At 42.4% G+C, this 71,790-nt stretch overlaps 3 protein-coding genes across 4 annotated transcripts in view; all 3 read right to left on the bottom strand.

Annotated features, from left to right (window-relative positions):
* nfil3-6 (nuclear factor, interleukin 3 regulated, member 6) overlaps window positions 1-2,749 on the bottom strand; it is a 3,458-nt gene extending 709 nt beyond the window's left edge. Inside the window, exons 1-2 of the mRNA XM_049560761.1 lie at window positions 2,425-2,749; window positions 1-1,481 (exon numbers count right to left, since the gene is read on the bottom strand). The exon at window positions 1-1,481 is cut by the window's left edge and continues 709 nt beyond it. Coding sequence (XP_049416718.1) covers window positions 162-1,382 — 1,221 coding nt within the window. The 5' untranslated portion in view covers window positions 1,383-1,481; window positions 2,425-2,749 and the 3' untranslated portion in view covers window positions 1-161. The remainder of the gene's footprint in view (window positions 1,482-2,424) is intronic.
* Window positions 2,750-35,381: 32,632 nt separating this feature from the next.
* On the bottom strand, window positions 35,382-42,422 carry LOC125880185 (uncharacterized). The gene is made up of 3 exons (XM_049562498.1): window positions 39,971-42,422; window positions 35,929-36,014; window positions 35,382-35,474 (listed from the first exon to the last, which is right to left on the bottom strand). Exons 1-3 carry the CDS (start codon window positions 42,420-42,422, stop codon window positions 35,382-35,384), a joined length of 2,631 nt encoding a protein of 876 aa, XP_049418455.1.
* A 7,424-nt stretch (window positions 42,423-49,846) lies between these two features.
* LOC125879129 (uncharacterized) lies at window positions 49,847-63,227 on the bottom strand. Of its 2 annotated transcripts, XM_049560781.1 has the most exons (7): window positions 63,007-63,227; window positions 62,520-62,600; window positions 59,909-59,979; window positions 57,407-57,548; window positions 54,136-54,160; window positions 51,764-51,844; window positions 49,847-51,129 (listed from the first exon to the last, which is right to left on the bottom strand). In XM_049560781.1, the coding sequence occupies exons 6-7, from the start codon at window positions 51,807-51,809 to the stop codon at window positions 50,264-50,266; spliced, it is 912 nt and encodes a 303-aa protein (XP_049416738.1). In that variant the 5' UTR covers window positions 51,810-51,844; window positions 54,136-54,160; window positions 57,407-57,548; window positions 59,909-59,979; window positions 62,520-62,600; window positions 63,007-63,227; the 3' UTR covers window positions 49,847-50,263. The 2 variants fall into 2 exon arrangements, with proteins under 2 accessions (XP_049416738.1, XP_049416737.1); XM_049560780.1 differs by lacking the exon at window positions 59,909-59,979.
* Window positions 63,228-71,790: the final 8,563 nt, after the last annotated feature.

Here is a 71,790-nt window from a genome sequence, read left to right as displayed (position 1 = left end):
AATATCATACAGTATCTGAAATAAAAACAACACGTTGTTAAAAGTTCGTTAGACTTGAAGGTTGATGAGTCCTGGCGAACGTCTGTGCTCAGTCCAGCACTCCTGTTTTTGCACTCAGCCAAAGTTTGTCTGTAAAGTCCAGACACTCGCAGCCCTGTTCCTCAGTTGACTTTGGCCATGAGCTGCTCTGTGAAAAGCTTCTTCAGCTGAGCCACCTCCTCACTCAGAGAGTTGAGCTGAGACTTCAGGTGAGTGTTCTCGTGCTTATACTGGACCTCAGCCTGTCCTTGCGTGGCAGGAGGCTGGACACTGTAGGCGTTGTACTGAGGGGACTGTCTCCCCTTCCTGCCTTCCTCCCCCTCCAGCTGCTGCAGCCAGGAGCCGGCGCAGTGCCCTGCCGCTGTTTCAACCCCGCTCAGTCCTTTAAGGGACTCTCTCTGAGCTTCCCGTCCTGCTGTGGACAGCGCAGGGCTGCGTCTGGCGCTGCTGTTGTCCCCTGCAGCATCCACCGCGTCCCCGCAACCGGGCGTCTTGAAGCGTAGCTTGTGAGGAAGGTTTTTCATCGGCTCAGCGTGGTCCAGCTTTCCCACAGTGGGTCCTGCGGTGACATCAGCAGGGGAGTGATGGAGGTCATAGCCGAGCTCCTCTGCTCTGTGTGGTGACAGCTTCCCGTGGTCGCTCAGCCGGTCCTCGAAGAAAATCGGACTGCCCACGCTGGAGCTACCTGGCGTGGAGAACCCAGAGTCCTCTGATATGTTACCAGCCTCCCTGGACGCCTTGGTGCTCAGATGGCCTGTCTGGTTGCTGGGGTGTGAGGCTGCGGAGCTGGGGAGACCTCCGTCGCCTCTGTGGAGGTAATAGTGAGGAGTCAGGGATTGAGCGGCGTGGTGAGGAGCTGTGGTGAGGGGCAGAATCGGGGCGTTGGAGGGGTCTTTGACCAGCCCGAAGCGGAACTTCAGAGCCAACAGCTCCGCTCTCAGACGAGCATTCTCCTCCAGCAGAGCCAGAACGCGGCTCTCCAGGACCATGTCATTCACACGCCGCTTCTCCCGCGAACGCTTCGCCGCCTCGTTGTTCTTCCTCCTCTTGTCCCAGTAGCCTTCGTCCTTCTTATCAACAGGGATGAACTCCCGCTTGCGTCGGATGCTGGAAGAAGGACTCTCTTTGCGTTTGACGGCAGAGCTGCGACCCAGCAGGGAGCGGGCCAACATGCTGCTGGAGGTCAGGATGGACACAGCTTCATCTGTGAAAGACATTGGCCCTCCTCCTCCTCCTCCTCCTGCTCCGCCTCCACCTGGACTCACTGCTGCAGTTGACTCCAGAGTCTGGAGCACAGCCACGTCCTGCTGCCCCCTCATCTGCTGGGACTCTTCCTCGTACATCTCGCCTGTCAGGGGGGTGGAGTGAGTCTCTCCTCTGTGCTCTGTGCTGCTCGGCGCTCTCTGGACTCTGACAGTCTCTGGAAGCAGCAACAGTGCCACCTAGTGATCAAAGTGACACCACAGGAGGGATTTAGTTGTTATGCAAGAGCCATTACAACACAGTATTATGTAACCCCATTACATCTCTCCAATAAAACGGGAGCAACTTGTACCATAACCTCACAAGCCTCATTATACGTTCAATATGGGACACAATGCTTGTTGTTAACGCAATGAGCCATACCAGAGCTCTGGCATCACTATGAGCTCACAGCACCAGCTTTAAACACAAGGTGACATAAATCCTGATCACAATCTGACATGAATCTATAAATAGCCTAACCTACATTTGTATTTACGACATAAAACAAACATTTATGGGTTTAAATTTATGAGCGTGTCTTGTCCCTTGTTATCTTCCAACTGTCATCTTTGTTGGGCAGACTTGAGTAATGTGTGATCGGTTTCCGGTCTGTTTTAGTTGCTTCATCAGCACTGACCCACATGTCTGACGGGGACACGCTGATCTCCTGGCTGCTTTTACTTTTATCTAACGTGACCTCACTCTGCTGCTCTTCTTCACCACCAGTTTTTTTGTAGTTTTATTATCCCTGAACAAGGTGCAGCTTCTGTCCTGTGGTACTTTATTTTAATCTATATTAAAGTTTTTTCTGTATAGGTCTGCAGTAACGTGATAAAAGCAAAGACATGAGGAAATAAAATGCTGTTTAAGTGTAAAAGTTATTCCCAAATCAGGTTGAAATCACAACTGAATGCATGTTTACAAATCTGTTCAAACACGTGTAGTTGTAAGTGATATTTAATACAGTTTTAAACACACAGGCTTTATAGATTATTTTGGATTTAAAGTTCTAAGAGAACATGCATCATATTTCATGTTGTTTTGTTCAGCGAAATTACACTAAAGTGATTGAAAACAAATAAACAAACAAACAAAACTTGAATCAAAAACATGGAAATAATAATATTACTGATTATTTACCTGTGACGAAGGGTGAGTTTGGTGCGCGCGAGTCCTCGTCCCTCGTCCCTCCAAACGTGTCCGTGTGTGTGTGTCCGGTTGAGGAAGAAGCTCCTGTCTCGTCTCCCTCTCTGCTTTTAATGCTGCAGATCCACTCAGCGCTGTTACTTCATATTATGATCGGCGTGGCGCACCTCCACTCTGCTCCACTTGGAAAAACCGCAGCTCCTATTTGTAACGTTGAGTTCAGCTCAGGACGGTCCCTATCCTCACTTGAACCAGCAGCGGGGCCCTTTTTGTGTGCGCGTCTCTGGGACCGCCTCTCTCTGTGACACCCCCCCACTCCTGCCCTCATCATCCAGAGGAAAGCTCCTATCGGCTCTCGCATAACATGGCAGTTCATCATCACCGCCACAGCCATCATCATCATCATCATCATCATCTGACCTCCCTGGCCCCGCCCCCTGTGACAGGATAATCTTCTCACAACAATTAGGTAATGTTGCGCCTGTCTTTGTCCCTCAGGCATGGAGAGGCTCTTCCTGTGAGGCAACCGTGGAAGATAAGTTTATGACTCACTTTGTAAAGTGTAAAAAATGTTTGGTTTTTTTTTTTTTTTTTTTTTTTTTTTACCTCTTTAGAAACTCCAAAACACACTTAAGCCACCTTATCATTCTTCCTCTTCAGAATTCAGCCACAGAAAATGATGCATTGCGTCTGTTAGTCCTGTTTGGTCTCAGAAAATATGTTGCTATTCAGTGGATTTTCCTCTCCTGTATATCTGTGATTGTTGCTGACAGAACTTTTTATGCAGCACTACCCTTCCTAAATCCCAAATATGTCTATATTGAGTGCTGTTTTTGATTAAAAAAATATATATATATTATTTATTATTTTGTTTGCACTCGTATAAAACTGCATAAAATCCCATTAATGAAAAAATAAAATGTTTCAGGAGAGGTCAAGAAGCTGCCGACTTAAGCAGGATATTTACATGTGTGGCAGAACCTACCCCGACGCCTGCGCACCTCCCCTACACTGATGTGAGCATTTATATGTGTGCGGTGGTGTGTCTGTGTCACTCTGCAGTTACACCTCCAAAACATCAGTAAAACATAACACACATTAAACACACATTAAACACATCTTAATAGAGACAGTTTCAAACACAAGTACACAAATCAGCTTCACTATAACTCGCAGCATTCACAGACAAACACTTGTCTTTATCTGGACACATTTTCCCCACAAATACAACATGCTAACGTTATTAGCACAAGCCTATGGCATTTTACATTGTATAAATTAGCCTAGCAGACTTTTCCTCTCCTCATATGAAGCCAGGGACAACAGCAACATTTAACAAAGGTAACGTTACAAAATTCAGCTCCATTACAGCTCACAAGGTTCACTGACAAAACAACTGTCTTATACTAAACACGTTATCCAAACAAATACAACATGCTAATGCTATTAGCACAAGCCTATGGCATTTTACATTGTATAAATTAGCCTAGCGATGAGCAGAGATTTCCTCTGCTCATATGAAGCCAGGATAAATCACACACAAGACTTAAAATGCTATTTTTGTGGAGGCTTTATTGTCTTCACAATTTATTGTTTCTTATCTGTGAAATTAAAGTAAATCAAAGCTTTGTTTCCACTGAGGGAAATGGTTTCAGCTTACTTAAAGGAGGTCTGCGTCGCCGTGACGTGTAGTTACATTTCTGGGATGGTGCACGTCGGGCTATGGCGTAGGTATGGCATCGTTTTGAGACAGAAGTATAAATCCCCCAATACAATGTGTTTCGGCTGTGCAGCACATAGATACGCTAAGGGGTGCCCTGTGCGTCACAATGAGACGCCGAGGGAGGTGACAAAGTGTAGGTATTTAATGACCTGGGAATGAGAACGAGGTGTATAAAACATGGTGTAATAACAGTGCTCAGTTACATGTTTTGTTCATCAGATCTGCAAGCTCAGTTTGTGGCAATACCTTTCTACATTTTAGATTTTAATAAGATCAGAAGATAATTAAAATTTAAAGGCAAAAAATGGCAGATTTTGCAATTATAATTTGTACAGCATTGGGACTGCATTTGATAAGGAAGAACAGCCAGTATTAACAAATCACAAGTTTTAATATACAAATTGTAAAACATGGAATCAAAACAATCCAACTAACACACACACAGCAGAGGATTGCTTGTTGCTCAGGACTTGGAGGTGACAGAGTGCATACACATGACACAGAGTTCAGTAGGTGGGGAAGACAGGAGGTGCCTGAGGGGCCTAACAGGCTAATCCGGTATGTATGTATGGTATGTATGTCACAAGCAGGCTCGAGGAGTTTTGGAGGATATGTTGTGAAAAGTGCCTCCTTCCAACACCACACAGTCATTTCCAGGGAAACAGGACTCGTAAATAATGTTCTCAAGGCAACATAAAGATTCAGTGAGGCCAGAATCCTGCCTGGAGCGCTGCTGCGTCAGTCTGGAACCCTGCAAAATTATGCAACGATAACATATAGCTCACAGCACATAATAATGCGTAATGAATAATAATTGGATAACTGGTCTGCTGGTTTCGACAGCACGTCCATGGTTCAGATAGTATTATCCTGTGCATTACACAACATCTGACTCATGATGTGTGACTGGTCCTCTGTAGTGCCTTTGAGTTGAGAAGATAACACCTATACTGTGTGTGTGTGTGTGTCTGTGTGTGTGTGTGTGTGTGTGTTTGCTGATAGCCTGCAAACACTTAGAGATGTATGCGGGGCAGCTGACAACACGTGTGCCGAATGTGAGAGCAGCATGAAGGCTTCATCCCAAAGCCTCGGCTGACCTCTGTTTTTACTGTGCACAGGAGACAATGAACTGCATGTACTGTATCATATCACATCAACCCTCTGAGCAAACATGCTCAAGTTGACAGTCAGATACACTCTGGACCCCTGGCCCCTTTGGCTCCTGATAGGGACAGGAGCCAGTGGCTGCACACAGTCACAGTGCAGTAGCTGCTCCGGACGAGGCTCTGTTAGTGTGGAACGTTCCACATAAATGTTGCATCATAGAAAGCACGCTTTCTGACTTTGGTTAAATTACATCACTTGTTATGTGCTGTTGTCAGTAATGACAGCAGGACAAGGCTGTTTGACCGTGTCTGTGTCAGATCAGTTTTTATCAAAAGTTAAAGATAAAATGAAAAGTCTAAAATGATAGGAACAACACGTATTTGCTTTTTTGCAGAACATTTAATGAGAAGATTGAAGTTATCACTTGCAGTTGGTTATCTTAGCTAAGCATTAAGGCTAGAAACAAAATCCAGCAGCTCTGTAACTCACTGATTAACATGGTATATCTTTGTTTAATCCAAACAGAAACCAAGGCAGATTTTGTTACCTTTGGACAGAGACAGACAAGCTGTTGTTGATGTAAGCAAATAAGCACATTTCCCAAAATGATGAACTTTTCCTTTAAAGGTTCTGCATGCAGCATTCAGAGCATCAATGTAGCAGCAAACATCTATTTGCTATATAAAGATTAGAGCTGTAATCAACCAAAGGAAATCTTGGTCGATGGGGGAAAAAAAAAAAAAAATCTTTTCAGGTTATCTCAGATTAATGAAATCGTCACAGAGCACTGAGTACTTCATGTGGTAGCATATTCCTGTCACAGGGCTCAGCGTTAACACTTGTCCAGGGCAAGTTATCTCTCTGTTCGGGTGAGTGTCCCGAGTGAAATCTAAATGCGATCACCACTGTAATATTATCCGACAATAAAGTGCATATTGTAACACTTTTCCACCTGAGCTGCTTGTGCAACTCCGTCTCCTGTTGTGAAGGACTGATGAGAAAACCCTGACATACTGGACACTAGAGAAGTCAACTTTGGGGTTGACGATGTCATATACAACATAACGTGACTACCATTAAATATCTCTGTAAGGCAGCATGCAAGAGAGAGAGACTTACTGTTTTTAGCCCAGAAGTTAATGTTGGCCATCGTGCTGCTCCAACAAGGGCTCTATTGCAATGGTTTCCTTTTCAGAAGCTTTGTAATCCAGCCTTGAACTGCAGTGTCTTTCTGGAGACTTAGTCAAATAAATCTATAGTGATAAATATGACACTGAATGTCTTCTTTTATTCATTTATTTTCGGGGGGGTCTGGAGCCTATCCCGGCTGACACTGGACGACCTGGACAGGTCACCAGTCTATCGCAGGGCTGACACATAGAGACAGACAATCATTCACACCTATGGGCAATTTCGAGTCACCAATCAACCTGTGGGAGGAAGACGGAGTACCCGGCCAAAACCCATACCGACTCAGAGAGAACATGCAGACTCCGCAAAGAAGGGAGAGGTTCGAATCAGGAACCCTCTTGCTGTGAGGCAACAATGATAACCACTGCACCACTGTGGGAAAAATGCTGCGCTTGTCACAGTCACCAGCCATCCAATCACAGAAGAGAGGGGGCGGGACAAACGCAGCGATTGTCCTACCAATGAGACCTTGGTCGGACAAAAGCATAATGACCAAACAATCGTCAGTTCGACCAGAACTTAGGCCGTAGTAAAGACAAAGTGGAGTAATGGCGTCCTGAGCAGAGAATGAAGTCGAATATCCCACTGGCGAGCTCATTGCAGCCACTTTACATTGCGCTCATAAGGCCGTTCCAGCTGATCAGGCCTGTGTTGTTGGGGGAGTGTAGCACCCACCCTCTGGTTCCACCCTGGTCAACACTGTTAGGTCTGTCAGCACTGTTGCTGTTATCCAGCACAGTTTACGGAGTTAGTATCGTTAGCTGCTAGCTGTCGGCTCAGGCACCTCCATGCTGAGAACTGTGTCCAGACAACTTTGTCCAGACAGCTCCTTTAAATAAAAAAAACCTGAGCAGCAGATATCCGCTGGAAATGCAGTGACGTCTCCGTAAAAAACGACGGCTTTTCGTGGCACTGTCCTCAGTGCAAACACGGCGATGGGTTTCTGAAAAAACAAACACGTTTGGTGGCTAAAAGCTGCTGAAAACACGGCAGTGACTCACTAAAAGTTTGTTGGTCTTGAACAGTGGTCTGCAGCTTGGCCGGAGTCTTGTCAGTTCACGTACTACGTCACTTTAGAAATGTTTAAAAGATACGTATAAAACATACCATGGTATCCATGGTTTGCAGGAACTTACAATACCAACATTTTTGCTCTGGTGACTCCAGCTGTTGGGGCTAACAACAGATTGTAAACAACAGCAGTTTAGTAACGTCACTGCAGAGGAGGACAGAGACTTACACCCGGCTGCTTCGTGTACTGTATGTACTGTACATCCTCTGCGCCCACGACATCACGCTATACATGAAAGCAGCTTAAACTACATGCAGTGATGTGTCACTCAGGCTTTATGAACTTCCTGGCTAAATAAAATGGATCGCTGGCACAAACAGCAAGCAAACTGTGCGCTGATAGTTGCATTTAATGGAGCGGGCCAATCTGCAGGCCAGGCTACTGCCTTCAGGCACACTCACAAATAAGTGATTGGGAAATTACATCAGCAGAGTGTTGGCTTTGTCAGCCACTGGCACCTGCGGGTCTCGTAATCCAAAGAGCCAGAAGGCCCATTTGTATAAACAGACAATCAATTTAGCTGAGAGATGAACCTGGATGTTATTAAACTGTAAAACAGAAGATTTTATTGACTCAATAAAAGACTGAGGTCTCAGTTAAATATTTGAAATAACCAATATCACACAATGTAAAGTTGAGAGAAACTGACTCTCCACATTTTAGATTTTAGAAGTAAGTGAGAAGAATATAAAACAGAAGGTTTAATGATCACTTCTTGTGTTGAACGCGTGGATGTGCAGCCATTTTATACAAGAACATTTCTCACAAAATCACACTGTCCGTTTGATTTATGCAACAGGAAGTGGTCTTACACCATACATGTGGTTAACAGTTCAGCTTTTGAAATATGTGCATGTAACAGTTGAGAAAGTGTTTTTTACTTAGAGTTCTTTGGAAATTAACAAAAAAGAAAAAATGATAAAGAGGATCTTGACACAACACTCGTCTGCAAGATGGAGCAAAGATGGTATCGCAACATGACCTATATGACTGATGATGTTCATAAAAGATTTAAATTTAAAGTAAATGCAGTACTGGACTCTTTCATCTGTAAATACTTCGGCATTGTTGCACTGACAGTTTAGTTTTTTATAATTTCATTACCTAATGCACCAGCATCAGCAGGTCAGTCAGAACTGTGTCACAACTGACTTAGTGGGAAAACAACATATAGAGAGGGGGAACCTCGTGAGTTCAACAAGTTCAGTCAGAATTCTTGACATTCTAGTTCAGCCTCTTATGGAACAGCTCACCTTGTAGCTCTGACCTGCAGGGGAGCGGGGCCAGATAACCCTGTAAACAGAGCATGTTGTCTCAACTGCAAAACACCTCTCAGGGGAGCTTGCAAATATTTAAAGGAAGACTTTAAGTCACTGTGACTGCCCAAACTTCTACGCTGTAGATATACACAACATAAACGACAGAGTTTACAACATGTTCTCATACGCTGCTTTGTCAGTAGACATAGACGTCAAAATATGTTAGGTAGCCTTCTGTATCTGTTTTGGACATTCACAAACTGTGAATCAATTTATTGTTACACGCACTGTGTTTTGAAATGCATGCATTAGGGCCTAAAAGAGACCACAGAATGTCATCACACCGAACATGGATTTACGGCCTTGTGGCGATGTTGGAGTCGTGTGACCGTGGTGTCGTTTGTTTATAGCCTAATGTTAGCTTACCTCTGACAATTTCAAAATTCGTGGTGTTTGTTTGTGAAGATTATATTGCTGAATAAATATAAAACATGTAAGTATCATAAACCTTAATTTGCCACAAAACTTGTTCACAATAGTACCGCTATAATTTTTAATATCATATGAAAACTTAATATCATGATACTTGAGATATTTCGACTTGATGACATTTTGACGCCATACTGTTACCCACGGCAACAACAAGCATGGCTGAAAGCGAAATTATTCCCGACTCCTTGGTGGTTCCAAAAAGAGGAGCAGCTTCAGTAGTGTGGAATAAACTTTCCTTCTCTTAGCGCTCAGAGGGAACTCATTCAGCGGCTCCTCTGGCAGCAGCACAGCGTCTCTCCCTCTCCTCTCTGATTCTGTCACAAACCTTTGCTGATGCAAACCTACGTGAATAAACTCCATATATGTGACTGTGTCATTACAGCCTGTCACAGGTTACAGCCTGATGGTTAGAGGAGAAATGGCAGAGCATAAAACAGAGAAGGAAATCAGCTGTTGATTTATATATATATAGATCCCAGGGGACATTTTGTATTTGGGAGCTGTTTAAATGTGTAATTTGTTGAACTATTAATATTGTGACAGAATCTGAATCTCACTCTGAGTTACTGTTGTTGTTCACAAACTAAAGAAATGAAACATCATTTTAGTTTTTACTGAATATTTGAAGCAAACTGTGAAACTGTGTCACTAATTTAGCTCCAATTCTATTTTCTTAAATGAATAATATATTTGGTCATATCATCAAGAATATGATTATTGCAACAATACCCTGAAATATCGTGGTATTATTTAAGAGCCACATCGTCCACCTTTATTCTGCAATAATCAAAGATCCAGTGGAAACATTCTATTGGCTTTTTGACGCGGGAACCAGGGCGACGTTAACTTCCGCATCTGCCTACAACAAAACGTCATCCCTTCAGCACTCTATATGCACGGTGTAAGAATAAACCAACACATTTTACAGTGAGAAACGTTTTACTGTGAGAAACAATTAGCTTAAAGGCAACACAAAGGTAACAATTTCAGTTGTTCTTTGAGACAAACAAATTTTGCAGTCAAAAGTGTGTCCTAGCACATGTGTATTTACCTCCATCAGCGTATCTAAGTATGTCCGTAAGCTCCGAAATTCTCATTTACATATACATTGCGACCAGTGTCTCATCATGTACGTGCACCATCTTGAAAATACAGGTACGTACAGGGACATACTTGTGAAATACGGAATTGCCTTTCGCGTTTTCACTTGTCGGTTTCTGGTTTCCGCCTGCAGGTAGAGTGACAAAAAGCAGCAGCAAGCAGGCTAGTCACAAGAAACGAGGGTCAACATCGGGGTAGCCTTTCCCAGGTGGAGAGAGCTGCTGAAGGAGAATCACAGCTAACAGTGGCTAACAGCTGTTAGCGACCAGCACTGCAAACAGCGCCTCTAACAGCTGTTAGCGACGAGAGGGATGAGGTGTGTGAGGTTGAGCCACTTGTCAGTTGTCAAAAGACAAGTCGTGATTGGTTTGTTTCGATTTACACCCGCCCCAACAGTCCTACATTGTAAACACAGCCAGCATGGTGAGGAGGGGGTTTGTCAACTCGTGTCGCTTGCGTCTGTGTAGGAGCCTGAATGAATACTCGTGAAGTATTGGATGACATGGTTTCATTAATGTTATCATAACTTTTTGGTACACAGTGGCTACCGTTGTTGCAGTACGCATTTGAAACAGTGAGGCGCTAGAGTGCGCTATTCGTTTGATTGCAATATACGATCTCAACACTAGATGGGAGAAATTCCTACACAGTGCCCATTTAAATTAACACTGGGAGCGTGACCCAGAGAGAGAACAGCAGGGCAGCAGAACATGCGAAAATGGAAAATTTCTCTACAGACAAGCACACAGTTTAACAAATATGTTGGCTAATAATGTTTCCAGTAATTTATCATTTTAGAGCTAAAGCTATTAGTTGAATGGATTTGTTGTTTGTGCAACTAACATTTGAATTTTATTTTAATAGATGAATTGAGTCATTTTCCAAGCAAAACTATCGAACATTTACTTGTTCCACCTTTCTAAATATGAGGATTTGCATGATAGTAAACATCTTTGGGGTTTCGTCTGACAAGACACGTCATTTGTTTGACTAAAAGTTAGGCCTTTGGTCAAACAAATGCTCAGCTTTGCATATTCTCAACACCACAAACAACTTAAATAATTTTCTGAGAACTTTGCTAATTAATCCCAAATCACACAGCTTTCAGGAGACTTCTAGATAATTACTGTATTAGGAATTTACAGCACACGTACATTCCCCCGTACAGTATCAGCGACCATAGCTCTCTCTATTAATGCTTGTAAATCAATGGCAGATGTTGTAAAAGTTGTTTATAGCATGAACATGTATAAACTGCAGTCAGGATACTTTGCAGCCTCAGACTGTATCAGTTTTGCATCCTGGCTTTCTTCATAATTCGTCCGCTGTGGGATCTGCAGCAGTGGTGGGCAGCAGGATGGATATAAATATCCGTGCCCTGTTCTTGCCAAGTGGGTGGCACAGACAAGACTCACAGCAAGGCTGTTTACACCAGCTGACCGGCTTTACAAAAACAGCCACTGGGAGTCAGACAGATGAGCTGGGAGGTGTTAGCCAAAGTTGACGGGCACAGGCATGTTACGTAAAAGTGCCCTGCAGGAGGTGGTGGAGCTTAAAATACACTCAGAACTAGACTGCAGGGGAAGTCCGGAGAGCAGGACAGGGAAGGGAGGAGGCAGTCACTCTGCTGACACAGTTAGCTGCTACAGGAAGAAGGTCACATCAACAGCCGCGGATCACCTTCAGCTGAGTGTCACCTGTCACAACAGCACCACCCTCTCTGATGCTTTCTCCAGCTCCCATTTGATTTCGCTTCGACACATGTTTTTGAATGTTGCTCTTACATTTCCATCTCCTCTGTGCTTTACATGCAGTCTGATGTTTGTTTCAGAAAATCCTTTTGTCATGCTTGCCTCATTACGGCTCAGGAGAAAATCCCTCTGCAGTGACACAGTGTGCTGCACCAACATCAAGCTTACATGCCAGCTTGGCCTCATTTCACTGGCTATATAACGTTATCTAATGTGATAACACTCAGCGCGAGTCGACCGGCATTATGCAAGATAAGAGGAGCGGTCAGTAATATTAGGTATTAACAAATACAAATGGAGTTTCATAATTACCAAATCTAGCTCTGACCCCTGCACATGTTTATCACATCAAATCAGGTTATGTGTTGCTGCTGACCCTCCCTCTTCTACTCTTTTCTCTTGGCTCTGCTCCAATGCTTTCTACCATTACACAAACACACTGCCTTATATACACACTGCTCTTGCAACATGTTTTGTGTCACTTTATGGCATGGCTGCAACAGTGAGGTGGGGGTGTGCGCTTATTTGCTTTCTTGAGATCTTAACAGCCCAGTAGCCAGGAAAAAAAATGTTTATGCTTCTGTAAACCATGAATGCATTACATTTGTATGTTGCATATGTATCATATCAACCTTTCTGAAGTGACGTAGCAATGAACTGACTTTATTATGGAGGAGGAGATAGCATGTCACCTAGGTGAGATGCCTGCCAAGCTGCAGACCACTGATCAGGACCAATAATCATCAAAACTGTGTTTTTTGTTGTGTTTTTTTCTTGAAAGGCATTTGCTTTTTGTACCGAGACATTCCTGCATTTCCTGCTGGAATGGTGCCACGAAAAGCAGTTGATTGTTAGCGAGTGGGGATAGTGCACCATAATGCGATTGTATTTCACAGAGATATCGCTGCCTTTCCTGCGGCGAGCAAAAAGCGGTTGTTCTTAACAGCTATGTTTCCAGCTGGGTTAGTGTGACCAAAAGCAGCTAATTTTTTTTACGGTGACATCCCTGGTTTTCTTGCTGGAATTGTGCCACTAAATGCGGTTGTTTTTTAGTGACTCATCACTGTTTTTCCAGCGGACATAGTGCAAAAGTTGCAGTTGTTCTTTACCGAGTCAGCTGTGTTTCCAGCGGGGTTAGTATGACGAAAAGCATTTGTTTTTTTTGTTTTTTACAAAGACATCGCCTGGTTTCCTGCTGGAATAGTGCCACGAAATGGGATTTTTTTGTAGTGACCTGTCGCTGTGTTTCCAGTCGATATAGTGCAATAAAAAGTGGTTGTTCTTTACGGAGACAGCTGTGTTTCTAGCAGGGTCAATGTGAGGAAAAGCATTTGTTTTTTGACTGAGCCATGGCCTGGTTTCCTTGCTGGAATAGTGCCACCAAATGTGGTCGTTCTTTAGTGACCCATAGCTATTTTTTCAGCAGATATAAGCAGTTGTTCTTTACTGAGACAGCTGTGTTTCCAGCAGGGTCAGTGTGAGGAAAAGCGTTTGATTTTGTTTCTGCTGGAATAGTGCCACAAAATGCGGTTGTTCTTTAGTGACCTGTCGCTGTTTTTCCAGTGGACATAGTGCAACAAAAAGTGGTTGTTCTTAATGGAGACAGCTGTGTCTCCGCCAGGGTCAGTGTGAGGAAAAGCATTTATTTTTTTACTGAGCCTTCACCTGGTTTCCTTGCTGGAATAGTGCCACGAAATGTGGTTGTTCTTCAGTGACCCATAGCTATTTTTCCAGTGGACATATTGCAACAAAAAGCGGTTGTTCTTTACAGAGTCAGCTGTGTTTCCAGTGGGATTAGTATGATGAAAAGCATTTGTTTTTTTACCAAGGCATCACCTGGTTTCCTGCTGAAATAGTACCACAAAATGCGGTTATGTTTTAGTGACCTGTTGCTGTTTTTCTCGCTGGCATAGTGCAACAAAAAGCGGTTGTTCTTAATGGAGACAGCTGTGTTTCCAGCAGGGTCAGTGTGAGGAAAAGCATTTGATTTTTTTACTGAGCCATCACCTGGTTTCCTGCTGGAATAGTGCCACAAAATGCAGTTGTTTTTTTAGTGACCCATAGCTGTTTTTTCAGCAGATATAGTGCAACCAAAGGCAGTTGTTCTTTACTGAGACAGCTGTGTTTCCAGCAGGGTTAGTGTGAGGAAAAGCGTTTGATTTTGTTTCTGCTGGAATAGTGCCACAAAATGCGGTTGTTCTTTAGTGACCTGTCGCTGTGTTTCCGGTCGATACAGTGCAATAAAAAGTGGTTGTTCTTTACGGAGACTGCTGTGTTTCCAGCAGGGTTAGTGTGAGGAAAAGCATTTGTTTTTTTACTGAGCCATCTCCTGGTTTCCTTGCTGGAATAGTGCCACGAAATGTGGTTGTTCTTTAGTGACCCATAGCTGTTTTTCTCGCTGGCATAGTGCAACAAAAAGCGGTTGTTCTTAATGGAGACAGCTGTGTCTCCGCCAGGGTCAGTGTGAGGAAAAGCATTTGTTTTTTACTGAGCCATGGCCTGGTTTCCTTGCTGGAATAGTGCCACGAAATGTGGTTGTTCTTCAGTGACCCATAGCTGTTTTTCCAGTGGACATAGTGCAACAAAAAGTGGTTGTTCTTTACAGAGTCAGCTGTGTTTCCAGTGGGATTAGTATGATGAAAAGCATTTGTCTTTTTTACCAAGACATTGCCTGGTTTCCTGCTGAAATAGTGCCATGAAATGCGGTTATTTTTTAGTGAGCTGTCGCTGTTTTTCTTGCTGGTATAGTGCAACAAAAAGCGGTTGTTCTTAATGGAGACAGCTGTGTTTCCTGCGAGGTTAGTTTGAGGAAAAGCATTTGTTTTTACAGAGACATCGCCTGGTTTCCTGCTTGAATAGTGCCACGAAATGCAGTTGTTCTTTTTAGTGACCTTTCGCTGTTTTTCTAGCGGACATACTGTAGTGCAACAAAAAGCTGTTGTCATTTACTAAGACATAGCTGGTTTTCCGTCTGATTGTGTCATAAAAAGGGGTTGTTTTCTTCACGGAGACATCGCTGCGTTTCCTCCTAGGATACCAAAAGCAGTAGTTTTTTTGTAGTGACCTGTCGCAGTTTTTCCAGCGGGGATAATGCAACAGAAAGTGGTTGTTTTTTACAGTGACATTGCTGCATTTCTAGCTGTGATAGTGCCAAAAGGTGATGTTTTCCAAACCAATACCAAGTGGTTTTTGTGCCTAAATATAACCACAGCATTGTTGAAACATGTTTCAGCCTATCTGCTTCATAATATTGTGAAAACGTAACATATCCCTGGCTTTCAGAAATGTACAACGCCAACATTTATTCTGGTAATTGGAATGGATTTAGATGTGAAGCTATACATCAGAAACTGGTTAGCTTAGCATAGCATAAAGACTGGAACAATACATGGTTTAAACAAACAAGATAAAACATGATCATTTTAACACAGACTTGTGGACAAAGTTAGGCTACCAGTTTCCCCCTTTTTCCAGTCTTTATGCTCGGCTAAGCTAACTGGCTGCTTGTGGTTGCTTCATGTTTATCGTACAAACATATGAGTGGTGTCAGTCTTCTTGTCTCAGCAAGAAAGCAAATAAGTATAAGTGTCAAGCTATTTATTTAAATGTCAAGTAAGATTTTTTTGGCCAAATCTGCTGCTTTGCTTCCAGGTTTAAATCTGGAAAAGTGTGTAAAACACACCAAATTTAGCTGTCTTGATAATTATTTTTTGCTTGGCTGGTGACTAAGAAAACTGCAGTTAAAAAGAGAGCTGTGCTCATGTTATGAATCACCGCTCCCCTGAGACATGTATGCAGAAACACATTTATGTAACAGCCTGTCTATACCGCAGACACACAGTAGAGCCTCCATCCAAAGCTCATACACATGAGAGATGTATTGCGGTAGCTATAAATAGACTATGACTCAGTTTGTTTGACTTGGGGGGCTGTTTCATAACAAGCAGAGCGTGTGCGTGTGCGGCATGCGGTTATATGTTTATTGATAATTTGTTGTTGGTGCAGTCTGTAATATACGCTCTCCTAACAAATGCTCCAGTCATTTCCTCGGATTACTGCATCAGTCATGACCTCAGTCTGCTCCATCAGCCAGGTGATGCCTTCTTTATTTGGGAAACCACAAGCAGGTAACCTCCATAACACCGAGCCAACACAGACCCTGCTGTCTGCTCTGTAATCAGACAAAAATTTCAGCATCATTAGAGCGTTGGCCCGCGACACACATTAGAGGAAACATTTGGAAATGCACTCAGACCGACTGTGAGGCAGAAGCCAAGAGCCTCAGACCCGCTTTCCTCATGCTTCTATTCTTGGGCTCTGAAATACGTCACGCTGTTTCCAAAGCAACCACTTTTGATCGTTTGGGGTGGGGGGTGGCTTATGAAATGCTCATAAAACAAATTACGTATATTGGAGGGGACGTGTCTCGAGGGAATGTGCAAGGATTAATCAAAATAACAGGAAAATGTGAGCAACATGCAAACAACTGTGGAAAGAATAACAACACTGACGGGGTTTAATTGTTACAAAATGTAATCAAGCAGATAGAGTTTGCTTTCTGCAACCAAATGTCCTCTCTGATTTGTCATGCTAACTGACACCAGGACAGGATGGAGCTGTATCCTGAGGTGGTCCAGAGGAGTGAGTATCCAGACTCTATGTGACATAATGGTGATAGATTTGTTTGTTTTTTTTCTGTTGACCCAGAATTCAGAGCAGCCCCAGCACGCTCCAGTCGGCTGCCCTCCCTGTTGTGTCCCTGTGTGCCTGTTACAGGCACTATTGATATGCAAATAAACAAGAACAAAGATAATGAATTTTATTTGCAAGTCATTTATCTGAAAGCAGAGATAAGTGTTTGTTTTTAGATAAAGAAAAACGTAAAACTTGAACAGCAAAAATAAGGAAAACTACGATTAAGAATAAGAGACTGTATAAAAACTATTGTGGGGGGTGGGACTCTTAACTGAATCATATACTATAAAAAACAAAAACAAAATCCATCTCAGTGTTATCAATATTTATTCTCGACCCTCCCCTTGACCTAGAAAAATCATAATACCCTCCCTCTCAAAATAACAACATGGCATGCTCTATCAAAATCAGTCATGTGTCGCAGTGGCTCATTTCTACATTTATGACAACATCTTGATTTTTGGTCATCTGGGGTTTTGTTTGATTTTAAATTAAGTCTCAGCTTTTTATTGCTGAATTCAGACAAAAAATACAACTTTAAATCTTGTAAAGGCATGATGATAAGCTCAATGTGAATTTACTCAGCACCACTCCCCCTCCCGTTATCTCCCTAAAACGATAAATGAAAGGCTAATATCTTTTTCCACCAAAATAAGCATGGAAAAACCTGCTGAAAACAGGTGATAGACCTGTCCATTTTTCTTCTGGTGTGTCATGTTCGACGTCGCCAACAGGCTGGAATCAGGTTGGTAAACAGTAGATAGCAGCATGGAGGCCAGTTAAAATGTCACAGTGGTTACTTCTTTTTCATATCTATCTCAAACTTGGGGCTGACTCATTTGGATCGATGTTCGAGTGCTGCTGATGGAGACAGATTGTATTTTCTGGCGGCCTGTCTTTGCCAGCATTGCACTGGCAAAGGGGCTAAAATTAGCGTGTCCCCACAGGTGTTGTATTTCCATCACATCAGAGCCGGAGCTAATAAATACCTGTGACTCCTGCAGAGTCATTTGACATGGCAGTGAATGCCCATTATAACCATTCCTCTTATTTAAAATATCCAGCTGTTACCAGGTGTTGCCAATGGCAACCTACTTCAGCTAGTTTTAGGCAGCTTAGCATTGCACATCAAAACATGAATGTATGTGGGCATGCTTCACATTGTTAGCACGGTTAGATTCTTCTTACATTCTTCTTTGCTCAGTTTATTTTCCTGAATCCATGAACACTAGAATGTAATTCATTCAGATTTAGTGACATGGTTATAAAGACAGACAAAAAAAGTGCTGACTCCCTACAACTGAAGCAGTCCTCAAGTTCAAATATGTGATTATCGATTTATTTCCCTCTCATCTGTCCATTACTAGCTGTGTATGCTATCTTTTTTCCATCAAACAGACCACAGTTTGAGTGACATACATAGTATTTTCTCGTCCTCCTGCACCGCGTTTTGGGTATGCTTGTTTTGGTTACCTTGCTGGCAACAAAATAAAAGTGACCTCCAAGCTTTTCTGGGTATTTCTCACCCTGGGCAGCCCCTGGAGTACGATATGTGCTCCCACTTTGGGGCCTTTTTCTCAAATTCATGGCTCAGTGTCAGTAATGTGACGTATTTGCTTAAAATCTGGAGAACAAAAACAGCACTGATGTAATTAGAAAGCGAAGAATCTCCTCTTTTCAAGCAGTGCAAAACACTCAAAATGGATTTCAGAGTTAATGTGACAAAAAATGACATTTATGGAAAACATAACAAAGTCTCTAACTTTTAACTAAGAGCTGCTAAATAGCAACGAATGAGCTCTGTGGCTGCTGACAGATTTGAACACTACTATAATTTCCATTCAACTACTGCAAAAAAAAAAAAAAAAAAAATTTGGTCAGACGATGCTTTAGCTTGATGTCTCAAAATGAAAGCCATCTTTGTGATGTAACTACTTGACCTTGTCTCAAATGGTCAGTGTGTGTAAAAAAAAGTTCTCTAATATAAAAATCCTCCCCTCTCTCTGACCCCGTCTTCCTCTAATAATTTCCACACAGCCCCTAAGATGTAAAACAAACTGTTTACATCATACGGAGTGTATTTTGAGCAAAGATTTAAGAGGAGATTTGGCAAGTCAGGCAGTGCTTTGTCAGACGGAGTCTTTGTTTGTCCTCATGACTGAAAATTTACTGTAACTGAACAATGTTATCAGCACTATCGGTTATTAAAGATAACTCTGTGTGCTCTCAAATTACAACAGAAGCTGCTGTTTTATATGTGTAAACGCACCATCTATCTCGTTCAGGCACCAATGTACGCAGTCGCCGTCCAAATGACTTTAATTCATAACAGTTAGAAATCCCAGCGTGAGGAGTTTCGATGTCATAACACACACATAACACATCTGATTTGGTGTCAGGAGGGCAGACGGCTCGGATAGAAGGGGGTCGGGGCTATTGAATTATTCAATCTGAAAACAAAGGGTGTTTTGAGGAGGAGAGCACGGCCATAGCTGGTTATGTAAAGCATGCTGTGCAGTTGCATAATCTGTTCATAATCAGAGGGTAATACAGATATAGATGGCCCAGTTTCCACCTTGTTCATTCTAGCATGACAGTGGCACAGTGTCCTGAGTGCTCAGGTTCACCAGGGGCAGCCTTGGCAGAGGGTTTGATGTTGTTGAACTTCAGCCATGACAACAGAGCTTGACGGTCACGTCCCGTAAAAAGACAATGCTGCTTACTTTTTTTTTCTTTTTTTTTTTTTACTGCGTGAATATGGACAGATGTTGAGGCTGTTTCTGGCGTGAGTCATAATTTTTTTTGTTCGATAATCTCCCTGAAACCGTTCGCTGTGTCCGAGCACAGTATACATAGTACAGCCCCTCTGAGCCATGCCACACAGATTACATCCAAAGTAGACATGCAACATTAGAAACAATGTCTTTATATCTCCTCATGCTGCCCAGGCTCTTTGTGTGTATAATCCTTCAGTGTGCCACCCCCAAATCACACAGGACGCTCATGTTTCCCTTTTGTTTGTCTTCCTTTTGTGATCCTTGTTTTTGCAGCAGATACTGTTATGGAGGTAGGCTGTGGGGATGTCAACAAATACTGTTACATTATGTGGGTATGATGAACAGATACTGCAGTGTTTTTAGAAATCTGTGCATCTTATAACTTTGGATCTTGGCTCATAATCATCAGATTTTTCTATGTATAAAGTAGTTAATGCAGATTTGCCAAAATGTCACCAAATAGAGGAAGAAAAAACAGAAGAAAGAAAACAGGCGTTGGTAGTTTTCAGGTTCATGTTCAAACATTCAAGAAATTCATCCTCGATAACCTTTATTAGTTTTCACCAGCGCAGTGCAGCAGGTCTTGTTGTTACCCCATGATCCAATATTGCAGACTGGCACTTTGAGTTGACTGTAAATGGGAAAATGTGGAGCTAAAGTTAGGGGCTGTCTCAAAATCTCATCATAAAAAGTCTTAAAATCTTCTAGGATGAGGACTAAAGCTGCAATTACGCATCCTCAGCTGAACTTGCACAGGGGACGCTTGGATATGTTTAGCCCCGTTTCCACTGAACAGTTCAGTTCAGTTCAGTTCAGTTCGCATTATTTCTGTTTCCACTGTGAAAAGTTGTGGATGGTACCAACAGAAGCGTTCCTTAGCGTCCCCATGTTTGGTCCCCCCTCTGTTGGGGTACCTAGCACACAGATCTGGTACTAAAAGGTGGAGCTGTGAACACTGCAGTCTGATTGGTCAGTAGAGGACGCTCACTCTGCTCAGGGCTGAGTTGTGTCTGGTTTTGAGGCTCATGTAACCACTGTTCATACTGTGGAGAGTTTTATTAGTAAACTGTAACTATAAAATGAAAGGATGTTTTGCTGCCTCTCACAGCAGCTGGAGTCTGAGAAAAAATAACTTCATTCACTGGGCCGACTGCCGGCAACTTTTAAGGTGGAACGTTAACTTGTCGAGTTGACGAAGGAAACGCTAGGGTCTAGGTACCATGTCTGAAGGGTTACTGTTGGTTCCAGAGGTACTATACTGAAAGTGTTTGGCTTGCAGTAAGTACATTTGTTTATGTGTCTGTTCCAAACCCGCCTCCTGACAGGAGTTAAATCAGCTGGTAAACTTGCTTGTGTTGTTGAGATTTGGGAGTTATGTGCGTTTGCTCTGACGTTGTCGTTTGTTTGAAAGCATGTCTATTGATGACGAGCACTCCGTCTCTTAAATTGTGATAAAACTCTTGCATACTGACATTCTTACTTTGTGAATTTAATGACAAACTTCCCAATCTGGCTCTAGTTTTGTCCCCTAGGCAGTTTGAAAAGTTTTGACAATAGTAATACAGGATCAGTTTGAGACTGCATGGTTGTTCCTTTGTTTAAGAAAGTCTTTCTCTGTTAGCTGCTACATCCTGCTGCAATCATGGTCTTTACAAAAGAAGACGCATAAATTCTTCTACAAGGCAAAAGCCTTTAATTTCACAACATGAAGAGGGTCTTGTTGAGTCTCGTGCTTCTATGTCTTACTAAAGTCAGGTACTCTGAAATCTGTTGTTCAAAGTTTACAGCATCTCCTTTTCAAGTCTGCATTAAAAAGAGTAGAACATAGATGATAGAGGCATCATGATCCTGCAGGTAAGTCTGGCTCGATTGTGAAGCAATTCCTGAATTTCTTATGATAATACAGAAGGATTTACTTCTAAATATTAACATTCTGTTACAGTTAGGGAAGTTAGAGTCACTTCATTTTGCTTTCAGTAGCGTGATACTCATTAACCGGTACCTTAACAGTTTAGTTTTGAGGATAGACACAAAATAACGTGGTGATCCCTTGAATGAGCTATCCATTTAGAGGTTGTGAAATTTGGGTCCATGTCATTGGTTCGACAGCCCATTGGTTCGACATCCCATTAGTCCGACTGTCCGCGGTGCTGAACGGCTCGCGGTGGGTGTATGGTGCGCCGCGACCGGCTTGAGGCAGAGCAGGCTCACGGCTTATGTGTTTGTCACTTTCTTTTTCATTTTAACCCACACCATGATCTTTTCCTGACCCTAACCAAGTGGTTTTTGTGCCTAAACCTAACCAGACCTTAACCACAGGGCATCATGATGATTTCGGAACGGACTTCGGAACAATGGGTTTAATATGGTCGGAACAATGGGATGTCGGACCAATGGGCAGTTTCCGTGAAATTTTCTGTTACCTTTGCTGATAGACAGCCGGCTAGCTGCGCTAACATGCAGAAACGTGGTGCCCACTGTCCACCCTCTGGTAAGCTAAAGTTAGCCTTGGCTACTCTGACTGCGCACCACCAGCTTGGTAGCAGCGCCACTCATTTGGCAATTAAGGCTGGAAACACCAGTCTGTGGTGGTAGGACAGCGCTGAAAACATGTTGCCAACCCTCTAGTCTCCACCCAGGCCGCTCCAGTGAGTAAGCGGCTTTGTTTAGGGCCCCAAAACCCCTTTAGCATTGCTAACTATGTTAGCACTCCTAGCTGTGGTGACCATACATTGTATATGTACATTTCAGCTTCCCAAAAGTGAAGCTGAAATGTCTCAATTGCCCCCGGGTGGCTGGCTGCAGCATAGGTCATAACGCACAACCCCTCCTCATCAGAGAACGGGACATGGGACAAACTAAAAACTCAAAGTACACATCAAACATATTTTTCCCGGAGATGATTTCTGTCATTTAAGTTAGTTTTATCACGCTGCTGTTTATTCAAGTGTACGTTTTTCTAATAAGTTTGGTTTTAAGTAGTTATTTAATGCTATAAAACGGGGATTTTAACATGATTTACAATTGTATGAGGCAGCTGGTGGGCTCATATTCAGCAGTGCTACTTGCGATTGGTTGGAGAGGTGTATGGGCAGGACATTTGATACTGTGGAGACTCCGGCTCCAAATTACGTCACCAGAGTAAGATGGCAGCAGCCGCACCTGGGATATTTTAGCTTTGCTTCTGTACAGTGAGAGTAAGTGGAGATGCTTATTAATCAGCGCATGGTGCTGACATGGCTAACGGTGCTAACAGAGCTAACATAGTTAACAATGCTAAAGGGGTTTTGTAGCTCAAAATTAAGCCACATTCACCGTAGCAACCTGAGGGGAGATTGGAGGGTGGGCACAACGTTTTCACAGCAGAACTGTCCCACCGTCATGGTTTAGGTGCCGCTAGCTAACTCCCACCTGACCCTGGTGCAGTAAACTGAAGACAAAGTAACCCAAAGACAAACGTGTGTAACTGCTCAAAAATATTCTCAGTGGTTAACTGATTAATGGTTAACTGTTTCCTTCCCTGGCTACAACCATAGTCATGAAACATTAACAAAGATGTTGCAACATGGTGTCTAATTAATGCTCATGATGTGAAGGTTAGAAGCCAGTCAGAGGAAAAACTTTCCACAGTAGGGAACACTGTGTACTTTTCCTGACCTTGCATTTTTAAATCTTTAATAAGTCTTAACTTAATCCTGATACAGGAACCATGCCGGATGTATTTTCTAATGTTTACGTAACTTTCTATATGCTTTGATGCAAAAAGACTTGACCGCATTTAACAAGTCATCCTGTCATTTTCATTCAGCACAAACATTAGTAACTGGTCATGCTTGTTTCATTCCCTTTAACAAAGAGGGAACTTTACAGGCTGTTGTATTGTCTGCAGTTTGTATGTATCTGACAGCCACTCTGTTGACAACACGTCTTGAAATGTCAGGCATTTTTGTTACAGACCTAATTCCCACCACAGCCCCCAGCATGCTGAAAGCTCAGAGAGTGGTTATTGTCGTCCTCATGGGAGGCTTCCTTTTTTGGTTTAACATTCACAGAGGATGTGATCTTCACTTTTATGTAATGCAGACTGCATCCTAATCCCAGCGGTGTTCCATACAGTGGATTGAAAGGATTTTCTTGAGAGTCGAGCGAGGATACTGTCATTCCTTTAAATCCTAAAATAGAATGGGAGGCAGTTCAGCGGCAGCCACAAGAGAGGCAAACCATGCAAAAAGGGGCTTTGAACACTTGGCTCAAAGAGCTTAACCCAAAGTGAACTGCACCCCTGATGCTCAAAGCTAGCCGCCCGGCCGGCAGCCAAGGGACGGAGGGAAAATGTAAAAGATCAGAACCTCGTTCAGAGTGATCGATGAAGTGTCGTAGACCACTCTGCACCCTAAACTACTAAAGCAGCTTCACATTTTTCCTGCATTATTACATAAATTACGCAAGAATCTATAATTAAGGGAAGTTTTGGACTTTGGAAAATTAGTTAGCACTCAGCGCTGACAGGACCCGTGTCTCTCTCACACCCTGCCACCCTCATTACGAGAGGACGCATGCAGGAGTGTAATAATTATCCTAATCACTAACTGAGCACTTTCCTAAATCATCAATTATGCTTTCATGGAAGCAGATTTTGGTTTAAGTACCGGCTCCTTTTGTAAAGGCCAGAATTACAGAGTAGCTTGTGGTTAAGCCGTTGGGCCCAGTCAGGAGGATATTCCACCCCAGTTTGCTTTGAACCTCGTCTCCCTCTTTTTATACAGTAGCTTTCTTTTGACTGAAAAGATGATCATCTTTGCAGAGCATTAGTGGACTGCAGAGTTTGTAGGGTCTATGTAGTCTATTTATATCAAATAGTTTGCAGAAACCAACCATTTCACTTTGACTCTTTCACAACTGCTCCTCAGACAAGTCTTCAGTGAAGCAATATCACACGAGGGAGTGTTTGAAGCCTTGTGCCTACAACAGAATCATATCCGTGCTGATATTTAGTACAACAGCACGACCTCGGGTGTGATATTGCTTTTATACAACAGTTCTACAAGTGCCGTTTATTACTTAACAGTAATAAGAGCAACCAGTGTTTGATTACAACTGCACAAAAGCATGATCCTCATCACATAAGGTATATTGCTAGCAAAGCAGGAGATGGTCATGGCGAGCTTTAATTATGTTTAACATTAAAGAAATGCAGAGACTTTGCTGGCTGTGTTGCGCAAGCTAATGTCAAACATGATTAGAATGAGCCAGTGCATAAATCAACAGTTTTCTGGCAACATTATAATAATGATAATAAAATAATAAACTTTATTTCTGTAGCACTTTTCTAAACCAGAGTTACAAAGTGCTTTACAGTGCAAGACCATACAGTATGAAAAGCACAGGAGTAAAAGAACATCATTCACAGAAAATGCAAAATAAGAATTATACATATATATAAAATATAAACATGTACACACATACATACACGTCTATGTAACCAGTGGACTCTGGTGATGTCTGCATTGTGTAGATACAAAGAGGCCCAGACCGTGGTTATCTTTGGAGGTGACATCCGTTTATTCCTCTCCTGACAACGAGTGGCAAAACAAAATCCTCCGTCATACCCAACCATACAAACTCGATTATGTCAGCATAAAATGAACTTATAAACATATCTCAACAGCGCTAAAACATCGAAATTACCACAATGTGGCTTACCTCTCCCAGGGATCACAACAGCAAAAGGGGAGAGGTAAAGCGGGAGACACCCCTTTATAGGTGGGGCACCCCCAAAGGTGAATGCAGGCGTGCAGGAACTGAGTGTCAAACGTTCCACATATTGACTATGGAGACCTGAGCGTGTCGGGACTCAGCTGATTTGATGTTAAAGGGGAGTTTGTTCCATAACTTTGCTGCTAAAATAGTAAAAGCATGATCGCCCTTTGTTGTTAGCATGTCTGCGGCCAACTCGACTCAACAGCACTGACTAATGTTTTCACTTAAAACGATCACTTTTATGAAGGTTTATTGATTCATTTGTGAACTGACTTACTGACCAGGAATGCAATCATCTGATACTGGTGTCCAGTTCTTCCTGTTCACAGCTGTAATCCACCTGTGTCTCCATTCATGGTGATGTTCAGGAGAAAATCTGTGTCACGATATTCTGCCACCCATCTCCCATCTGTTTCTACATCCTGTTAGCACATAAGATTGCACCATGGTTACGCCACTAAGATTATATTTTATAACTCTGTCCAAAGGTAATCAAAACTGCAAACTAGCAGCTCACTGTTTAACACAATATTTCCCTTTAATTTAAAGCACACAAAACCTGAGTTACTAAAACAACAAATTGCTGTTTCACGGGGGCTCCACTGGTTACTAGCAACTTGTTCTGTACTTTTTTGTTTTCATAATTCATTGATTATTGATGCTGTTCCATACCCATATATACACTGTGTGGCCAAAAGTATGTAGACACCCCTGTCATGATGTGTACATTATGTCTGGAGTTGTTTTTTCATAGTTTGCTCCCCTTGGTTCAGTTTAAGTGATCGAATGTTCATTTTCAGACAACAGCGAGCTTCCAACTTTATGTCAACAGTTTGTGTGTGTCAGTGTGCCCATGCACAGCTCCATGAGGAAATGGCTTTCCCAGTTTGGTTTTGGAAGAACGTGACTGTTCTGCACAGAGCCCTGACCTCAACCCCATCCTACACCTTTAGGATAAACTGGAACACTGACTGTGAGCCAGACTTGATCACCCAACACCAGTGTCGGACCTCACTGATGCTCTTGTGGCTGGACGGGAGCTAATCCCTGCAGCACGTTCAAACATCCGGGGTGGAGGCTGTTATAGCATCAGATTGAGATCACTTATGGGCGTGCTGTTCAGGTGTCCATATACTTTTGGCCACATAGTGTATCGTCGATGTAAGGTAAACCAAAGACATGACAGATTAACTGAGTGCTGTTAAAATAAATGGAATTTATAACAAGGTTTTCTGAGCAAATCCACAGTAAATCCTACATTTGCTGCTTATGAGCATCATGAATTTCAAATAAGCAACAATTTATATTACATGTTCGTAGATTTTCAAATAGCCTCGGTTATTCTGTAAAAGAAATTGTGCAAAAAAATATTTGAAGCTCATTTATAGAGACTTTCAGGGCTGATACGTGGAAGTACAAACATGCACAGTCTGAGTGGGCGGAAGTTTGCAGCAGAGATCAGCCTCTCATTGGGTGGAATGAGCCACCCGCTGAAGTCCTGCCCTACCACCTCCGGTTGTGTAGCAGTTTTCAACACATCCTACAACTTTTGCAGTGTTTGATCTTGCAGGGATGTAGCCATTTTTCTGCCATGGTTTGCGTCCTGTGGGCGATATTTTTGTGGGCGTGTTACACCAAAACCTGTTTCCCCCCGGCAATATTTTTGCAAGCGCACCATTGCTGTGGCACCGCCCAAAATGACTGATTGGTTGAAAGAAGTACAAGCAGCCGGGGCGGTTTTTTCTCCAATCTCAAAGTGAGAGTCGGCCCAGCCAGACCTTTCTTTTCTTGAGAAAGGTCTGGTGAGCAAGACTAAAACATGCATAGCTTCTGTGGAGCTGACATAATGTGTGGTCAAATTTGGCCACATTTCAAACGCATGAAGGAAACTGCTAATTTGCTTAAGTTCCTCAAAAATGAATTTCAAGAGAAAATCATTCTGCTTTCCAGAGAGTATGAGGTTACAACAGCTTAACCCAGAAGCTTTGAAAGCAGAAAACCCCAGGCAAAGAGACAACGAGCAATTGAGGTCATTCTGCAAACACACACCATCTTATCGTGCACGGCTTCTTTATATTATTGTTGACTGTTGTAATGTGGGATCATGGAATTAGACAAGTGAGTTTTCATTGTGCAAAAAGAAAGCGCTGGAGGGGGGGGGGCGGGGGAGGAGGAGGAGGAGGAGGGGAGAGGGAAATCGAATAGAAGGGTTTGTTGAGGACAATGGCTCAACTAAGCAAGGCCATCTGAGGTCTGTTTATTCTGTTCTTACCTCATGCTCCAACTACCCAGTGTTTATCCATTCATTGCACTTCAGTAATTCAAGAAGAAGCACGGGCAAATCCAACACTCTGAGCACGTCCCTCCAATCTGAAGTTATGATGAAGTATGCACCCTTTCTGTAAACACAGGGCAGAGTGTTTCTTAACATGCTGTAACTCAGAGGTTCCAAAACTTCTTTAGTCTGATGAACCACACAAGTAGCCCGACATGTTCCAGATGTGTTTATTTCAATTGATTTCAAACTGGATTTTGATTAACACTTTTAATTATATAAGCATATTTATATTTTTTCATATAATTAAAATGTTAGTGTTTAGGTTGGTTTTGTCAAGTTTACATTTCAACCATTTATACATTATTAATTTCAGCTTTTTATTTAATCTATTGACACATTAGCCTACGTTTAGCTAACTATTTTAATTGTTTATCCATTACTTTTAACAAACTGTTTTAATCGTTTATCCAGTACTTTTAACAAACTGTTTTACGTCTTAATCCATTAGTTTTAGCTAGCTGTTTTAATTGTTTATCCATTACTTTTAACTAGGGATGGGCAGCACAAGCAAAAACACTATTCAAAAATCATAGCAACTATTCGACGATTTTTCAAATAATGAGCTGTAGATGTGTCGCGCCGCTGAGCCCGGCCGTACGGTCCCTCTCCGCCTCCCGCGTGCCTCGCTCTCAAATGACTGTGCATACTTGTTGTAGACTTGTGATATGCAAGCTTTGCGCTTTCTCACCAACAGGCCGCAAACGGTGAGAATAGGAGCTCATAGATCATCCACACTCGTCCGTAACACAGGTGCGCCGCAGGGCTGTGTGCTCAGCCCGGCCCTTTTCACACGACTGCACCCCCATCCATGCCTCCAACATCTTTGTCAAATTCGCCGACGACACCACTGTAGTGGGCCTCATATCAGACAATAATGAAACTCACTACAGAGAGGAGATCCACCACCTGGCCCGGTGGTGCTCAGACAACAACCTGGTCCTGAACACCGCCAAGACAAAAGAGGTCATTGTAGACTACAGGACGACCAGAAGAACAGCACACGCTCCACTACTCATACAGGGGGGAGGTAGTGGAGCGTGTGGACAACACCAAGTTCCTGGGAATCCACACCACAGCTGACCTCACCTGGGCTCTGAACACCACGCACGTAGTAAAGAAGGCTCAGCAAAGACTCTTCTTTCTGAGGAAGCTCAGGAAGGCCGGACTCCCCTCCAGGCTAATGACAAACTTTTACAGAAGCACCATCGAGAGCATCCTCTGTCTTGGCATGACCGTTTGGTACAGCAGCTGCACGGCACAAGACAGAAAGGACTTGGCCCGGGTGGTAAGAACAGCCCAGAGGATTGTGGGAAGTCCTCTCCCAGACCTGGACTTGGTGTACGCTGGCCGCCTCCAGAGGAAGGCCAGCAGCATCGCCACAGATCCCACCCACCCGGGTCACAGACTGTTCTCTCCCCTGCCCTCAGGACGGAGGTACAGGGCCCTCAAAGCAAGGACAAATAGACTGAGGAACAGCTTTTTCCCCAGGGCTGTGGCCTCCATCAACCCCCCTGCACTCACATACACACCAGCCCCAAACTGAGGAACTGACCTTTGCACTTTAAACTGCACCGTTGCACTTTACCTCATCTTGCTGCTGTTTTTACACTGCCTGCTGCCTCTTTTATCGAAGTTTTTATACTGCTGCTATATCTCTCACGCACTTTATTGTTTTTATACCTTACTGACGTCTTTTTATATTTATATTTATATACTGTCTGTCCTTTTTATTGTGTTGTTATCTTGCCGAGGGTACTACACGTAATTTCGTTGTGCAATGCACAAAGTCTTCTTCTTCTTCTTGCCTCACAGAGTTTGCACTGCACCTCATTTTCGTTTATTTTGTCGAAGTTGTTCCACACGGAACTTTTTGATGACTGTAGTAGTCTCTGCATGTTTCTCCTGTTTGTAGAAGAGTATCAAACTAGCTGGTAGCCCATCTCACACCGCTGTAGCAATCCTATACTGCCCTCATGTGGTTAGGAGCTGAATTGCATGTCAAATAAAGGGCAGGGAAATAAGACGGTGAATAGTAATAGTCGCATTAAAAAAAATTGATTTTTCAAAATAAAACAACTATTCGAAAATTCGAAAATCATGACCCATCCCTACTTTTAACGAACTATTTTAAGTCCTAATCCATTAGTTTTAGCTAGCTATTTTAATTGTTTATCCAATACATTTAGCTATTTTAAATGTTTATCCATGACCTTTGACTAACTATTTTAATTGTTTATTCATTAGTTTTAGCTAACTATTTAAAGTGTTTACCCATTACTTTAAGCTAAATATTTTAAGCGTTTATCCATTATTTTTAACTAACCACCATGTATTTGTTAGCCACGTATTTCAACCGTTTTCCCATTACTGTTAGCTAACTTTGTAAACTGTTTATCCACTACTTTTAGCTTACTAGCTAACAATAATAATGCTTATCCATTGCCTTTTCTCAACTGTGAGCTGTTTATTCATTAATCTTAGCTAACTATTTTAACTGTTTATCTTACTTTTAGCTAACTGTGTTGTTTATCTGTGTTTTTAGCTACCTGTCAACTGATCATTTATTATTTATAGTTAACTTTTTTAATGGCATATCTACTTCTTTCATCTAATTAACTGTTTTTCTGTTAATCTTTTTTAACTTTTTAAACTTAGTATCTACTACTTTTAGCTAATTAACTTTATATCCATTACTTATAGCTAACTATCAACTGTTAAATTTCAACTAAGTCAGCTATTTCAACCATCTGTATCAGTATACTATACTTTAAGCTAACTATTTCAACCGTTCACGCGTTTCATTTTTAGCTAACTACTTCAGGCACTTATCCATTAATGTTAGCTCTATAGTTTACTTTAAGACAGCTATTTTAGCACTAATAATCAACTTTACTTTTAGCTACTTTACTGTTTATACTTTTACCGACTATTCAATCATTTATCCATATTTAAGATATAACCACAACTACTATTAACAGTTAAATAATGTCATAATTCTTTTAACTGTTTGTCTTGAACCTCTCTGCTCACTTGTTAATTGTGCACTCTCAGTTGCAACACACCTGGTGTTCAGGTGTCAGCTGACTCCATGTGGATTTAGATAAAGAAAATCAAATCTGGTCATTTCTCTCACGGTATGGAATCACTGCTAAATCTTTCCTTTTTTTAAACTGTAGCGTCAAACATGTTTAGCCTTCCTGAGCAAGACTTCGCTGTGTGGAGTATGGGGAAGAGTTTAATTTGGAGCCAAGTGAGAGTTCCTTGATGATGGATCCTGACGATGGGAAGTGGTGTGGGTGGAAAGAATGAGTCATCCATCATCTGTCCATTGCGTTCGGCTGCAGCCGTTGGTGCAGAGCCGAGTTGAGCCCTATCTCACATCGCTGAAGGAGTGGTGATGTCAGAGCTGTCACTGTTCTACTCTCTCATCAGCACCCACTCACAAAGCTCTTGGTATTTGTGCAATCAGGGCAGGCTGAAACACAATAATAGCACTGAGTGGCGTGTATTGTCTTCATTTACCCCCCTCTGTCTCTGTATTGTTGGCCATATGTTGGCCCTATTTTCTAATAATTTTTTCCTCAACTGCCAATCTATTTTTAGCTGTTTTCTGGCAGGAAGCTCACATATAACTCTGCCAAAAAGTTGGACTGAATCAACGATGAAAATTAACTTGTGTTTCCATCATCAACAGATTTGTTCCCGTCTCAAATTTCCTCCATAACACGCAGGGAAAGTTCGTTCCACTCTCGCTCTGTGTGTGTTTGTCTTATCCTGGTGGTAAGTTGAGCAGAGTTTTGTTTCTTTGTCAGAACAACACAGCCCTAATGTGCTGTGTACATGACAGCCCTCATGAATGACTCAGACTGTAACATCTGAAGAAACTACCACCCACATGCTTTTGCTGAAAATGACGCAGATGTGCTCTTAAGCAACTTTTTTCTCTTCATGTTGTTCATGGAATTGATAAAACATTTAGCTGCTGAATCCAGTTCTGTGAAGTGAGTGAGTCATCATTGGATAAATTACAAAGGTTACATAACTACTGTACTTTCTCAGCATATGTTTACCCTTTCTATCAACTGACTTCTTGGTATTTTATTAGCAATCCTAAACATGGATATGAGCAAACCTGTATGTCTGGATAAACTGATATTGTGCTACACGTTTGAGTCAAAAGATCTGGGGTTTATTGTCCTGCTATGTCATTTATCTTTTATGATGTTATTTTAAAACCTACCTTGAAATAGCTGTTTACAGTAGAGCTTTCAATATTTGCATATCGAACATGTAATTTGATGCCCAGAGTCATGGCTAAGGACGAGTTGTTTTGATGTTGTCTTGGACTACAGTATTTTGATTATTGAAGCTATGCTGCCCTCTTGTGGTGAATTATACTACATCTTTTCATCTGCACCAGATGTGATAACATGTATTGATGCCTCATGCTATCTACATAAGAAGAATACTGTGACAAAGCATTGACCTCCTTTATTTAAAAAATAACATTTGATCAGTCATGTACCATTACCAAGATTACAGTTTACGGCATGACAAAATATTACATCATGTCCTCTGATGTCTATTCTAATGTCTTCTAAAGTCTTTAGATGTTAGATGAATACTTTAGAAGTTTAAATATACCACATCAACATACGGTGACAGACTGTTTTACCAGTCACCAGAGGAAAATGTTGGAATTGTGCATCTCTTCAAACCACAGATACATTTGTAAGTTTTATACGAATCATATCAGTGTTTCTAAAGTGACGCAGTATATGAGCTGACTTTGTCATCAGGAGGTGGAGGGAGGATGGATGGTGGAAGGAGTGATGCCTGCCAAGCTGCAGACCTCTGTTTGCAACAAACAACAAAATTGGTTGTTTATTAGTGACTCATTGCTACAGTTTCAGCAACTTTATAGTCACCAAACGTGAGTGTTTCTTAGTGACTCATTGCTGTGTTTCCAGCTGGGAAAGAGCCATGTGGGTTTTTTTTTTACCAAGACATCGCTGCTTTTACAGCTGAAATAGTGCCACAAAAAGTGGTTGTTTTTTACCGTGACATTGCTTGTTGTTTATTAGTGAATCCAGCAACTTTTAATCACCAAACATTTGTGTTTTTTAGCAACCTGTCACTCTTTTTCCACTGGAGATAGAGCCATGGAAAGCAATTGTCAATGGCTTCTCCAGCTGTGATTGTGCCACCAAAAGCCGTTATTTTTGCAAGATCTTTCCTTACCATGACCGGCTGGTTTTTGTGCCTAAACCTAACCACACTTTACCCAAGTGTAATAACGTCCAAATGTAACATATCTGTGGTTTGCAGAAATGTACGGTGCCAACATGTATTCTGGTGACTGGGTTGTATTACATAATGCTGTACAAATACAATAGACGTCTTCTACCCCACTCCAACACCTTATCTAACCACCCCATTCTCCCACTTCCACCAGTGGTGAAAGACGTACTCAGATCCTTTTACTTTAGTAAAAGTACCAATACAGCAGTGAAAAACTACAGCATCACAGATACAAGTCAAGTCAAGCTCAAAATCCCACTTCAGCAAAATTATTATCATCAAAAAGTAAGTATTATAATATATATGATAAAAGGTATTGTATCAAAAGTAAAAAGTATAGTAAAAGTAAAATCAAAAGTACTTGTTCCAGAGAGAAAATGACCCCAGTAACTGACATATGACATCTTTAGATTGTTCATAATGATGCATCAATGTGTAAGCAGCATTTTACTGTTTTAGCTTTTCAAGGTGGAGGAAGTTTAAACTACTTTACATACAGCTACAGTAGTGTGAAGGGTCATGAGATAAATCTGAGGGTGGTGTGATGATGAATGGAGTTGGAAAGAAGAAAAAACAAAGTCCTCATGTACATGTAAATTTTAATTCACATTTGGAATCTAATCTTTCTTTGAGTATGAAATATTGGAGGATTTTATCTCTTTGGGCCTTTTGTAAGAGGCCCTGTGGCTATTTTCGTAAGAAGTCACAATCTCACTGGTTTGATCCTCACAATGCATTGTGTTTTATTAGCTCAGCATATGTTTTGTTTTAAAGTGAAATCTATGAATATCTTTTATCTCAAATGTGTTGTAACTTAGAGTGATGAGGCTGATGTGTCCTCACAGATTACACTGGGAGGTGTTGAAGACGTACAGCGTGTCCGACTCTAAATGCTGATGCTCAAATTGTCATAACAGCTCAAACTTGGCTGTGTCTTCTGTCCGTGGGCTGGTGAGAACTGTAGCCAATTAACACTGGGAGATCCGAGCCAGGAAGGGCAGAGTGAAAGTCCTTCCTCCCTTGGCAGAGCCACTTGGCCTGACAGATGGTACTTAGACGGGCTAAGCTCTGTGCTCCTGTCTGCGGAGATTAGAAAGCAAGCTCTCTCTCGTAAATGTGATGACAGATCAACTAAGTTTTCGTGAACTTTTTCTGATGCCCTCATTACTGAGTATTTCATGTTTAAATTTGGCATGACACAGTCTAGTCTAGTCAGTTATCAGGCTTATCCCCTGCCACTTAAGTTTACAATCTGTTTTTTTTTTTTTAATCAATCCTGGAGGGTGCCAATACAAGGACTGTATGTTTCATGTAGCATGGGGAAGCAATCTCTAGTACTACATTTAGGACCTTTTAAATTAACAATGAACTGAAAGTGCTTTTGTTGACTAATCCTAAAACGGTAGTCTGGACAGGAACCCGAAGTTCTGGTGTCAAGGTACTGCCCTTTAGTCGCCCGCCATCTTCCCCTCCTACCTCCTTCTAAGCCTACGCCTACTTCTGAGCCGGGGCTCAGCTTTGGAGATAGGGTGAGGAGCTAGGACATCTGGAGGGAGCTCAGAGTAGAGCTCCTTTGTGTCAAAAGGGGTCAGATGAAGTGGTTCAGGCATCTGATCAGGATCCTCCTGGGTGCTAGAAGTGTTCCGAACAACAGTCAGGTAGGAGTTCCCGGGGCAGACCCAGAACACGCTGGTGGGATTATACAACTCATCTGGCCTGGGAACACCTCAGGGTCCTTCAGGAGGAGCTGGAAAGTGTTGCTGGGGAGAGGGACGTCAGGGGTACTATGCTCAGCCTATTGCCCTTGCAACCCAGCCCCGGATAAACGGATGAAAATGGATGGATGGATGGATGGATGATGGATGGAAGGATGGAAGGATGGATGGTACAAAACAATGGTGATTTGTGGAAATAATCTTGTTGAACAAATTAGACTTCACTTATTGCTACAGGGCTTTTCTTTTCTTAATTTATTCAAAACCCAAAACAAAAGATCGGTTGGAATTTTGCAGTGGGAGCTCATAAAGGATGAAACGTACAAAATGACATCATCATTACATCATCATGTGCCAATTAAACCACCCATAAACAGTGTGACTACAGTAAAATAGCTGGTGTACATAAGTCAGCTGACAGAGATTAAAAGACAAAATGATTACAGTGATACTTTCGCTTTATTTAGTGCTGAATAAACCTGATTTAAAAATATCAAAAAAGTATTTTTGACACAGATACAAAGCAGCATTAGAAGAGCCAGGAAGCATTAAAGCCGGAACTACATTCAGGGTTTTGATTACACTGATTAATCTGGGATTTGTGCAGCTCTAGCACTGCATATCACTGATACTCTATTTGTAGTGCTGAAGACATCAGGATGATCAATATCAGTTTGACGGCTTCCCGTTGATCAGGCCGGACTCCCAGCGCTGCCACAGAGGAGCCTTCTGACCTCCTGCTCTGTGAACCTTTGGCTCCTGCTGTGAGATGAGACAGAGAATAGAGCAGGATTAGTGAGAGATTAGCTCCCCTCTCTTGATCCTCTGAATTTGAGATCCATTTCAGAACTAATCCAAGCATTTGTAAAACAAAAAGTACTGGGAAAATCTTTGATTTAATGTCTTTATTTTAGCCACTTTAGATTCAATACGCCATCGGCTACAATTACAATAACATATTCCAACTCTTCATGAGTGCTTTCGTAGGGATTTCACAATAATACATAACAATGGAAACTGTGAGATGCCAAGAAGAGTAATTTTTTTTTTTTTTTTTTTATCATAATCCATCCTGTAGTGTTCCCCTGAATTAGCAATGATTAACCATGATAGCACACAGTGTTCTCACAAGTGTTGCACAATAAACACAGGTCTGAAATACGGATGGGAAAAACAAGACCGAAGCTATTTATAGTAATCAGACCTGGCACATCACCTGTGTCTGCTCAGATTTCATCTGGTCTTTCTTGGAGGGTGGCGGCCAAACCCGTTCCAGTTTCCCCCTGGACAGTTTCCTGACGTCTAAAGGACAGAAAGGAGAAAAAAAGGAGCAGGATAATTTGAAGGGATTTGACTTCAGGCAGCAGTTTTCCATTTAACAATTAAGGATTTCACAGATTTAACCAGACTAATCCTGTTTTGTTTGTCTGCTCTAACGTAAGCACCAAACATTAGCATATTTGGCTCACTAGCTTACTACCCACAGTAGGGGAGTTACTTCCAAAGCTAGCAGCATTTTACACTACAGTATTCTCTGGGGTTATGCTTTATGTATAGAAAAATAAAACAAAACAAAACAAGCACAAGTCTAATTGGCAGTTCCCAGATAGAACCAAAAAATAGCAGGTTTTCTTTGACATGAAGTGTGAACCATGACGACATTAATGGGCGTCCTGATGAAAGTCCATGCTTGACCGAAATGTTGACGAATAAATAAAGCAGAGTAAAAGTGAGTGCAGGAGTCATCTTTTCTTTAAAAGACATTAATGGGCGTGTCATATCCTACAGGTTAGAAAGAGAGGATGTAGAGGGCAACAACACTGAAACCAGGAAAAAAAAGTGTGCAGAGGCTGATGAAACCCAATGCATGGTGATAATTTGGTCATCTTCTTGAGTTTCAGGAAAAACTAAAAGGTAGCACAAGAAAGAGTAAGGCCCTGATCACACAGTGTTTTAACAACTGGAGACACTTTCTGTAATTGTTTTTAATCAACATGAAGCTTTTTGCTTGCGTTTTTTTGCGTTGCAGCGTGCTTCAGTTTTTGCTCTGCGATATTCGTGCTGAATGTTGGCATTGCAGGATGTGATGCACAGGGAAAGCAAGATTGCTTTCTAATAAATACCCGGAAACATGATGCTATTGGTACATTTTAAATTTTCTTACCGTTTGTTCCCTGCCTGTCTCCTAACTTAATGCTAGCCCGGCTGTCATGTGGGGCAATTTGTATTTTCATGGTCAGAATCATATCATGTTGGCTGGTTAGACATGCCAACAGTCAGTTTCCCCTCCATCTTGGCTCACTCAGAAAACTACAGCCAATGACAGTCAAGCAGAGTCAGTCACACATGCTTCTTTGCTATTGGTTGAGGCTGTGACTTTGCTGGTCAAAGTTCACCAAAGTTGAAATCCACATGATGCGAAGATGTGAATTTGCCTTGCCAATGAAAGTCAATGTTTTATTCCGCCCTTCGCTTGCGTCAAATGGAAGTGAACAGGAGGCAAATATTCCAACACACTCTTATATCTAAATACCAGAAAACAAAACAACATAGGCTATTTGACCACCCCCAAAACAACATAACTTCCTAATGGGCGCAGTTTTAAACATGTCATTACCATCATGAAATGGTAGCAGTTACACTGCAAAAGTTCGGGTTAGGTTTAGGCAGCAAAACTCAGTGGTTAAGTTTAAAAAACAACAACACATGATTTGGTTTAGAAAACTACGCAGTGTTGAAAGAAGTCAATGTTGACTTCGGGGCATGACAATGGTCTCCTGGGTAGAAGTCCTGTACTTGGCTGAACAATCCACCACCGACTTCTTTAAGGTTGATACAACATTACTCAGACTTATAGCTTTTCTACTACGTCACCTCACTTCCTCCTCTGCTCTTGTAATAATTACTATGGCCTGTACATTAATTATTACACGGTAGTACAGTAAACGAAAGTATGGGTGATAAGCTAATTCAAGTTGACCTATATGGCCATTTTTTTCGGTGAGAGCGGTCTGAATATTCACTGAAGTTAATTTTACGCATGTGTGACAGTGCCCTAAAGCTTGACAGGCATAGCAACAGTAACGAAGGTGGGTGGGGCATATCGTATGGTCAGTTTTAGCCTCTGTTTAATTGTCTTAGCAGTGCATTTAGCATGGTAAAACTTTAAGAAATGGGCACTGCTTTGACATGAAGAAGGCTTTGATGTGACGTGATTTCAAACCTTGTTGTTATTCACTGTGTGTTTGACTCTATGAGGGTCACATTATGGAATGTCCTCTGGGATATCACAGTGTATCTGGGTTATACATTCTCATACAGTGTTGTGTCATGGCTGGTTAGGATAACACATAACAGCTTATTTGACCTTAAGAATTAGTCATTTCCTCCAGTTTAGCCCAGTTTTACCCCCAGACATATTATGTTGCTGTCACATGTAGCCTCATCATCTTCACCTTGGCTCACCCCCACACATCATTATCCAGGCGCTGTCGCTGAAAATATAACATGCTGCTACATAATGACACACTCCCTGGCTGGCTGAGCTGTTATGTCTGCCATCCATGCTCTCCTGCTGTGCAACAGCAGACGATAAAAAATGCACACAAGCTATACTTTCAGTGAGACCTATCAACTGTCTGAAGTCATTTGTATTTACACAACACCATAAGCGAACCCAGACTGCCCCCGGCTCAAGCTGGAGTGCAGATAGTAGCCTTCATGTTGTCACTCAGCCCACTGGCATCTGCTGACTCAGATCAGGTCGCTGCTTGAGTGATGTGGCCTTAACCGCTTGTGACAGGGTTGACGCTAAGTTGTCGATAAGACTCCTCGGATAACACTATGTGATGCTAATGCAGAGAGGCATTCATTAAAGTGCTCAGACTGAGTGTCAGAAAGCTGCGATGTGCGATGAATAAAGATCTAAGCGACTCTTATTAGACATACTGATATTTACTAGATGCAGCTTAACAACCTGATTGAAATAATCCATAATGTTTTCATATTTTCCATTTATTTTTTCATAGCCTTGACAAAATGTGTCCCTGACGCAGATCAAAGGAAGACAACTCTAGCTCTGTAAGCACCCTGAAATGCAGTCTTGTGGGTTTGGCGCTGATGATTTCAGAGCTGTTTCTGGTTAAACAAAAAGGATTTTACTCTTTAACTCTGCAGGGATCCTTTCCATAAGTTTTTTTTCCCTAATATACTGAATAATTACTTAATATGCTAAGTTGTCACCAACTTAAAATAACAATTGGAGCCTGTAAGTGGCAAAAACGTGACAGTGCGCTCTAGGTGTTGGGGTACCCAGCACACAGATCTGGTACTAAAAGGTGGAGCTGTGAACACTGCAGTCTGATTGGTCAGTAGAGGACGGTCACTCTGCTCAGGGCTGAGTTGTGTCTGGTTTTGAGGCTCATGTAACCACTGTTCATACTGTGGAGAGTTTTATTAGTAAACTGTAACTATAAAATGAAAGGATGTTTTGCTGCCTCTCACAGCAGCTGGAGTCTGAGAAAAAATAACTTCATTCACTGGGCCGACTGCCGGCAACTTTTAAGGTGGAATGTTAACTTGTAATGTTAGTGAATTTTTGAATATCCCATGGAGAGAGATTCAAGATTCAATTCAAGATTCAAGATTCATCCCATCTCTCTCCAATATCCCATGGAGAGAGACTCTCACTGCAGCCTGTTCTATTTTGTTCTGAAAATGCTGGTATGCAGCCTCGTTCTGTGGACGATAAACCAGGTGCAGACTGATAAAGGAGGAAATACAGTGAGTGCTGGACGGAGCAGTGAGCGACAACAACCCCGCCCACATTTGGCGTGGTCGGAAGACAAGAAAGCTGCTATACAAGTCCACACGTCCATTTATCAGGTTGGAAAATACCCAACAATTTAGCCTCTATGGTGCATATGGTCACACAGGTAATACAAATACTCATCATCAGTGGTGGAACAAGTCCTCAGATCTACTTAAGTTAAAGTAGCAATGCAACAATGTAAATATACCGTAGTAAAAGTACAGAGAGAGGAACAAAAGTATATTTATTTTTGATGCATAAGTAAAAATGAAAGTGCTTTATTTGGAAAATGATATGCTCTTTGAGTGGTAAATGTTTGCCTCTGAAATGTAGTGGAGTAGAAATATAAAGTGGCTTAAAATGGAAATACTCAAGTAAAATGCAAGTGCCTCAGAATTGTACTTAGGAGCAGTGCTTGAGTAAATACTCAGAGACCACGCAGACTGACCTGATTCGAGTGTTGGGTTGAATCGAGACTTATCTCCATCTTCACTGTTCTGCCTGTTCTCTCCGTACAGAGTGCATCTCTGTCTGCGCAGCTCCTCCTCTCTTTCTTTGGCCTCCCGGATGTCCTTCTCTACCTCTGGCTGCAGAGCCAGCGCTGGACGTAACTTGAAGAAGGGGTTTTGTTTGAGGATTGGAGATTCTATCCCCAGGTTTCCCTCCCTAGATTTGCTCCTGGTCTCCACAGCTGGCATAGAGACATCTGTGTTTATTGAGTCCATGCTTTTGTACGGGCGTGTGTGTTTGTCTTGTTTTGCGTAGGGGGCTAAACGTGTTTTGTCTCGAGAACCACCTGTTGGGCTCCTCGATCTTAAGATTTCAGGACTTTTCTCAGTCTCTTTACACAGCCTGAGGGAATGTGTTCTGGAAACGGGGCAACTTTTGTGTGAAAGCAACTCCAGGCTTCGAGTGCGCTCCAACACAGAAGGGTAAACATGACCTTTCATCAGTGAGGCAGGGGGTTTCCGGTTTCTTGTTGGACCCCCCGTGTTATCCTGCTGGAAAGCCTCAAACAGCAGTTTTGTCTCCTTTAACTGACGGACTTCCCCTTTGCTGTACCCCCCTGGGATCTTCCCCTGGTTGACCAGCACCAGCTCTCTCTGAATCTCCTGACTTATCTCCTTCTTCATCTTCTGCTCGGAGAATTGCCAGTCAGTGCGCTGGTCTGGGTCGTCCTTAGAGGAAAGTGGCTCAAGCAAGATGTTGGTTTTAAAGGGAATCTCTAGCACATCTGGATTATCTGCGAGGTTGAAGACACCACCGGCTCTCTGCAGGCTCTGAATCCCCTGGACTTCCTCATGGATCTGCCTCTCCATGGAGGTCTCAGCGACTGAGAATCTGTGGCAGGTGGACACAAGGGGAGATGATGTTTCACGAGGGTCAATTGGAAGCAGATCTTCTGGTACACAGCTGTCTCTTTGATCACCATCAGAGTCTCCGCCCTCTGCTGCGGCAATCGCGTGATGCTCTGACTCTACGGGAAGTGTAGACGAAGATGTCCTCGCTTTTGTTTCAGCGTCTTTACTCTCATTCTTTTCATTCTCTTCCTTCTCCTTCAGGTTCATCTTTGCTCCTTCATCCTCAGCACTGTGAATTCTACTCTCTTCCCTCCCATCCCCACCTGTCAGATCGGCCTGTCTTGCTTTCAGATCATCTACGTCAGTCCCAGGCATGCCCCTTGTCTCACCTCTTGTGTCTTCCTGTCGCAGCTGCACCAGTTGCAGGCGTTGAAGCAGTTCCGCACCTTGTTGGATATCAGTAGCTATTCTCCTGCTTCCATCCTCTTGCTCTTCGTTTGGAGCCATCTTTTCGTAGCCTTCAGAGATTGAGAGTTGGGACACCTGAGTTTCGATAGTTCCACTTTCTCTCCTCGCCCAGTTATACTTTGTCAGGGTGTAGTTCAAAGATCTGGTGTCAACATGCTCTTCATCATCATTGGATGCCTCTGTTGGGATCTCTGGTACCTGTGACTGATTGGTTGCTGTGTCTGTCGTGTTTTGGCTGCATTCACAGAGCTCTGTTGGCCTGCAGGACTCAAAATCATCGTCACTCGCATGGGGATTAGAAAGCTTTGGGGCATTTGTCTCCGCATTGTCGTAGTCGACATCTTCTGTGGTTAGTTTTGAGTCTAAACGACCACAAATGTTGGATTTTGTTTTGTCTTCCTCTTTGTCAAAAAGCGTCTCATTTTCAGAGTTTTCCTCATCGCCTGTGGGTTCCTGTTTTGGATATTGGTCACTCTCAGCTTCTGTGTTCCTCCAGTTCTTCTGCCCCTCATTCAAAATTGCAATATCCTCATGATCCTCATTTGACTCTTCATCTCCAGTTGCGTTTTCCTGATTGTGTCTTCTGCATGGATCATAACATGCTTCCTCCATGGATGCTTGGTCTTGACGTTTTGATAGAGTGGAGTCCTGGTCTTTGGACAAAGATACAGTGTCCATAGACTCCTTGGATGCCTGCGCAGCACCTTCTATCACTTCATCCACGACCTTTTGTGCTGCCATTAAGTGCTTGTCACTGTGATGCCAGTCTAAGCCACTGGGATTAGCTTCAGCCTCTGTGGCGTCAGCTGCCCCTTCTGTAAGGGTCACAGTGGAATTATTCACCTCAGTATCTGTGCCGCCCTCTGCTGGCAGCAAAGGAGCCATGTAGGAAGGAGGAGGTGGGATGAAGACTTCATCTGCGCCTTCATCATCCATCACACTGTAGTACCTGGTGATCACTGCGGGGGCAGGGGGAGTGATTTCAGATTCATCTTGGGGCTTCTCACCACGTGTCACCGATGGGCTCTCTGTGTGGTCTGTCACAGGGTGTGACTCCATCTTCATCCATAGACCACTGCCATCCTGTGAGACCGGACCTTGAGGGCTGGGTCTGGGATTTCTTGTTTCCATGGTTACGAGCTTATGAATCACTTAAGGGTGTTTCTTCTCTCCTCCCATTTAAGGTCCTTTAAGGTAAAATATGAGACACAAGAAAAGTGTCACTGGCATTGATAATAAAAATCCTCTCTATCATTATAGTTTAATCATTATCATCTATTAATAAAAGTTGTAATGAAATACTGATGAGGACAGGTGATGAGCAGGTACCAAATTTGCTTTTACAAAACAGAACTCACTGTCAAGGACTGTCATATTTTTGAGCTGTGACGTGATGGGCCCCTTTCTGTGCTGTATACTTTCATGTCCCACGTTTGGTGTGTGGTAATTTGATTAAACACAAATTAATTTAGGAATATGCAACATATATTCAATTAAATTCAATTAAATAGAACTTTTTTTTTATCCCAAAGGAAATTCTTGTGCCAGAATTGTACACTAACAACAATTAACGTTCACAGACCAGCAACAACCAGTGTGTTCCTCGGCCAGGTCACACACTGCGCCTAGGTTTTATAACAATAGAGTTTTAAATATCAGTCAAAATATACAAGATATAAAGTGTTCAAAGAGCAAAAAGCAAAAGCCAGTGCCTTACAGACCAACAACAGAAGTAAGATAAATAAAAGAGTTACCAAAAATGAACTACAATGGTGGAAAAACACAGTTTGCGCCTGAAATTTCTTTTTTTATAATGGTTATAATGGTTACTAAGGTCTTAAGTTAATATTTATTTCACTGTTCACAAATACTAATTCTATAATTGATGTTATTTTAACAGTTATTGTTGCACACACATATTAAATTAAGTCTATGTTAATGGTTAATCATTTGTTTGTAAACCATCTATAAACATTATTTGGATCACCATGTAGGGTAGTAGTTTCAATACACAGTAATTATTAACCATTTAATAAGGTATTTTAATTAACAGTTGCAATTATATAGCAGTGTCCAAATGATGTTAATAGACAGTTTACAAACAATTCATTTACTATTACAAATGCTTGATGTAGTATAAAAAATGCTGTAATGTGTGCAACAATAAATAGTTAGAATAACATCAATTACAGCATAACTTATAACTAGTAAACATTCTTTATTATTAATAAAAGTTTAATTAACTATTGACCATTCATTAATGATGGCTATTACTGAAATTTTTTCTTAAAACCCACTTACGCAGTTTTCACAAAGATTCCTACATTCACCAATGTTGTCTTATTTGTTTTTTTTCTTAGGTGAGAACAGAGTCGACACACACTCAAGAGCTCACTAACGCATATTTGAGGGCTGAAAAGTTTGTGCAAATTAATTGGTTATTGTGTTTTCTTCAATTCTACACTTGTGTAATATTATAGGATTTAAATAACATTTATATTTATATTATTTATAATATATTTTGCCTGATATAAGACAGGATTGTCAGTACACACTGTTTCCATCATTAATTTTATTTATTTCACAGGGACAGTGCACAGCTGCTTAGCTGCGCCAGAGTTAGCTACAGTATAAGCTAATTTTCATCTGTAGTCCCTGGACATTATCATATAAAAAACACAATTACAAAACAGAACATATTTATGACACAACGGCTTCAGCAATAACAACAACACTGAGACACCACAACATCACTGTGTCCACTGTAACCGATTTCTTTGGGGAAGGGGCATTCGGTCTTTGATACCAATCACTAGAGACCAGTGGATCTAATGAAATGAATCTAATGTGTATGTTAGTCAACACACAGACACTGGTTTTGCTGGGATTTTAAGAGTGGAGCAGAGCGGAGTAAAACAAACTACCACGTTTGGTACGAGACGTGTTGATTTTGAACAGCCTCGATAGCAGCGTCTGTCTTGTCTATAGAGCTTGCTGATGTTGTTACTACTGTTCACCGGTTGCAGCACACTGACTGACAGCAGCGTCATCCCCCCCCCCCATGGCGCTCATTTTTTATTTCAACTTAAATCCTCTGTTTTGCGTCATGATGCCAGAAGAGTCAGTCCACTCAGAGGAGTTGGGCGGATCCCAAGATCTGGACCCAGGCAAAGACTTTTTAATAATTACTTTCATGATTTTACAAAGCATTATGGTCTTTTAAATTAAATAAGACGAGCACTTCATTTGGCATCAATTATGCTGACAGGGATCCATGCCATTCAGTAATTAGTGATTGATCATGCTTTTTTAAGGCCCTGTCTTTTTGCACCCGAGGTCTAATCCCACTGTGACAAATTTCCTGCTGCTGCAAGATGTTGCAGATCGTGTCATAAGAAAGGAATACACCTTCCAGGACTGTGTAGGTTTATTCGCAGTGAGTGACAAAGCCAAGCCTGTCACTGTCAGTTTCTGTGTGTGCACACGGCCCTGCAGTCTCATGCCCTGTTATGGGGATTGGTGGGGTGTTTCCCTGCGCTAATTAGAATCAACTGGCAGGCACTTTCAATCTACAAAGACATGGGATTCATTGTTATAAGAACTAAGGTGTGAACAATTCCGCAGTTTAAGAACATGTCATGATTTTGAAGTTTTCTCAGTGCCTTTCTCAAAACAAAATTAATTAAAGAAAGCTATTCGCACATCCATCTGTCTCAGATGCAGGCGCGTTGGAAACTATCACTTGAGTCTTTGAACAAAAAAATCCTGCACACTGCTCCTGTTCAGCGTCACAGTTTATCAGTAACACTAATGTTTCGGTCCTCCTGGACCTTCGTCAAGACTGCTGCCACAACACTGAAGAAATACTTGGCAGCAGAGAAGTATACTGGATATTTAATCTGCAAACTTGATCTCCCAAAGGATTAAATGATGAGACACCACGGCATGTCATGCTCTGATGTAGTTGGGATCTTAAGGGACTAATTTATATCACACGGCATAAGAGTTTACAGTGTTGAACATTTGTAAATAGGCTTTATTGTGTAAGGAGCCTGAGGTTTTTCTCGTTCCCTTGTTCCTTGGTTTGTGGGGTAGGTGACATGTGGTGCACAGGCTGATGTCAGTTACTGAGAAACACACCCACACCTGTGCACACCTGTGAAATGGGTGGAGCAGCTTCTGTTTAAGCTCACTGTTGTTCATAATGGTGTTGAACAGTCTTTGACGAAGGTCCAGGAGGGCGTTAGTGTTAATAATAAATTGTGAAGCTAAACCTCAGAAGTGAAGCCGAGTGTTTACATCAGTGGATGTGTGTTTTGTCTGGTTTTCTGCACACACACTAGGACGCAGGTGCATCTGCAGGTGACGTGATACACATGTTAATGCACCAACAAAGGCATCAAAGAATAAAACTGCAGGCTTGTAAACGTGGATGCAGGTTTTTAAAGGAAGAACAAGAAAAATGCTTGCAAATGTTTATGAGGACAGAAAAGCATTAAACACGTCTGTCAGGCCTCGAGGATACACAGAGTGTGTTTTGGTGGGTAAGACTCAATGTAAACAGAAATGTTATGTTACAAGAAAACTCCACAGGGCACCTTTAAGGCCTTCACTTGGTAGTCGTGCTTTAATTATCTGTGTTCCCAAACAGTTTCTCAGTGACATGAACACAAACCAGTCGACATACAGTGAGCCTGCAGCTTCCACAGCCCCTGGACCCTGTTGGTTTAATCCAGCCTCACAGTTTCTCGAGATGTCTGTCACAAAGTCTGCTGCCTGAAGTCATCACGACTCTTTGGGGTGTGTCTGTGAATAATTGGGAGCTGCATCACTCTTCCTTTTATTTCCGCAGGGCGTACAGCTTCTGTGTTGTTTTGGTGACTTTTCTCCCCCGCTGTGACCTAGCACAGTCAATTCTGCTGACAAAGGGAAAGAGTAATCGGCTTTGCTCTGTCTGTTTTGGCACACACACTGTGTACGGTATCTGCCAGCCCGGCCGGCCCCAGAGCCTCTCATCATCTCACCAGTTCGCCTGTCGAGAATTACGCTTTCCCATCATTCTGTCTGGTATAACAGACCTGAACTCATCAGGATAATGCCTGTTATCCGTGAGCCGCAGTGACTTGTACTGTTACTGTGATCAGACCTGGAACAACTATTCCTCTTTGACTGGTGTATTTACACTGACGCATTACACTGTGACACACTGTGATTGAATAGTTTATCACAACAAGTTCTCCTTAATGTGAAAATTATCCAGGTATTATCTGTTCCCTGAGCTGCAGGTTTAAATCTATGAGTCTATATTTACACCTGCATTCAGGAGCTTAATGCCAGCCACACCGCATTTCAGGATTACCAACAGCAGCAGCAGCACACTGTATATAAAGCTCAAGCAACAGGACATATTAATGCGCCTTAATGAGCTTAACCTGTTTATTCCATCCTCCTTTCAAGGAACATTTTCTACGCCGTTGTTAAACAGAAGGTTTATATAGATTATTTAAAATGCTATTCAAAAGGAGTCAAATACTTTTGAGTGACATGCAGTTTTATGATTCCATTATCCAATATTTAAGCACAGACGTGGTGCTGGCTGTGCGCTAGTACAACTTCAAACACTGTGTCATTAGTATGATTTATTTAACTATATTTTTAACTCGCTATGAGCAGATAAAGCTCTGCTATTACTATCAGGGAGATAAAGGGGTCATAGAAAAGCAAACAAAGGTAAACATGTGTAAAAAAGTCAGAGACCCACCTGACCGCAGCGCTGCTGTCATGTCCTGTGCGTGATAGTACGAAGTGCGATGGAAATATGAACGATGCAGCTGATCTTCTTAGCACCTGTACCTTCCTGTCCTCTGTGTCATGTGAGCAAACAAAATCCTCTTCTACAGGGCGCTGTTCAAATGACCCACAGCAGCATCGTAGTGATACAACGGGATCTGCTTCAGTGTGTGACATGACAGAGGTGAATGGGCTGTTGAAAAGTGATGGAGAATATAATGTCATGATGCAAACCGAGGTGTGTAAGGAGTGTGACAGTCTCATATTGTTGTATAAACATCTGCACACTATTAAACAAATCAGACACAAAGAACATATTGATTATATTCTGTATTCTTATAATCATATCGTCCAGCTTACATCCAATGAAATTAATCAATTTTATACCAAATTACAATGATAGAAATAATAAAACCCTTAAGCAGATGCCGGCCTGTATCCAGGATGAAATTCCTCCAGTATAACTCCACCTGCAATTAAACACTCTGACTAGCCGTATAAAAAGAAGTCAGTAAAATGTTATTTTCCCACATTTTCTGTGGTCGTTAAACAGCTAAATTATATCTTTGGCAAATTTCATCTGCCTATACTATTGCATAAACGCAGTTTCAAAGCCTTTACTACAGTGCCAGGAATATAATTCTGATGGGGAAATACTAAAACGAGTAATATACGCACATCATGTAGGTGCAAGGCTGTCAAAAAATGGCGCACGTGAAGAAAAAGTAACACCTGCACGCTAATGTTTTGAACCTACTTAGATCTTCATCAGGTCAAAATGTTTGAAAAGTAGACATCACATTTGTATTTACACGTGATTAACTATCTAAACCACACAGGGTGATAGAGCAACTCCTGATAAGCAATTCACTAAAATATAAAGAAAAAAGTACACAGGGCAAAACAGTAAAACAACAGATTATTAAATGTATATCTTAATTTATGAGACATATTAAATTATCATCCCATATTTCAGTTTACATCACCTGCGGTCAAAAATATATTGTATTAAGTTAGAGGCAAAACAGAAGAAATCTTAAAAACATATGTACAGAACTTGTGTCTATAACACCTTTCAAAAGTTAGTTAGGTCAATTCCCAAGATGGAAAAAGAAATCATGCCTTCATGGAGCTTGTCAGCCTGTTGGTGTGCATTAAATAGCTGTGGTTTCAGCTTTTCAAACATTATGACTTGATGAAGATCCTAGTCAGATCAAAAAGCTGTCTTGAATAAATTTTGTTTGCAGCTTTTTCTTTATATATGAAGACATACTAAATCCTGCTCTTTTAATCTATGTTTCAAGCCTGAAAGAGTCCAGTTTAAAGGTATAATTTGACTTTCAGGAAAATAGGTTTCACTTTAGCATTCTTGCCAAGATATTTTTTCCAAAATGGGGATCTAATAATTTAAAGATTTTGACCAGGGATGTCAGTGTTTGACCATTAATGCTGAGCATATTTTTGACCGGTTACACATGTCGGCCTGTGGGTTAATTCTGCTACTCTTCACTTTTACTTCAAACAGGTCTGGTTGGAGCTAATGTTAGCTAATGCTACCGCTTATTCTGCGATTACTGCTTCTAACACCGTCCTGACCCAACACTTGTTGAAACATTGTGCCCGCTTTCCAGTCTTCCCCCAGGCGGCCCCCATGAGCAAGTGGCTCAGTTTTGAACCACAAACCTCCTTCAGCATTGTTAACTAGTGTTAGCTCTGTTAGCACAGTTTGCAGTGTCAGCATTGCTAGTGGTGCTAACATAGTAGGTAACAATACTAAAGGGGCTTTGTGGCTCAAAATGAAGCAACTTGCTAACTGTGGCAACCTGAGGTGATACCGGTGGGTGGCTATTATGTTTCGCAGCAACGCTGTCCCACCATTAGGATGCAAATTTGCGAAGAAGGATGCCTTACTCTGCCTTACTTTACCTCTGACTGGCTTACCCTGACGTTAACCTCAAACCTTAACCAATCCCGCTCCTCTTGCCTAAACCTAACCAATCCAACCAACGAAGGCAACGAGTACACTAGCCAATCATTGGGAGAGTAGGGCGGGTCATTCTGTCATCATCCTATGAATCGGAAATTTGTCACTGGTGTGGCTAACATTAATCATGAATGAGCGGATCTGCTAGCTAGCTCCTTCTTAATCAGGGTGGCACACAGTGCAGAGCATCCGAGGCTAATGTTAGCTAACCAGTGGAGACTGGAGGGTGGGCAGTAGGCACTGTGTTTCCCCATGTTAACGCAACAAGTCAGCTGTCTGTCATCAACTCCAGTGGCAAATAAAATAAAAGGCAAAACATTTATAGCAAAAATTATTAAAATTTCACCACCTTTAACTGAATAGTGCTTTGAAACGCAGCGCTAACGCTAACTGAGTCAGTGAAGCACCTACTAAAAAGAAAGGCCTCTTTTAATTTCATGTCATTTTCTTTTTGTTGTGCCGTTAAATATTAACCGGTTAGTTATCAGTTAATGGGTGTCGGGCTATCAGAAGCAAAATGAACCGAAACTGACACCCTAATTTTGACACTAAAGTACATCTGAACCAGACTTAAAAAACATAACATGTAAAATGCATGTGAAATTGTAGAATACAAACTCCTTAAATGAAACCGCCACATTCTCAGAAACATCATTAGTTGAAACTAAGTGGTAGCTGCAGCCCTGAGTAGTAAGAAAGCACATTTGAAGAGTTTAAAAGGGTGTTACAAAGGTCACTCATTTTTTTTACATTTTCAAATTAACACTAAACACATGAATCATGAATATGTTAATTGTTAATGATTACTGTTAGAAAAAAATATGCCCAAAGCTGTGAAATACACTTCTGCTGCTCTTTGGCTTTTTCTACTCTTTGAGCAAACAATATGAAGCATATGGAATATTTTTGGCTGATAAGGCACAGAGACATTTGAGGTGAGAAGAATCTGCATGTTGAAATTCTCAGCTTTGTCCACCAGAGGGAGGAAGTGGATTTTAATAGTCCCTCAGAGCTGTTAGTCCACAGCTGTTGTAAAAGACCTACAACAAGATAAATGCCTTGCTCTTTGGCAGAGAAGTGATGGTGCTAAGAGCCAAAACACATTATAAGACTGCACCAGGTGGTGGTCTACTCTCTCACATCAGTCACTACTGACACGATTAAGGCCGATGAAGGAGTCTCTTTCTTCAATCATTGCCTACATGACAGAGCAACACTGACAGGTCTTCCGCTTGGTGGTGCCTCCTCCCTCTGCTGCAGCGGGTGGAGATGAATTATGCAGCCCCTTATCGCCTTCCTCTCCTTGGACTTTAACCCCGTTGCCATCCAGGGGAACTTCTTGAAACACTTTGGCCTCTTTCTCTGCCTGAGTTGCAGCAGACGTTTCAGAGGCAGACGTCTCAGAAGCAGACGTTTCAGGTCCTATGACGTGTTCTTCTCCGTCCTCAGTGATCATCACTCGCTCCACAGTGATCATGCTGCTGTCACGGTCCTCCTGGCTCTGAGCTTGGTCAGCGTCAGCGTATCCCAGGAACACAAGTGTGACGGGGCCTTCCTCCAACTTTAGATCCTCCACGTTCTCTACTTCTCCTGCAATGTCTCTGACCTCCACTCTGTCCTCTTTTTGATCCTCCTCGTTGCCCAAATTCACAGCACAGTCCTCTTCCTCCAGCTCAGCCTCAGAGTCGTAGCTTTTAGAGCTCTCTAACGGAGCATCGTCCTCCTTTGACACGTCATAATGGGTGGAAAAAGACAGGACTTTTTCCTGTGGGGCTGCATCTACATTCTCTATCTTTATCTCCGGCTCATTCGGCGTGACTGTGACCTCATCCAGCAGCACTTTCATCCCGACCCCATCGACGATGCTCAAGATCTGCCCGAGCTCTTCACTCGAGGGTTGACTCCCTGACCCACCAAAAGCATGGATGCTCTTCCTGCCATCATCGAAGACAGCGGTAGCCATCGGTGCAGCACCGGCCGGTTCAGACACAGGGGCCACTGACCTGACGATGGAAGCACCTGTCTTAGGGTCTCTCTCAACCTGCACAGCCACCATCCCCAGGACTGCAACACAGGAGAAATTATGGAGATAGAATATTATAATTGCAGTCCAGGACAATGAATGTATCATAGGTGTGTTTAAAAGGTGAGAGGTACAAAGGTTAATGCCAGGTCAGGATCAGAGCTGTGTGTAACTAATATGAGCCAGCATAATACATAGAGACAGTAAGTCAAACGCAGCCAGCTCTTTACTCCACACAGCCCTCCAACGGGCATAAAAAATTAACGAACAGAAATAACAAAGTGGGCTAAATATAACCTATAATCACCTCAGTCCCATCGTTAAGTCGTAGCCTGAGGGCAGAGCGACATTAAATAAAGGGGTCATCAGTTGCAGGAGGAGAATAGAGACTCTAATGCAAATAACTTATTCTGTAGCCTAAATTCCTGCTTATCGAGTCGTATATTTAATATTTTCCACAGTAAAACATTTTGGTTCTGTTCCAGCACTGTTAAGTCCCATCGTCACAAAGGGCTGCAGTTAGAGTTCTGAGGACCTTTGAAAATTTACAGTGTTACAGGAGCTAATCTGAACTTTAGGGGACGTAAAACCACCAATTTCTGAGCCAAAAACACAAAATACATGAGCTCAGTATCCTTGGTGTTAGCCACAGTGTCAGTCATTCCTGTGCCTCACCTGATCGGCCGTCCTGCCCACTTTCATGAAACATCCTTTGTGCCATTTGTACAGAGACGTGATCCGCAGCTGCTGTATTCACTGAAAAAGAAAATGTATATGTTGGACTGTGTGTTTTTAAGTTGAAGAAAGGTTAAAATATATTCTTGCTCAGAAATTAGCATATACTAGGGATGCATAATAATAGCGGCACGTCATCAGTATCGGCCAATATTGACTTTAAAATGAACTATCAGAAACGGCCAACGTGCTTTTTCTTATTTTGCACAATGAATGAATATTACATGCGTTGAAAAGTATTGTAGTTTATGTGTCCATCTGCTGCTGGGCCGTCACGATAAGAGTATGCATGTATAATATGATGTTAATTCAACTACAGAAGAGACTTGATGATCACTTAAATTAGGTGGGGAAAAAAGTCGATAGCAGCATCGGTTGCCAGTCAAATAAGTCCTTATATATCGGCATATCGGATATCGGCAAAAAATCCAATATCGGGCATCCCTAGTTTATGCCTCAGTATTAGTTCTAACTTGCTAATTATTTGGTGAAAATTGTGATCACCAGACAGAAGGAATTCTAGTTGTGTTCAGGGACACCGCCCCCTACAGTACATTAGTGTTCTCAACTTATGTACAGAGCACAAATGTGGGATGAACAAAACTGTGGCCGCTGATAGCACCATGAATTTGCCATCACTTGCAGCCTCTACCTGCCCCGTCTCAAGGTCCCCTAAGATATTGCTGTAATGTTATTTCAGCATAAACACGCTCATGAAGTTTTGCAGCTGAGGGCAATTTGCCCTTTCGTAAATGAATTATCCATGTGACCAAATACAAGAACACAGGGGGCAGATCAATGGCAGAGAGAGTAAGAACAGCTTCAGCTCCTGACCGACGAGGTGCAGAGACTTAACTCTCTGAAGATCCTGTTGATTTCATCGTAACTGCATGTTGCCAGTAGTGCAAATCTCCGTCAACGGGACTGGTGTTGCAGTGACGCTCATGTGGATAGAAAAGAGCCAGTTTCGTGCCAAAGTTATGCACATTACCTGAGTTAAATACTTGGTGCAGTTCGCCTTTTGAATAATACTTTTCCCTTTTGTCTTGTTCATGCAGGTGTAGCAGCCCTAAAAGCAGAGCAGTCTGTCAGTGTTCAAGAGCTGCCATCTGATGACACTTTCCATGATGGAGCTGGTGAGCCTGCTTTCCTTTCTTCTATGTTTAAAGTAGAATAAAAATGTACAGTGGTTCTTCTTAAAAGGTGAAAAGACAGATGTTCTGAATCACTTTATGGTGCAAAGAAGAAAAAGATGTTTTAATGTTTGCAGGACTTTTGACGTTGTGCATTTCAACAATGAAGGTGCCATTTTTTTGCCTTTGAACTTCCTATCCACACAGGAAAGGATTAATAAATAAAACATATATCATATAAGTTGGGTGAAAGATCAGATTCCAGATTAGAGAAGCAAAACGTAGCTGATTTAGTGTTTTTGAACAAAGTTAACAAACTGAATTAGCTGCATCATCATGATAAATCACTGTCACATGTTTCACCATCGAAGGAGCCTCTGCAGCGCCCAGTGATGAAGTTTTGAGCTAGTTAACGCCAAGTGTAACTCACTTTAAAGATCTTTTGTCATGTGACGAGGTCCAATCAATCACAGCCGACAGATATCTTTCCCTTCCTCCGTAAATATCAGTCTGATATATACGGAGAAGAAGCTGTACATTTTAGTGCAGAGCTGCCAGAGCTTTACATCTGTCCCACAGAGTGCAGAGGTGCGACGGCCCGTTTTAATTAATATTATATTTCATTTATGCCAATATAACCCCCTAAATCCTACAATAGGCACATAGATCAGAGACAAAATTAGAAAAGGAACAAAAGAGTAAAACAAAGCCCTGACAGTTTGGATAGACTTAATTCTGACATTGAATGACGTTTAGGAAAAGACAGTCATTGTTTACTGAAATATCAGTGACTGAATCAGTGAATGCTTTCTGCCGTATGTCAGAGTCAGCTGTGTTGTTAAACTCTCACACCCTGTTCACTCCCAGTTTCTCTGTGCACATGTGGAAATGGGCTGAACTGGGTGGGGATAAACTTGTGCCCTTGCACAGCAGAGTGAGTCACATGCAGGCAGAATGTAAGTGATGTCGTCACAGTGAAAAGTAGAGCTGTTTCTCAGCTGCGGCTCCATTCTGTCATCCTGATTTAAATTACTATTCTTCACGCAAAGACTTAGTTATGGTAAATTATCATCCATCAGCAGAGAATAGACTCTGGGCAGGCGCTGTCATGAGAGTGACAAAGAAGAGATAGAAGCTGATGGTAAGCTAATGATGATTACAGCCCAGCTGAGTCCTTACCTTGTGCGTCCTCGTCAGTGCCAGCCTGCGGGCAAAGAAAGGAGACAATTTAAGTGCTCTCCATGGTCGGACACTTAAAACAGACACTGAGTCTGCAACTTTAAACACATGCCTCCCGTCCTCTCTGGAGCCCTCCCCAGCTTGTGCCCTGCCATGAATATTTCACAGTCATCATCAGAAGAGTGTTGAAGCAAGCGGAGTCCCATCATGGCCCAACAGCCGTTTGAGTCCTGCTGATGGTCGCTTGTGTTACACTGAGCTAAATGTGGGCGGTACAGTTGAGCAATACATTTGGTGGAGGGCTTGTATGAGGTACTTATCCATAGTCAGTGTGTTACCTACAGTAGATGGTCGGCATGCCTCCAGTTTGGAGAGGTGGGCGGGGGTACCACCATGGAAGCTGAGCAATGTGCTGCTGTGGACGTATTTTAGCCACCTAAATAAATCAATATAAGTTTAAGTGTACACTATGTTTAGAATATTTTCACCACTTTACCATACTGTCAGACAGACCTTTCTGGAATCTGTGCCCTTTTCAAAACCACACAGGATTGGCTGGTCTATTGCTGCCTCCATCAATTAGCCTGTGTTATTATGTTTGGTGAATCGGTAAAATAGTGGTTCTTAAATGTTTTTCAATAATGTACCCCTTTGAAATACACATATATTTTAGCCAAGTACCTTCGACCAACGCAAAACACTCAATATCAAACTGACTTTTCAGGTCACAGTGAACAAACAGTTTACGGCAGTCAACATTTTTACTTTAAAAATAGTAATACTACATATAAAATCTGGTTTATTACATTTAAATTTAAATGTATTGAACTTAAATGGTGTTGACATTGAAAGAGTATATGAAACAATTTTTTTGGGTGTGATTATAGATCAGACACTATGTTGGAGGCCACACATGGAGCATATTAAACAGAAACTAGCTAAATCTATTGCTGCTCTTATAAGACAAGGGAGTTGTTGAATAAGAAATGTTTGTATATATTGTATTGTTGACTTGTAATACCATACATGTCCTACTGTGCTGAAATTTGGAAAATGCATATAAAACAAATAATGACCCTGTAATTAAACTTCAGAAAAGAGGGTTATCATGAATTTACTCAACTTCGCCCACACCTTAAAATTTCCGGATACTGTGAATTTCGAGTCGAAATATTTGGCTAGATGATCATAGTTTACAAAAAATGTGGTGCAGTGATGATTAGGGTTGCAATGGTATACCGGTTTCAAGGTATACTGCGATATAAAAATTTATGGGTATCATATTATAAGCATTTGTTTGTCTATGATATTGAAAAAAAAAATGCAGCTGGACGGAGAGCCTCACCTGTATTTTAGTTATTTTCAAAAAGGAGACTTTTTACACAAACTTCCATTGGTTTCAAGTTTTAAGTGTAGTAATAAAATGTTTGTTCACCAAAAAAAAGCTCCACCGTTTCCTTTTCTTTAAAGGGATAGTGCACCCAAAAATGAAAAGTCAGCCATTTTCTACTCACCCATCCAAGTGTCCTGAAGCCCCGACACAAAAAACATGGCTACAATGAGGCTAAAAACAGATTTCAAATGACGGTTTTCCAAACAACTTTTTATGTCGGGGCTTCAGGACACTTGGATCACTACGGACGAGCAGTATGGAGATATTTTGTGGTTTCAATGATGTGTTTTTGGACGTTTGAATCTGGGGCGCCGTCAGCCTCCATTAGGTGGAGTTGTGTTGCTACCTCCTCTCCCCTTGGATCTCTGCAAGTGATGTGAGGACTCTAAAACTTCACCTGAGCCTCCCTCGCCATATGGGTGAGTAGATAATGGCTGAATTTTCAGTTTTGGGTGCACTATCCCTTTAAGGGTCATTCTGACTGATAATAGTAATAATTCTGTGGTACCAGGGTGCCGAGCGGCTTGCCTTGTAGAGCTGGCGCCCCATGCACAAAGGCTGTTTTCTTGCCGGAGTGGTTGCAGGTTCAATTTCAATCCACAGCCCTTTGCTGCATGCCATCCCCTCTCTCTGCCCTCTTTCATGTTACTGTCCCATCAAATAAAGCCCAAAAAGCCCCCAAAGTAATGTTAAATTCTGTGACACCGTGATACAGTGATATTTTCTGAGACGGCTATTGTACAGTGAAAATCTAACCCAGTTGCAACCCTAGTGACGATACAGACGTTTCATACATCAGACTTATAGAACACGGGCTTGCCAAAGCACATTAAACCCTCATTAGACCGTTTCTATAAGTCAGCTGTTGCTTTGTTTGTCACCCAGGAGACTTCAGTCTGAGTCATGCACTTGCATGAATGTGACCATGTAAATTTTGGTCGCAGTCCAAAGCCTTAAACTAATATTGGCTTTTTTTTTGGTCACTAAAATTCGTTTTGCAGCTGCCCCTGTCCACAGCAGGACATTGCTCAGCTTCTGTGGTGGTACATCTGCCTGCTTCTCTAAACTGTGGACGTGTCAACCGCCATCTACTGCAGGTAAGCACTGACTGTGGATAAGTACCTCACATAACTCCACCTCAAAAGATCCAAACTATCCCTTTAAAGTTCACATACTGTGATGCATTTGCTGCAATGAAAGAAAAATTTAGGCTGATGTTAATGTATTAAATGATATAAAAATATATAACATTCAAGATGCAAAACACACGCATTTACAGCAGTGTAATATTCATAAAAAGTTTATGACAACAAGGAGGACATTTGTTTCATTATTCACCAAATTCAGGCTAAAATCCAGTTTAGATTTACTCATGCAGCGATAAATCATTATGTGGTAGCACTGTTCTCTATTTTTTATTCATGAAACATAATTCGAAGCACTCACATCCCAGCTGTACGGGCTCGTAGATTATTTTCTGTTTGCTGTAATGTTTATTTATTTAACACTCGACTGCTTGGGATGTGGCAACAGGCCAACAGAACACGATTTGCATCTTTCGACCTCAGAGATTATTTTGCCCCCTATTTCATATTCTCCAACGCAGTAGTTTTGAGTTTAAAAAGTCCAGCCTTTGAGGAGAGCGTTAGCTGAAGGGGAACATGGTGCTGTGTTTACTTACTCACTGCCTTCACTGCAGCTCAAATCAGAAAATATTTTGGGGCTATTTACTGTACGTCTCCAAATTTTCAGACCTCACATTGCAAGAAAACCTGGATATTCTCGTAAAGAATATGACACAACTCGCTTTATATTCAAGGCTGTTTTGTGGGTGTGTGAATTTATGGTGCTCTATAAACATCCGTCTGCCTGTCTCACCTGATCGTCGCTGTGTGTTCTGCCTCTGTCTGCGCCGTTGACGGATTTTTTGTTTTCTTCTTGGGAGGCTTATTCCTCTTCTCTGGCATCAGCTGCCTCCTCGTCCTCGTCCTCAGGCGTCTTTTGACTTTTGGTTTGTTCCCTGACACACATTGGTGCAGACATGATATTTGTTAACACAAAAGATGCACATTAGAGCTCATGAAATAAATAATTCAGAACAGTGGACCAAGAAAAAAGAGACACTGTGAGTTGTGTGTTTACGTCCTTGGCTCTAATTCATCACATCAACTGTCACATGGCTGCCTCCTTATCTGATCTGGTCATGGTCGATATAGAAGTGTGTCTGTGGCGAAAATACTGTATTCCCCACTTCATGGCAAATTATATCTTTAGAAATGGGTGTGTGAACGCTGCATATCTGTTATCTGTGTGGTAGCAGAGTGCAGACTAAGCAGACTTAAAACCACAAGTGTTACAGTGCCCCTCCATCAAGAGTGTCTCAAACACTTCAAGGGTGTAAAATTGTGACACAGTCTCACTCTATCCTCATCACATATCGACGTTTGGTCATGGACTGTCCACATCAACATGTGACATGCAAGGTACCCTGGGTGTGTTGGTTGTTGACGTTCTGGGACTCCGTGTCATTGTCTGTTTTGAAAATACACCTCCGTTTTCACAGGAAATGTACAGTTTCCATACAGTCTCTTTCAAAATAAAAGCACTATGTCGGTACAACAACGCAACAGACATTTTTTTTTCCTTCAGCATCAAACACACATGGTTACATTCGACCAAAACATGCACGTGGTTGGGTCGCATAAAAAGAACAAGGTTTGACTTTACAATCATACAGGAAGTGCACACCGGCCTCCTGGGTGAAAGTCGGTGGTTGTTGGACTTTCACCCCTAATCCTACGCTGTTGTCCCACCGCGTTATATCCTGACATCGCTGGGTGCCATTACACAATAACGGCGACCAGCTGCGTATCATGCTGACATAAAAGGACACCTTTTTTCATTGGTGTCTGTCGCTGGAAGTAACTGCCCAAGCACCGGTATTTGACAACTTTCTGACATAGTTTTACAGCGTGTGATGTTCCTACCAAACGTGGCCAGAGTTCCAAATAATGAGGTATAAAATATTTAAGTAACCCCTGTCAGGCTCCAGACTGGATGTCTTTATATGGTCATCTGCTCCAGGTACACTACTGCAGGTGTTTACATTACATACACTGCTACATGTAGCTACATGCTAACATCAAGGAAATGTGGAATCTTGGTTGCTGATGTTGTTAATGTCTCCTGTCCTGAAGATTTGGGTTTAGATCACCAGTGACCCTGACATTAATGAGTTGCAAGCTGTCAAGATCGACAAGGATCGATATGTTAAGCTAACTTCAGTTTTGTAATTGTTCACTCCTTTGCCTCTGTAGAGTTTTTATTTACATGGGCATTTGTCTCTCATGTGTATTTATACATTTCTGATGATGAGCGACTGACAGGTGACAGATGGTTAGACCGGCAACTGCTGTATAAATACCTATCCTTCCAAGATGGCGGCACCACTCCAGAATGCTTCCTGAGTTCCACTGAAAGTATAATACATCCACATATTTCAGTCAGAACTCACTACTAGGGATGGGCAGCACACAGAGATCCATTCATCATGTGCTCGTTTAGCACACTATTTCATGTAGTTTTTATCTGCTGGAGGGTCGCGTAGGGGAGCGTAGCACGATAAAAATAGAAGAGGCGCGTAAAATAGAGAGTTGTCGCGCGACAGACGGGGGTTGTCACGCCGCTCCTGTTGTCGGTGGAGCTGCTGTAATTGATTAACAGGGGGGTGAGCTGCTACGGGACTCGCGCTGCAGACGTGTCACGCCGCTGAGCCCGGCCGTACGGTCCCTCGCCGCCTCCTGCGTGCCTCACTCTCAAATGACTGTGCATACTTGTTGTAGACTTGTGATACGCAAACTTTGCCTCACAGAGTTTGCACTGCACCTCATTTTCGTTTATTTTGTCGACGTCGTTCCACACGGAACTTTTTGATGACTGTAGTAGTCTCTGCATGTTTCTCCTGTTTGTAGAAGAGCATCAAACTAGCTGGTAGCCCATCTCACACCGCTGTAGCAATCCTATACTGCCCTCGTGCGGTTAGGAGCTGAATTGCATGTCAAATAAAGGGGGGGGAAATAAGACGGCGAATAGTAATAGTCGCATTAAAAAATCGATTTTTCAAAATAAAACGACCATTCGAAAATTCGAAAATCGTGACCCATCCCTACTCACTACATAATCATTTTTACATCGTACTCAGTACGAATAGTATCCTAACGCTGAGTCTGTTTATTTCAGATGCGTTTTTTAAATTTATCTTCAGAAAAAATCAAAACCTTGCACACTGAGTCTGATGTGTTTTATTCGTTGTGAAAATTCACAATACATGACAAAATTAAAAGATGCATTTCCTCCTTTGCCTCTCTCCACTGGAGTTACCTCTCTGACTGTCACCACTCCCTCACTGTCTTTCATTTGGCACTGCAGCTGCATGAAGGGGCGGAGCTGCTCTGCACAACAACAACAAAAAAACAAGCTTTCAGGATCAGGACTAACCAAAGCAAATGAAACACTCTCTGTGTCTGGTTTTGGAAAGGTTAAAAAACATCCAAATGTTTTGGATTCAGAGTATTGAGACCAGAAACCCAAAGCTTCACCGACCTGCTGTGCCCAGTGATGGATGCTAAGCTGTCATTGGACAGTCAGTCGTCAGTGTCAGTTGTGTTAACAGAAAACAAGAGACATGACCAAAACAAACACTTTGCACACCAAGCCTTCTGCCCGTGTTTACACAGAGCAGCAGCGATCGTTCAGGGGATCAGGACAACCAGCGAGCCACCTGGCAGCACTCCTCTGCCATTTTGGCTCCTTCACAGACCGAGCGAGGCCTGTGGTGCTGCCATTTTGGATCTTTGCGAGGATGAGTAAGGCCAGCAGACTGCTGTTGTCTGAGAGTGACAGTGAAAAGGTGTCACAGCTCTGTGCCACAGGCCCCTCGGCGCCAGTCACGCTGCTCACGGAGCTAAGATACAATCTGTCACTCACGCCTGGCTGTGGCTTGAGCCGCAGTGACAAACTGAAACCTGACAATGCCTTTTTTAAAAACACTTGAAGCTTTAAACTCTTGATTGATCCAACTCTGCACAGATCCGTGTGCATGTATGTATGTATGGGCTCAGTCTCAGTGGGTGGGACCAGGGAAGCAAATAGCTGCAGTGGGGCTGCTGTGAACACCATCATCTACTCTGGGCCTAAGTAGCAGAAAGTGACAAATTCTGCCACAGAGATGAAAAAGGCGTTGTCGTATCTTCAGGCTAAAGTCATTCATCTGCAGCAGGGGGATGGTCTGTCCCTGCCGCGAGCGATGTGCTCACCCCGAGGCAACGGGTGGTTGGAGAAAGCACAAATGTGTTGCTCGCTGTTTGTGTGGGAGGCTGTTACAGCGTGCGCGATGCAGCGCTGGCGTATAGACAACAAAGGTTGTTATGTTTTTATTTCAAAAGAGCATGTCCTGCAGGGAACAGTGAGTGTGATGCACAACAGCTCAGTGCAAAGAATCCTTAACGCATGTCAGAAAGATGTCCTTTTCTGCTTTTCTAGCATCACTTCCCTTCTTGCAGTTTCTCTCAGTTACTGACATCACATTCGTATTTTCAACGCTGGAACAGAGTTTTAATTCAATGTATTTCCACATGTAGGTCAGGTCAATATAACAACAAGGGATCCCTGTGTGTGGTGCAGGGAATCAGTGAGCTCTCTGCACATCACACTCATGAAACTAAAAAACAACTTGCTTATATGAGTAAATCAGAGTCATAATGAAGTCCAAGTGACCCCGCCCTAAACACTAGAGCCGGGCGTCGGCTTTCAAGCAGCTCAGCTTGGCAGAAGTCACAACACATGACACGACATGAGGGTGGGACACAGCAGCGGTCAGTTTCTAACATGAAGCAGCTGGGAAGGAGGAAAACAATGAAACTGAATGGGCGGATCCCAGCGTCCAGTTTTCACAGCATTTATAAGAAAAGAGACGTCTGTGTTAAAGGAATATTTAGACACTGGATTTGTGGCAGAGAGTTAGATGAGAGAGTTGATACCAATGTAGCAGGTGTTGGGAGGTGAAATCTGGTATCAAAGCTAGGCTAGCTGTTTCCCCTGTTTCACCCTTTATGCTAAGCTAAGCTAACCAAATGTTAGCTGTAGCTTCGTTTTTATTCAGTCCCTCCAGGATTTTGTGGGTTTGTTTGGGGCCTAAAATTTCTCATTTCACGGCAGCTTTTCTAAAAATATTGCGATGAACGTTGCAGTGTTTTCAGGCATTATTTTGTAAAGAAATTGTGCCACTGAAAAAGTGAAAATCGCAAAAGAAGTCACTTTTTTTGTTGCTGTCGTTGGTATAATTCATTAAAAACCAAAGGCAACTTGTTTCACACCGCGTTTGAGACTTTTTATTTCTAAACTATTTTCTTTAACACACTCACACACAATTTGTCAAACAAACAGGGAAGCACTCCTGTATTACTTTGTGATTTAAATCACACTAACGTTACCACTAACCATGCACATTTAATCTAACTCGCCTTGATTCTTTTAGCATGCGTAATAGATGTGGATGGAACAGCTTCTGTTCCTGTGATTTGTCTTGTCTGTTCAGGTGTTTCAGTCGTTCTCCAGGTGTGTTATGCACTAGAAGTGTATGTATTATTTGTTGATAATTATAAGACGTTCATGCCACACGTGTTTGCGATCTTCACAACCAGACACAAAGAAGTGAGTTTGATGACACATGGGAAACTACAATGATTGCTCAAATATACAGAAAAGTTGCTGTGATTGGAGAAGAAATCACGAGCATTGGTTAAACCCACACATCCTGGAGGAGCTGAATTATTGTATAGACATGACATCAATCCTCTCATCTAACTCTTGGTAACAGACAGAATAAGTGTGATTCCCAAAATGTCAAACTTTTCTTTAAATAGTTTGGAGCACCAAATGGAAAGACTTTGCTTCACTGAAAAACTTAAAACATTAAAGTCACTTAAATCACCTTCTTCTGGGCCGCCTTCAACCACCGCTCGTCTGTCTCCCCCGTCAGCCTCTTCTCTTCTTCCTGCTGCCGATGCCTCTCCTGTGACAGAGGAAAAAGTTAAATCCTTGAAGAGGGAACGTGAGGAAAAAAGCAAAGACTCGTGGAGCGAGTTTCCTGTCTTCGTTGTTGAGGTGTGTCATCAAAGAGAGAGGTGATAAGTAGGCAGTTAAAGCGGAGGGAAACCAAAGAAAATCATACGCCACAGCTGATAAGACAGGAGGGTAAAATCCACTGTGTCTACTTCAGGACCTCCACAGTGCCGTGCCTGCAGACCAACTCCCCTCACTTTCCTGCCACAGCTATCACAGAACATGAAAAAACTATTGAAAGTGACAGACTGTCTACTCTGCCGTTAGATTTACATAACTTGGAAGTCATGTCTGCAACCTAAAAGACACAAAAAAGACAATTTATTCAGTTCTCTAGGAACGTTATCACTACTCACCCCTCACTTAAAAGGAGTCTTCCTGCAAGTTATCTCTCAACAGCAGAGAAAACTTAATATTCCAAAGAGGTGAACTAAAACATCTGCTGTTTTTCTCCTTCTAACAACAGACAGAACTTGATCCAAGAACACTGTTCTTCTGGTGGTGGGTTACACCCGCTTTTTAATATAATTCCTCAGTAACACCCCTTTGCAGTCATGGTCCCTGAAGACAAGGGCGTCTTCTGTGTGAACGCAGAGCACTGAGAGACACAGAGAGAGGGGGGGATATTTTTAGGATATGTGACCGACAGATTAAAGCGTGGAGATCCAGCTGGCAGAGCGCAGGGATGCCGAGAGAAATAGTTCAGTGACACAGCACATTGTATGCATGCTGACACTGTATCTGCAGCGTTAATGTAAGCCATAAACATGCCGAGGCCCACTCCAGGCCCTCGCTGGCTCTGCTGAAGTGGGTCACTTGTGTTCGGACTGATTTTATATTCGAGAGGTCAAGCAGGCTGCGCTCCGGCCCTCAAACCTTTCATTTCACAGATCAGTGGTTATTGGCCAGAAAAGTTAACTGGGGAATGTTCTTTGCTCGCTCACTTCAGGCGCTGCAGATCAAGTGAGACCGTTCCACCAAAGTGACGTGAAACGATGTTGGTGTGGTGAGATTATTTTGACACGAGGTGAGAGTTCAAGTTGATTTAAGGCAGACTGAAGTGGACAGTGAAAGGGCAAAAGTAAAGACAGAGAGAAAGACACTCTCACCACGGTGGCTCGCAGCCTTTGCTGGTGCTTCTCTGCCTCGTCCATGTTGGACCTTGGAAGAAATATTAACATATACAGTGGTGGAAAAAAGTTTTCGGACACCCTATGCATTTGTGAAATATTGCATTAAGAATCACTCTTAGGTCTTCAAGTGCAATTTCTTTTAGTACAGTCACAGCCAAAATACTAAATAAATCCTAAAAAAGCCATTAAAAACTTAAAATTGATTGGTTCCATAAAAATACATAAGAAATTTTGAGTATTGGGTCATTTTGGTACCAGTGATGAAGGTCGTTCTTTTTATTAAAAGACACAATTTTTGTTGCCAAGCTTCGTGTCTACATAAAGCCAGCACATTTGAAAGTTCTTAAGACACAAAAATGGCTAAAACAAGGAACCTAACGCAGGAAACACGCCTGAAGATAAAGATTCTCAGCCAGGAAGGGTACAGCTGCCGCCAGATAGCCAGGAAGTGCAGATGCAGTCCTTCAGCAGTTGGATACACTCTGCAGAAATACAGACGAACCAACAGCTTGGAAGACAAACCAAGATCTGGGCGTCCAAGGGTTTCTTCAGCAAGAAATGACCGCATCCTGATCCGCATGTGCAGGCAAAACCGCCGAATGACATCACAGGAGCTTCAGCAGCAGTGGTCAAACCAAACTGGTGTCCAGTGTTCCACCCACACTGTACGTGGCCGACTTTTAGATCATGACTTAAGGTCCTACAAGGCTATCAAGAAGCCCCTGATCAATGAGAGACAGAGGTTAGCCCGGCGTCGTTGGGCCCAGGCACACAAGAACTGGACAGCCAGGAACTGGAAGAAGATTTTGTGGTCAGATGAGTCCAGTTTCCAGCTTTATCTTCCTCCTACTAATGTGAGGGTACGCAGAAGGCCAGGCGAAGCATTATCTCCAGCATGTACAGTACCTACTGTCAAGCATGGTGGAGGCAGTATCATGGTTTGGGGATGCATGAGTGCTGCTGGTGTTGGTCATCTCACTGTCTGTGATGGCACATTGAACTCTACCAAGTATTGTACCATTCTCCAAACCCACATGCTCCTTCTGCGTGTGCACTGTTCCGTCGAGGTAAAAACTGGATGTTTCAACAAGATAATGCCCCTTGCCACACATCCAAGGCCAGTAGAACTTGGCTGCAGGAGCACAGTATCCAGGTCTTAGAGTGGCCAGCTCAATCCCCGGACATGAGCCCCATTGAAAATCTGTGGTGGATTATCAGAAGGTCTGTTTCAAAGCATAAACCAAAGAATTTAGAAGAATTAAAAGCAGTAATTCAAGAAGAATGGGACAAGATTACCCCTCAACAGTGTGAAAGGCTCGTGGGGAACATGCCAGCCAGGATTAGAGCTCTACTACGTGCCAATGGCAGGACTACTAAGTATTAATTTGATAATGTGATGGTTTATTTATTTTTTGTTCAGTTTTGAACACATTCTCTGTTATTTGTTGACTTTGATACCGACAATGTTGAGAACTGACATATTGAAACTGTCAAGAATTTAGTTTTGTTAGTTTTTCTTGTAAACAATAAACAAAAAAATATAATTTGTATTTGTTTGTATCTGTCTAATGCAGCCACACCTTTTGAAACACAAAAAAGATTTTTCCACAAATATTTCATGATAATATTTGAGATTGTGTAAAATTTTAAGGGTGTCCGAAAACTTTCTTCCACCACTGTATAAATATGTAAATTTTAAGAAAACATGGGAGAGCAGTCACCAAAATATACCAAACGGGGATGTTTGGACTCATAAAGTGAAGTAGTATAAAATGTTGTAATGCCAGTTTTCTGTTTCTGTGATGGATGCAGCCTGCTCTCATTCTGAAGTCGTCAGATATCGCCACTTTGTTGGTGATTTCATTTCACACACCGACACCAAGAGCCACATCTGGCGGCGCTATGATGCATCAGCATGGTACGTCAATTTGTAATGTGGCCGAACGGACCCTTTCGCCATGTTATGATACACTGCCGGTCATCTGGATGGCACCTGTCCTGGCAGTACGATACGTAGACGGACGACATCAGGTAGAGACACTGGGTGCGGTTACGTGATGGCTTTTTATTCAGAATGAAATAAATCTGAATGAAATCATTCGGAATTGAAGTTTTTCCAGGTAGTTTACATGAGAAATATTCATTCCGAATGAGGGTTTACACGGGAGATCAGTTTAATCGCCTGTATTCGGATGTGTGCAAGGTTTGGGGCAGGGAAGGTTTCTGATTGGATAGGGGGCGGGGCGGAAGGCCGTTGACAAAGCCGGGATATGTGACGATTTGGGATGAGAACTTGTAAATAAAAGCGTTTTTCGCAGACAAAGGTCACAAAGTGCTTCACACACAAGACAGAAAACATAGGGACAAAGTGACTACGAGAGCCGCTTTGGTTAAAGTGCACAACTAGCAAACTATTTCTACACAGACAAAAAAATACACAACAACAATAAACACAAAAAATAAATAAATACATAATAAAATAAACTAAAATCAGTTCAGGTGCACACAAGTTACCCAAACGCCTGCAGGTGCGTCTCTAGCTGGCTTTTGAAAGAAACCAAAGATTAATGATACATTTTATGATTCTCGATACCCTCTCTAATACCACACTAAAAATCAAAAACAAGACAATAAATCCCCCGTGCTTAAATATACACATACTAGTACTAGTCTAAATGGGTTCAGAAGATTTTGTGGGCGAGGAAACATATTAATATATTCACATATGTCTCCTCCATGGTTGTTTTTGTTTCGTAAGATGATTTTTGTATACTGTTTGTCTGACTGTCCGCCGCCCTTCCTCCACTGTGATTGGACATCAGGATAAAAAGTGACAGTGTTGAGTGCAGTGTCAAACCCAAAACTGAACATTATTCAACTGTCAGCAACTAAAAAGACTCAACATGTGCACGATGATGAGGTTCTGATTCCCATCATTCCTTTGGACGGCGTGCTCTGGATCACCCACTTTTTCTCTGCACACATGCACGCCACAGAGATGAGAGGAAGAGTGTGATTCAGTGATAAGGCCTCACAGAGTTTACTGAAACAAAAAGGCTAAGAGAGGCAAAGACTCTGCCAGCGCTCAGTATCTCAGAGCTGATCAGCGCTCCATAATAATGAGGAGGTAAATTAAAGGAATTATCGATTGCTGGAGGAGCACTCACTGAGACAAACAGGAGTAGGAGTGATAAAGAGACTCTACTGTACTCCATAGATATTGATCACTGCACAGATTAAATATCGAAGCCTCTGCCAGGACCTGCCTCAGTTTAGACAGGCTGAGTGGGCAGCAGACAGCTGTGGATAGATATAGCTCACATTCCTCACAAAGTTGCACTCTGAACTCTCTTCATGTGGTGGTGAAGTGCACGCTAGCTCCACCTGTTGAAATCCTGTTGTCATACCTGCCTTGGCCCCGGGACCCGAGAGACAAAAGGGAAAGAACCTGAAGAAGAGAAACAAGTGAAAGAAAGAAGAAGAGATCATATTAAATGCAGATCACACTGTGAAGTGTAACGAAGCGATTCTTTAACCAGGTTATTATCTATTCAATTTAATTTTCTCCACAGACATTAGTGTATGCGCAGAAGCCTAATATAAAAGTAATGCTCCTCGGTTCATAATCCTGTGACAGACTTCCTGCGTGCGCGTTACATCAAAGCCTCTCACTGCAGAGCACCGTCTCTTTGAAGTCAGTGGGCTTAAAAACCCCCTGAGATGTATAATAATTTACCATTAATGACTGTTTGTTAGTTCACCAGAGATAAGAGAAGATCTGCTGCAGGCCCCACTCAGTGTTTCCTGATGAGTCAATGCGCCGCCCAGTTAGAGAACACTAACTTCAGATCTCCATTTCATATCTGAAAATGAGCTTTTGGTGTGTTTCTGACCCAGCATGATAACTTCGGCCATGAGGACAGGATGATATGGATTAGATATCACTGTGCAGGGGACGGGTCCTCAGTGGGAATAAGTATCGCATTAGGGTAATTACACAATGGGTGACTGCAATACAGCGTACAGGTTTGGTTCACAACCTTTTTGACTTATTTTCTTGTGACCCTTTTATAATATAGCGTATTTATGGATCCAGCATTTGATTAAAAAAAAAAAAATAGTGCTGACTACGAAAATGTTACAAGAAATCATAATGTGGTGTGGCAGCAAATCTTTTTGATTCATAGCTATCCCGTTAAGTGCCAAAAACTGCAGTTCGTTGAATGGCCACTTGAGGCAGGCTCCAATCCCCATACACCTCCATGTTAAAATGCTCAACTTTACAGCAGAAATAAACATGTTTACAGCCTGGTACAAAAAATATAGCTAATTTCCCCTTTCATGACAACTGAACGTGGGGTGAAGGGCGTGGTCACTTTAAGTGACAGGTGGCGCCATCACGGGTGGCTAATTAACCGCTGGCTGTCTGCTAGGAGTCATCTCAGCTAATTCACAAGTCACTGAACCTGACCTCTCAGCCGTGTTTGTGCCTTTTGGATATTTTGTTTCGTGAGGGAGCTGGCACCAAGCGGGAGCATGAGCGGGAGCAGCCAACACCACTGGGCTAGCCGAAGTAGCATAGCTTGTTAGCCTTAGCTAACTTAGCAGCTTTGAGCGAGCTGGGTGTGTTTAAGCAACCAGGCTTCATTTGGTCCGCCGAAGAAAATAAAGCACAATACGTCAGTCAACAACATCAAAGAACAGCCTTTTTTCTATTGCAAAAGCAAATTTGAACTTTTAATTGAATGATACATTAATTTTTAATAGTTTAAAGTATACTTAAATATGTAAATATTAATAAATACAAAACACTACAAACAATTTTACCTAATAAATAAAACCGTTCTTGTTTAACGGCACTCGGCAGAAACAGAGGAAACACAGCGTGACAATGACAAAAGTAAAGGCAGCAGATGTCTCAGTAAGGTGGACAGGAGGGGTGGCGGACTGGTCCAACAACTACCGACTTTCACACAGGAAGACAGTGTTTGCCTCCCATAAAACTGTAAAGCCAAACCCTGTTCTTTCTTGTGGAAGAAAAAAATATGTCATTTCGAGGTGTTGTACCAACGTAGTGTATTTATTTTGAAAGAGACTGTATGCAAACTGTACTTTTTCTGTGAAAACAGAAGTGTATTGTCAAACAGACAATGCATGTAACAGGCTGAGGTTGACACGGTGTCCCGGAACGTCAACGTCACAACCCAGTTTTGGTGGAACAGTCCCCGCTGGAAAAGCAGCGATGTCTTGGTAAAAAAAACCCAACACTTTTGGTGGCAAAGAACAGTGGTTTGTAGCTGGGCAGGTGTCCTGCCTAGGTGTCACGCCATCCACCATCCCCACCAACGCCTGATGACAAAGTCAACTATTAGAGCTCTGTGCATCGACCCGATCTGTGGGCTGGGTTGGGCTGTAATTTCCCCACTATCCTCGGGCACGGATGGGTCGAGCTCTTCATAATAGACCTGCTATGGAACCAACTACTTATCACACGTAGGTGACGGCGCCACTGGCCACGCACATGTGAGTTGTTGACAGTGACATGTGTGCGTCGGCTTCGTCGAGTGTACTGAGTGCAGCACGATGCTGGTATATGACAGCAAAAAGACGGCGACCTTGACACTTAAGAGGCACGTGACGAAGGCTTGCCGTGGAAAGAAAGACGAGAGTGAGCCTTCAATGTCCACGTTTGTGGACAAAAAAATGTCGGGTTTAAACCGGGCTGGGGGTCATAATTACAGTTAAAGGGACAGGCCAGGCTCGGACAGAACATGTACGGGCTTGGGTGGGGTCGGGCTGGATTTTTTGGGCCCGATCTAAGCTCTATACATACGTCACTATAGAAACGTTGATATGATGTGTACAAAAGTTGCAAAAACGCACACTGCTTATATTTTTTCTGGTGACTGGGCTGTTTATAGTTATACTACTTTCTATGTAGTTTGTACAACTGGTTTATTGTTCATATAAACATAATAACATTCATACTGTTGTCCTCCATATCGCCATATTGTTCATTCTGTGTGCATCTGTTAGGATCATTCATTTATATTTATATATGTCTTTAAGCACTTTGCTGCTGTTTGCTCTCTCTCGTTAGCTGCTAAGCTGCATTTTGACTCTGTGCAATGACAATAACATTCAAATCCCACAAATCCCTGCAGCCAGGCTCTAAAATCTGGAGGAAAGCCTTCCCAGAAGAGCGGAGGCTGTTATAGCAGCAGATTAATACCCATGGTTTTGGATTGCATGGGTGTAGTGTTCAGGGGATATACAGGGTAGAAGTCCCAGTCAAAGTGGAGCTGAGCAGAGCCGGAGTTAGAGGAGTAGCAGCAGGAGGATGAGTTGTAGCAGGAGTGACAGTGTGGAAGTGTTAATTTATAGTCTCATAAACAGAACTTTGTCAGTGAAAGCCAAGTGATTCGATACAAAGACCAAAGCACAGCAGAGATGAAAGGAAACACAAAGATCAAGACAAATTAGATCCGCGACACACAACAACATCCGCAGAGTCCACAGGTGGGAATTTGTGCACGGCGTCTTTGTGACATATGAAGGAAGAATAATGAGGAGCTGAAGGAGGAGCACTGCTGGGACGTTCTGCTCGTTCGAATGTTTGGTTGAAAGAAGCTCAGTGAGAAACACAAGGTCACTGACAACCCCAGGGGAACTGCTATCTCCTCATGACAGCCGCCTCAGCCCATACATGCACACACACACACACACACATATGCAACAACACCAAACAGCAGCGCTGCCTCAGAGAGAGAGAATATGGATATGATACTGTATGTGAGGTGGGTGTGTAGCCTGGAGGTTAATGAGATCAGAAACAGCTGACGGGGGTGGTTGATGTTTTGTTGGCAGTGTGGCCGGAGTTTCACAGACATCATTATTCTCTCTGTAGCCCTGTGGAAACAGGCTGATATGATGGATGTTAATCATTTGAGACCATACATATCATTTCCTCTGGATGCACAGAGACAGTGAGACCGATGAGACCGATGACAAGGTGGGCACCGACTAACAGAGTGAGGATGAAGAGGTTTGGAGCATGAAAATGAAGAAAGGCAAACAGATGTGGACTGAATTCCACGGAGGTTTGTGACCCAGGAGGAATCCTCACGGTCAGAAGAACAGAACAGAAAGTCTCTCTGTGCATCACATGAGGCACATTTAGAGCTGCAGCCGTTTGGGAGGCTGCCAATGTGTTTCATGACATAACTGGACGTGAAGATGTAAAAGCAGGTTTCTGAGACCCAATACAGTCAATAAATCGAAGTATATATAACCAATGTTTGGGGGGCCTGTTGGAAATAGAGGAAACACATCTTGTATCAGTGCTTACAGGCTCCACAGGTCTTCGACATGCTCCACTCAGTAGCGTGACACACAAGTTGTTGCATTCCGTCGGGAAGTTATATAACTTGTGGTGGAAATGGATTTGTTACTGAAAGCTGGCAGACTTTGACAGATGGTGGAAAAGTAACTGAAACGTTTAAAATATTTGCAGAAAGCGGCGCCCTGGAACTTTCATATAGGAAGAGTCAGGATCTGGTGTATTGGAGAGAGGGCCTTCCCCAGCCCAGTCACCAGAGGAAAATGTTGGCATTGTTCGCCCATCACTTACACCTCAGAGCGCTGCTGTCCTCGTTCATTCTTTGGTTACATGCTGTATTGATTACTGGAATTCTGTCCTCTTTGGTCTCCATTTCAAGTGTCTCCATAAACTCCAATTACCAGAACGCCCTCCATATCCTCCTGAAACTCTGTGTCCTCATATAAGGACGTCATGTTTTGGGTTTACTTGACTTTAAACTTCCTTTTGTTTAACTCAGACCTGTTGTCCTTGTTCATGGACACTTTTTTGTGCCATCTAGTGGTAGTAAGAGCACAATACACTTATCCATGTGAAAACAAGATGGCAGCCATCTCTGCCAAGTCAGTCTGCAGCCGATCGTTTTATGTTTTACTAAGGCTTAAAGTCATGCACAGATAAGAGTGAAC

This window comes from Epinephelus fuscoguttatus, linkage group LG19, assembly GCF_011397635.1.
Source record: "Epinephelus fuscoguttatus linkage group LG19, E.fuscoguttatus.final_Chr_v1".
NCBI lineage: Eukaryota > Metazoa > Chordata > Actinopteri > Perciformes > Serranidae > Epinephelus > Epinephelus fuscoguttatus.
This window is presented reverse-complemented; position numbering and strand designations above follow the sequence as displayed.

What these genes read in the sequence shown, in the direction of transcription:
- LOC125879129 (XM_049560781.1), bottom strand. Translation starts at nt 51,809, where the DNA reads ATGGCACAAAGGATGTTTCATGAAAGTGGGCAGGACGGCCGATCAG. An exon ending in TGGGCAGGACGGCCGATCAG is followed by an intron (nt 51,130 to 51,763) that starts GTGAGGCACAGG and finishes CCTGTGTTGCAG; the next exon opens with TCCTGGGGATGGTGGCTGTG.
- LOC125880185 (XM_049562498.1), bottom strand. Translation starts at nt 42,422, where the DNA reads ATGGAAACAAGAAATCCCAGACCCAGCCCTCAAGGTCCGGTCTCACAG. An exon ending in CAACCCAACACTCGAATCAG is followed by an intron (nt 36,015 to 39,970) that starts GTCAGTCTGCGT and finishes TCTGTCCTTTAG; the next exon opens with ACGTCAGGAAACTGTCCAGG. An exon ending in TGAAATCTGAGCAGACACAG is followed by an intron (nt 35,475 to 35,928) that starts GTGATGTGCCAG and finishes CTCATCTCACAG; the next exon opens with CAGGAGCCAAAGGTTCACAG.